The sequence below is a fragment of the Homarus americanus genome, unplaced genomic scaffold (genome assembly GCF_018991925.1).
Source record: "Homarus americanus isolate GMGI-L3 unplaced genomic scaffold, GMGI_Hamer_2.0 scaffold17820, whole genome shotgun sequence".
NCBI classification, from domain to species: Eukaryota; Metazoa; Arthropoda; class Malacostraca; order Decapoda; family Nephropidae; genus Homarus; species Homarus americanus.
This window is the reverse complement of record NW_024741913.1, coordinates 550,357-622,445: the sequence shown is the minus strand read 5'-3', so window position 1 is coordinate 622,445 and position 72,089 is coordinate 550,357. Positions and strand designations below refer to the sequence as shown.

The window sequence follows — 72,089 nt, the reverse complement described above, 5'->3', positions numbered from 1 at the left end:
ACTTTTTGCAATTTTTGGGGCGTATATGATAGATTTAGTGATTTTCTCAGACGTGAGTGATAGATTCTTTTTTCAGACACTTTTTTATCGTTTTACCATTTTCTCTGAATTTCATAATATATTTCTTATTTTCTTTATAGGTTAATAATGAATTCACCAGTTACATTTATTTTGATAAAACAGTAGTCGCCTTTCCTTTGACTTTTATCATGAATTAATTTTTTTTCTTATAGCATTCACCATTTTCTTTGAGTAATATTATTGACCATTTCTTTGACTTGTGAGTGTTTTCAGTGTTAAGAGAATCATTGTTTCCTTTAGATTTTCATTAATAATCAAATTTTTACGGCAATCTTAATTACTCTATTGCTATTTTCTTTTAACTTAAATTACTTTGTTTTTCTAGTTTATAGTTGATTAATTTACTATTATTTTTACCCTTGTTTTTACTCTTAAATGTGACCTGTTTCCATGTCCCGTTCAATTACCACTTTTTTTCGGCTCTTACAATAGGTATCATTATCTCTTCTCATCCACCATATAATAACTGGTTGATACAAACAATAACACAAGGGCCATAGCCTCCAAAATGGCTGCAAAATTACACCCTCACATAATTTAACACCACTTGTGAATTCTGGCCTCTGACCTTGAAGCCTAAATGAGCCCTAAGAAGGACTTCCTGTGGGTGATGGTGGGAGGGAGTGTGTGCGACCATATGGGTGACGCAGCAGGAGGGAGGTAAAAATCCGGATTGGCTATATACTGTATAGGATATCCAGGTATATTATTTGAATGGTTGTTTCAATTAACCGTGAACTCTTTTTAAGATATTCATAAAGGAAGTGCTAGTTTAGTTGAGTGTTGTATTGTGGTGTTTAGTTTGATTTTATTTATACGGTTACGTGAGAATGTACGTACGCACTTACGCATACACATACCCACAAGATGCTCAACAAAAACACACGGACGTTAGGACATGTGTAAATTCACTAAATCACTAATAGATACCTAGATAAACAAACACAAACACCCACAGACGAAAAACAAAATATGCGCGGTTGAGTGGAAAGAATAGTTACTGTTATGAACGTGGAAGAAAAAAAAATGTTGACGTTGAACCAGCAGGCGACACAGTTGGCGGGGAACTCTGGAACTGTGCCAGATGCTATTGAACATGGCCTAACTAATACCCTACTTGTCTTATTTGTCAGGATTATTATCTTAGCTTGAATGATATGCCATAAAAAAACTAGATGATTAATGCTCTTCTGTGTTTTTAAAGGTAGTTTGGTTTTCTTAGCGGATTATTATTTATTTAAGAGGTTATGGTTTAATGAGTATTTGTGACAATATTTTACTCTTGGTTTCCTTCTCCTGTTCAAATAAATGTCCATAGGTATAATAAATAAGGTTAACCTGATTATTAAGACGCACTAGTTTATTTCACCTGAAGATTAACCATTACCCCGAACACTATTGGGGAAAGGTTAGGTTAGGTTAACGTTAGGGTGGTTAATCTTAAGGTGAAATAAGCTGACGATGTCTATTCTTCAGGTGATCCATAATAATCTATGAGTTGGGTTAGCGTTAGGTTAGGGTGGTTAATCTTCAGTTGGCGGTGTCTAATCATCGGGATTTCCATAATAATCTATGAGTTAGGTAGTATACTGTGGTTTAATATAGTTTCCTTTGCGGGAGATACTGTCATAATTTAACAAAGCTGATGTTTACAAGACACAGCAAATGTTACGGCGGGTAATGGAGTTGGCTGCATATGGCTGGGAGCCAAGACGACCTTGTTTCTATCATCACCAACATCCTCCTTCCTCAACATCCTCTCCTTCCCTCACCAACATCCTCCTTCTCCCTCACCAACATCCTCATTCTCCCTCATCAAAATCCACCTCCTCCCTCACCAACATCCCCTCCAACATCCTCTCCCTCACCAACATCCCCTCCAACATCCTCTCCCTCACCAACATTCCCTCCCTCACCAACATCCTCCCCCTTATGACCACAACCCTCGCTCAACTCAATGCTCTGTTATAGGCTTGACAAAATAATCCACACCCACCCTAATTAATTCCGGTTATCGGTGTTGCTTAAAGGTGATAAATACAGTTGGGAGTGAAGCGCATCGTAGCCTTGTGTCCCTTAACGACTGATGGGAAGTACTCGGGTATGAAGTTACATTTACGAGCGTGTTCCATGGAGTGACTCATTGATGTATCAGGTTTTGAACATTTGAGAAGAGCAGGTAGCTTACTGTTGCTCTTGTCCCGTCTTGTAAAAAAATATATATAAATACAATTAGATCGGTAGTGTTGGCTGGTGTGGTGGCCGCTGTAACAGTGAGTTGTGGTGAATTTGTGGTAGTGGTGCTGTTGTGGTGCAGTGGTAGTTCATTTATGTGGTGTATTAGTGATGTTGTGGTGAAGGTGTGGTAGTGGTACTGTACTGTGTTGTGGTGATGGTGTGGCAGTGGTACTGTGTTGTGGTGAAGGTGTGGTAGTGGTACTGTGTTGTGGTGAAGGTGTGGTAGTGGTACTGTGTTGTGGTGAAGGTGTGGTAGTGGTACTGTGTTGTGGTGGTGTGGTAGTGGTACTGTGTTGTGGTGAAGATGTGGTAGTGGTACTGTGTTGTGGTGAAGGTGTGGTAGTGGTACTGTGTTGTGAAGGTGTGGTAGTGGTACTATGTTGTGATGGTGGGTGGTGTGGCAGGTGTGGTGAGTGTGATGCTGTGGTTACTGTCACTCGTCTCGTGAGTGTAAGAATAATGGGTCACTCAAAGGCGAGAGTTGAGAGGACGATAGTATATTTAACTATGAATAATTAGCAGCTCCGTAAATAATGCATAATGTGTATTGTCATTTAAAAAGGATGGTAAAAAGTCTTTAATATGTAAATTGTCAGCGAGTTAGTAATTATCGTTTAATTATGCAAACTTAGTCTATTTTTTTTATTTGAGAGCGGAGGGAATGACCACTAAAATATCGTAATAGTCTCATTTTCCCCAATAATGATAATTATATATATATATATATATATATATATATATATATATATATATATATATATATATATATATATATATATATATATATATCTTGCAGGAAATGGATAAAGAAAACTAAGGTACTCCGTTGTTTCCATTTTCCCGTGTGATTTTATCAAGATTTATCTTATCCACGTTTTCATTGTATTTACATGATATATATATATATATATATATATATATATATATATATATATATATATATATATATATATATATATATATATATATATATATATCATCATTGCCAATTTTTATGCCTTTATTAAAAATATTTCGTGAAGAATTATGTAAAGAACAGATCTCAGGTTTATGAAAGATGCATTTCTTGTTTTATTTAATGAAACCTTCGGATGAATATGCATTTTTCAGCTGGACAGACTCCTTATATATATATATATATATATATATATATATATATATATATATATATATATATATATATATATATATATATATATATATATATATATATATAAACGAACATAGAATTTAGTATGAGGAAAATGAGAACATCTCGATGCTGTCAGTCGTCATTAGTGTCAACACTATTTACACCTTCTAGTGTGTCGCATCTTGAGATAGTCAGCAGTATATGTTTATTTAGTGCTAAGGGTTACATAAAATTATAAAATTACTAACGTTTGGGAGTCAACAGCCCCGTTTCTTTGAATTTATATGCTTATAACATTTAAATTTTTTGTTTATATACCTGCACTGTTTATGCACATGCTGGATCAATATCAGCCTGTTTGACGCTTTTATTGAATAAATATCTATAATATATCTGATAGGGTTGACCTATCTGAACATTAAAAAAAAGAGGACGGTCCCCACGACAACCTGCCTCCACCCCCCCCCTCCCGGCACACACTTTGGTGCTATAACCTTGAAGCAGCCGTGACAATTAATTTTGCATATATATATATATATATATATATATATATATATATATATATATATATATATATATATATATAAGTGTCGGTGTACTGTATTGCATTGTGTTTTTAATGTAGGCTAATCTACAACATATATGGTATAGAAATCTTAAAAATAAAAACAAATTACCTTTACTTAGGCTGACAAAAAAATCTGTCAGTTTCATGGATGAGCCCTCTCCTTGAACTGCTTTCTTGTGTTTGTCTGAGTTCACATGTGTTTGTAAATCATTAATACCTTTGTTTGCCACAGAGACGTAGGTTCCTGGTCTGCACACCAAACACAGCTCTTCCCATTCTTCCCTGCCTCTCTCAAAACATGGGAGTTTGCTCTACAACTCTACAGTGAATTTATATTTGCGTTTGTACATTTTGTCCGTGGGGTATACGGTACCGTTTTATGCTCTGGAAAAGTACAACAAATCGTAAGCACTAGCTTTGGCAACACGCGACAAACCCACAACAAAGACTAAGGTCAAACACTGTCACTGTAGGTTAACGACTGGCCAACCACCGGTCACCGTCATGGTTGTCGACACACGTAAATAATAAAGTGAAAGTTGCTAGATTATGGTTGAAAATAGTTAAAATGCCTTAAATGCAGGACAAGAAAAACAAATGCTAGTGTAAAAAAGGCAATAAGAAAAAAATGGTATACTTTCAACATTTCATTTATGGCAGTAATTGAACTAAATACAAAAAAATATATAATAATGCGCGTGGCTGATGAAGAAAAACTGCTAGCAGCTAAGTTGACAACACCATACAGGAGTACACGTGACTTATCAGCTGACGAAAACTGAACGAGATTTTTAAGGATTCCACCTCCCCTCTCTCACAGTCTCTCTCTCTCTCTCGTCATTACAGCTTCATGTTTTTTTCCGTGGAGAAAATGGTGAAAGCTGAAATTCCGGACTTTTGAAGAATTTTAAAAATTACTTCCGGATGAAGATTTCGAGACCTAAATGGAGGACATGTCCGGGAAAATACGGACGTATGGCAACCCTATTATCTCATCTGACACGAATTTGAATATTAAACTAGGATATTGTTCATCACCGACTCTTCTCAGGATACAGACAGTACTTACAAACATCTTACGTCATAGACTCATAGCTGAGTGACTTGCAGCTTCGTCAAGTCCGAGACATCACATTTCCCTTGTGTAAAGAATTGGTAGAAGATAGATAAATAAGTTATTATTTAATATTACAATATGCAGCAAGGCCTACTTTCCGAGGCCTGAAACAGAATGGCGCTGTTGTTTATAGTGTTCAATAACGTTGTGGCGGTAGCGTGAATTTTTGTTTATAAACACACACGACCTTCACCACTCTGGGAGTCTTACTGTTATAGATACACAATAATAATGACGTTTTGGTGTCAAAACTTTCAAGATTTGCGACCCTTGACTTTAGTACAACAATTTAACCATTCTACGTCTCCGTCAGTGCCTTGAATTCTTTGCCATTGAGTAGTATAACGAGTTGATGCGTTAGTTTGTAATGATGTTGATGATTTAAGGAACTAGTAAGTCATTGGTCATTGTATTTATAGAGATTGTAGAAAATAGTTATCTTAGGCATCTCATTTTGTTATAAAATATTTCTGCTGTCAATGGTATTAAACGTTGTTGGGGTTGTTGTGTTTTATTTGGTTCAGTTGCCAGTGTTATTAAATATAGTTCTTGGGTTTATTTCAGCTGCCAGGGTTATGAAGCACCGTCCATTGAGCCTTGAACTGCAGGAGTGAACGTTTAAAAATAAATACTCTCGCACCTCTTTCATCAGCGGGTATTTTGCAGTTGTAACTTGTGTTTGTGTGGTGTATGTCGCTCCGATGCCTAACTTCATCATCTCATAATTACCAACTGTAATTGAGTTACTTCGTTGCTCAAAGGATAGAATTACCATGCAGGAATTTCAGGGGTTAATCTTGGCATATCATGATTCTGAACATGTGTCTATAATTCACGTGTCAGTAAATCGTACGCTGGACTTTCTTGGATAATCTTTACTATATATAGGATTTTGAACCTGTGAAGTATGTTTCTGTTAATCACGAGTTAGTGCAGTAAATCAAGTCTGTGCTGCAATTACTGGGATTATCTCCGTTTTCTATGATTAAGAACCTCTAGTTCACTGGTTGAAGATTTAACATTAATTTATTTACTTTCAACTTTTTTCTAGATCTTGTGATGATGAATAAGTAGTATTTTTTTTTACGATTTTTTAGCTTATAATAAGATTGTTGTGAAATTGATGGTAGATTAATTGTATTAGAGGGGTGTAACCTCTCTCTCAGTGAAATTTAAACTCCATTGAGGTATTTCATCCTCGTGTCATAGCTTCAGTAAATAAGTTAAATGACTCCTCGCGTCTCCACCTAGGAAAATTATCATTAACCTTTACTGATCCATCCTCGGTAATTAGGTTAAGACAGACTACAATGTATAGCTGCACCGTCTAGGACTACGTGTATATAATGAAGCAATGTGCACTTGTATATGATGATTTTCCTTTATATTTATCTCTTATCAATTTATCTATATACTCATCACGAAATCTATCTATATATCTACGTAATATATATATATATATATATATATATATATATATATATATATATATATATATATATATATATATATATATATATATATATATATATATATAGTATATATATATATATATGCGTGAGTCAGTTGCGTTCTCACACCCCAAGTTAAGGCTAGAAATTGAACTTAGGAACCTTTGAGAATTTGTTATTGGGGTGCCAACAGCTCGACCTCAATCCCTGCCACATGTGAATACTAGTGGTTGGCACACCTAACCTTACCTTAAAGTATAAATAAAATAATGTGCCTAAACTTACACTGCTACCTAAATTACGCAGGTATCTAAACCTACATTGGTACCTAAACTTACAATGGTACCTAAACGTGTATACTTTTTCGTTTTATATCAATGTAGTTTCAAATTGTTTCAAGGCACATTCTGGCGCCAGACTAAGACAAGACACCAAATCACATGACCTTCGAGATAAGACAACAAGAACAAAGTAAATTAAGATATCATTTGCAATTCCGAAACTGAAAACTCGAACTAGTTATTTAGAAATATTTTTCCCGATGAACAAAAGTTTAAGTCGTAAATACAGTAGTGAGTGCTGGAGAAATTTTAATTGTTGGAGATCTTGACAGTTGTCGGTAGTAAGTGTTGGAGATAATGACTGATATAAGTAGTAAGTATTGGAGATAATGACAATCGTAGGTAGTAAGTGTTGGAGATAATGACAGACGTAGGTATAAGTGTTGGAGATAATGACAGCAGTGTTGGAGATAGTGACAGTATTTAGTGTTGGAGATCTTGACACAGAGGCAGACGGTGTAGGTACAACTTTAAGGAGTGAGGGAGGATGAGTGCCACTGTTCACTTGGTCGTGCTGGTGTTTGAAGGATCGATGCCGCCGCTCATCCCTGCAGCTCTCAGGTGCGGTGTGAGGGGGCGAGGATGGGGGGGAGGAAGTGCTTCGTGTAACAGTAGCTTACAGGCTGTCGGGCTTAGCGTTCCAGTAGCTTACAGGCTGTCGGGCTTAGCGTTCCAGTAGCTTACAGGCTGTCGGGCTTAGCGTTCCAGTAGCTTACAGGCTGTCGGGCTTAGCGTTCCAGTAGCTTACAGGCTGTCGGGCTTAGCGTTCCAGTAGCTTACAGGCTGTCGGGCTTAATGGTACAAAGGCTTACAAGTTGTTAATGTTACAGGTCTCCCGAGAAGTGACTCAGCACACGAATTAATTATCAAAGCGCAGCCCTCCAATTAGTGATAGTTGGGCGATTATTCTGAAACACTATAATATGCCTGTACATGCAAACTATCTACAGAAATTATGTAAATACTGTAATACCGTAATGATAATAATAACGATGATTATACAATTATTGCTACTACTACCACTACTACTGTTATTACTACTACTACTACTAATAATAATATAATAATATGGGTTTGATTAAGAGAAGCAACTGCAGAATATAACCAACATTTTTCACTTGATTTCCATTTAACGTAAGTTTATATAACTCTTTTAGTGAATCATTTGCAGTAGAAGTATAATATGTATAAATTCCTTGCGTGTGGTACATTTTTATATATAAAAAGTTGTGGATTGACGTAACTCGACAGACTAGTATCAATTGCAAACTAATTTAAAATTCTCTTTCCAACAATGTTTTCAGAGTAACGACACAATTGGTGGAAAAGAAAAGAAACAAAATAATACTAAAGCCACAGAAACATTTTTTTAGATTAAACTGTCCTGTACTGAAGTTGTCTTTAGATTTTTTTTTCTGTCGTATGAAAGGGTATTATGAAAGACTTGTTTACAATGTGTGTGTATGAACCGGGGTGGTGGCGGCGGCGGCGGCAATGTCATGTAAACGCTGTGAGTCCTCAACTTTAATGCTGCTTTGCTCTGCTGCCTAGTGCCACTTGTTTCTTTCTCTCTAACCTCCTGCCATTGCCTCACGGTCTCACCCCAGTGTTGTCGTAAGCGTGTGCAGTCTTCCCTAACCCTTGTAACACACTACTGTATCTTTGCTAATCGTTGTAATTCATACATTCGGAGTTTGCCCAAACGAGAAAAAATCAAACCTTGAACTGTTTTTTGTTATTAATAATTAAAATTTATGTCCCTTTCTGTCACTTACCTTGGGGGGTCTGTATATGGAAAAGGAGTGGTACATGCCCTTTCCACTTTCGTTTCAGGGGATAAAAGAGGGACTTGCTCCTTTCGTGTTTATATGAAGACGACACATTAAATGTCCTCCCACGAAAGTCTGAAGTTTTTTATATAATTATTCGTATGTACAGTATTGTGAAGAATAACATAGCAATTATATATCTAAAATATTTGGGAAATTAATCTAACTCGTGTTTTCATTCACAGGTTGTCATACACTCGCCGTCGTGACGTAGGTAAGTAATGAACAATGTCTTCTCTAGTAGGAATACAACATTAGTTACTCAGGAATATTTTTATGGTTGAGGCTAATCTTACGGATAAATCTCGTCACGTTGTCTCTCGCAATGACTGACAATTGAAGGAGTGTCAATAAACCTAACCTTACTCAACCTCAAGGGAGATAACGTAAGTGTAATTTCTCATCCATCGTGAGACAAAGTGTATTTTACATATTTTCTACGTTCTGTGTGTGTGTGTGTGTCTTCTTTGAGTTGATAAAAAGGACATCATTGCTTGTGGCTTGTGTTCTGCGAGTTTATTCGTTTTAACCTTATGTAGAAACAAATTTTATGGAAAGGGTACATTAACTGCGGCTTGTAAGAATCCATATAAGTGTTGTTGTTTTTGACGAAAGTGTTTCATCTAAAAATATTTGTTATGCATCGTTCGTTCACTATATTTAAGCCATTCATCCTGTTGTTGTAATATATAATATGCCTAAGAACAGCTTGTGAACGCTACTTGGGAGGCGTCACAATTATTGACTGAAGTCAGCAGGTGTTACATTGTTTTAAAATAGTCCTTGCTCAAGTTTTCTGTTAATTTACTCATAGAAAATGTAAAGATATTTTCAGGACTAATAATAATAATAATAACACACACACACACACACACACACATATATATATATATATATATATATATATATATATATATATATATATATATATATATATATATATATATATATATATATATATATATATATATATAACAGGTTGTAAATATTGATAATATAATAGATGCCCAGACAAACGGGCAGACACAAATAGAAGACAGACTGATACACAGAAATACATGCAGAACATATAACACTTAAACACCCAGATATATACTGTACACTACATACCAACTTAGTAACTCAGGCATATACCGCCATACAGACTTTATACTGCCAGATCTGGGGTCACTAAATCTAAGGGATAACTTAACTCTAATCTTAATTTCTAAGGGTCGCTGCCACCAGACCCCCTCTGGACAGCATGTAGCTCGTTAGGTAGCGGGCAGAGTGAACTAGGCATTGGGTTAGGTTTTCCATTGATCAGATCGATAAGGGTAAAGAAGGGTGAAACCATAACATGTCTTCATTGATTTATTTCTTATAAAACACACTGGTAAAAAAAAACATACATGAACTGGCCTTCCTCAGAAGAACAACGGAATTTTGGTTACCCAACTGGGCCCCAGACTCCTACATTACTGGCGGGTCATCCACCCACTTATTGCACAACAATGAGCTGAAGTTCTCGGGCCATTGTGAGAAGAAGGTAAATCAGGCAAATAAATTATTGGGTCTTATAAGAAGGTCGTTCAGATATCTAGACGGTCCGTCCCTCGTGACGATCTTCAGGAGTGAAGTGCTTCCCCATCTGGAGTACTGTCACCCCATCTGGTCCCCGAGATATGCTAGGGACTGTCAGTTGGTTGAAAATGTTCAAAGGAGGGCCACCAAGCTGGTGCCTGCACTTCGGCATCTCAGCTACCCTGCGAGATTGGAGCGCCTGAACTTGCCTAGCTTATACTACAGACGGGCAAGGGGGGACCTAGTTGAGGTTTATAAGCATCTCAGGGGGCACTACTCAGTTGAGTGTCCTTACTTGGAGCTGGCGGACGCTCGCCCCACAAGGGGTCACAGCTCAAGATTGAAGAAGCCGCAAGTCCGGAAAACCGTGAGGGCAAACTTTTTCGGAGTGAGGGTTGTAAACTCTTGGAACAATCTACCAGAGAGTGTTGTGACGGCACCGAGTGTGAGCTCTTTCAAGAGAAGACTTGACCAACACTGGAGCGGGTTCAGGTACATTCAGGAGCCGGTGCATGCCCAGTATTTGCCAACAGTGCGTGACAGAGACGTGACCGATCGCCCGGGCGGCTAGCGAGCCGACCTTTTGGTGAAGAATATAAAGGAAAAGAGACGTGACCGATCGCCCAAGCGGCTAACAAGCCGATCAGTGGCGAAGAGGATAAAAAAAAAAAAAAAAAGTAGGAAGAACCCAGTGACAACCTTGAACCTAAGTTATACACAAAACAGGACACATTCAGTCTTAGACACACTAATTCACACATACGGACTTAAATGCACAGACATGCCAATCCAGACACGTTGCAATGGGAGCTTGAGGGAACGCACAGCCTTGTCAGACATGCGATCCCAAGGTCAGAGGATGGCGCTTACACAACCGGTCGATAGTATGGCTAGTTCAGGGTCATGTTTCCGCCACCTCACTGACACATTTAAAGGACAAGGACTCGCATTCCCTGATGTTCTTACGCTGTTTTCCACCCTGGCTGTATATATGAGGGTGTAACTAACTGGCTCACTTCACCTACGACACAAGAATGGATTAACTAATATTCGTTGGCGGTTAACATCGCTCAATGAGGCGACGGAACAAAAAAAAATGGATTTTCAAAATTTACGTCGAAATGTAGACGATCTCCCAGAGACACAAAAACAGGCCGTGTCAACTGATTACTCGTCTACTAAACTAACCCTTCTTTTCCACCCGCCTGGCTTTGAAACTAGGCATGCTTAAGACGCAGAGTGTTTACGGCACCGAGACTCATTCCAGGTAGAAATTCTGACATTACAATTTCTAAAGAACGTGAGACATTTTTACATGAAATTTATTGAAGAAAATCATTAATGATTTAACGCCCAATACATCGACATGCATTTACAAGAATCATCACAGAAAATAAGGATGAAATTTTTGGATCACAAGATTAACCGTAGCTTATTTCACTTTATGAATTGAGTTCGGTTAAGTTAGCGTGTTTAATCATTAGGTGAAATAAGATGGGGTGCCCAAATCTTCAGGTGATCCAAGTTATTTTCTTGAAGACAACGAAGGTGTACAGACACTCAGGAAATAGTCATTATCACCAACAGGGAACACCTGAAGCCTCTCACAGTAATGAAAACCCTGAGGGAAGCGCCCATCCTGCCGTCGATATAAGTAACGAACACCTAATGGTCTGGCTTACCTGCTTCACACACACACACACACACAGTATATGCCGGGGGTCATTGGTGCAATATTACATTAGAATATCAAAACAAACACAACTTACATCAATATACCTTACATCTATCTGATTTTTCTCAAATTTATCTTCTTTCCCACTGTCTTTCACCTCCTATTGGAAAAAAATAGAGTAAGAGAGAGAGAGAGACGGAATGTGGGTGAGGGAGAGCGTTCTCATGCCACCGCCGTGACAAACATATTCCTCCCTCTTCCTCCACCTCCCTCTCACCCCAGACGACACCTGGCTGCCATAGTCCATAGATTTTCTCTATTCATATCTTTATTAACATTTATATTTTATATATTGTTATTTATTCATTAAACCCGTCATACAAGTTCACATTCATTCAACGTTTATTTTTGCTTTAAACTCGTTGATAAGATAAAATTATATGTATACAGGTATGTGTACAGACAACTCTGAAACCCCATTATAACTATAGCAGCTGACCCACACGCCTTGTCACGGCTGCAGGGAACGATTAGTGTACAGTGCTTTAGTCGATGGTTCACTTCACAGACCCGTGTTTCTAGTTTTGTTAGATAAATGCTTGATTGTGAACCTGATGGTCTTGATATTTTATTTTTGATTTTGTGTTTTTCCTGGTTTAAATTGATAGAATTTATTTGCCCGTTTCTGTTCTTGTTTCTAGTAGCTTTCTCTCTCTCTCCTATACTGTATGTGTACACATTACCTACCCCTGATATTTAATATATTTTTTGAAATAAATGAAAAAGTACAGGAGACAGTTTATCTTGCTAGTATAATAGAGACAGTACGTAAACATCTCTCTTGAAGTAACATCATATGTACAGGGCCGTCGTAAAAGATTGCCCACATTTCAATAAACTCGTATAACCAGTAAAAATCTGGGTGTTCTTTTTTCAATGACCGTTCACTATTAACCCCAGCACATTTACCTCGTGACTGACTAGGAATTTATCAAATGAGTGACGTTCATTATTCAGTAAGCTGGCTGTAAAGGACCCGCCTCGCTGACATCCACACATTCATAACCACTCACATGTACCAAGGCGTGCACATTCATACATACTCACTCAAACCCATTCCCTCCACACACACACATAATCAATAGGAAAACTCCCCAACATTGCGTAGACATCTATTGTCACCACCACACGTACCCTCCCCCCTTTACCACATCGCCCTCCCCCCTAACACACCACACTATCCACCCCCTCCCATCCTTCATACACCCCCCTTCCTCCACCCCACATCATCCAACTTCACCCTCCCATTCCTTCAAACCTACCTCCCTCCTCCACACCATAATCATTGACTGCTCATGCTGTCCCAATTCTTGGTAGTCGTGTGTAGAGTTAGTGTTGCTCTGGACAGCGTGTTGTGTGTGTGTGGTACTGACCGAGCGCCTCTAACACACTACAATGTGCAAAAAAGAAAAGAAAAAAGTGCTTCAAAATATTTAAATGTTGGTAGGAAATTATCGAGTGTAATTTATTTACTTATGTGAATCAATAGTGTGTTATGGGTGTTTGAATTTATATATAATTTCATATCGTGAATGTTTATTGAAATTGTAGATAATTTTTATGATTTTTGTGGATAATGTGAAGGATTGTGTAGTAAAGTAGCGTTTTTTACCTTATTACACCCATGTAGGGTAGAACACATTTTTTAATAGTTTTCTACTGATTATTTGTCTTCATCTGTTACAGAAATGTTACGTCATTACGAAAAGTTTAGTTGGTGAAAAGTTTAGTGGAATCCTTATATAGAGGGCAGTGCGGGCAGGTACATCCCATTAGAGACGTAAAGCCTTTTTATGTTAGTACATAAGAGGCAGTGAGGCCGACACTGCACTCGACCATCTTCACTCCACAAATGTAAAGTTAGATACCCACTCATTATATCAGGAGGTAAACTCTGTATCTATGTATGATTAGTTATGATGATGTATAATGTATGTTACTGGTGTTATAGTGTGGGATATACTTGTATGTATGTATATACAGGTATTGTGATTTGCATTAAAGGTTGAACATACATTACAGTACAGTTAGCGGCAAGAGTTCATCACCTGTAACTCAAATCACATCGATAATAATGAATATATGATTAATTATTTGTTCACATAGATGTAAAAAAAAAATATCACAGAATCTCATGAATAGAATTTTACAAAGTTATGATAGAATATATGGACGTTGATGGTATACTAGATTATTATATACTCTGCTATATGAACAACAGGTTTTAAACGGCTAGTTTAGTTAGAGACTTGATAATTAAGAGTAACGCTATACTGAAGAATAGTTTTAAGTTTATATTTTATCATAAAAGCGAATTATGGTAATTGTTTTAATATTGATTTTCTTTAATATCACGGTATCGATGTTTATGGTAATAATAATGATGATGCTGGTTATATATAACTTAAATAATCTGTTTTATTCAAGGTAACTTACTTTAATTTAGCCTCTTATTATATTCATGAGAGCGCCGAGGATAAGTGTGTGTGTGTTTACGCATGTTAGCTAGTTGAATTAGGACCATTCTTGTATTCATGGGTCAATTGAGGTCAAGTATTAGCCTACATGTCCTTGAATAAGTGTCACCTAAGTACCACGGACAGGGGTGTGAGAACTAGGTCACTGATAGTCTTGATAACACTGATAAGAGAGATAACACGTTTATATAAGGTGGTAATGGTGCTATCAAGTTTACTGACTATATCTTGACCCACTATTATTATTATTATTATTATTATTATTATTATTAGTAGTAGTAGTAGTAGTAGTAGTAATAGTAGTATTGGTGCTGTTATTATTATTGTCATCATTATTATTATTGTCATTGTTGTTATGGTTATTATTTTCATCATAGTAACGCTTGTGACACCCAGAGCCTCAGTGCCACACCTGTTGGTAATCAATAACGTGCCGGGGTCCTCCCTCCTTACTCCAGTTATAAGGTTTCAGATTGAAGACTACCTGCCCTCACCCCTCACCTGTCATCACCCTTTACCTGCCTTCACCCTTTACCCACCCTCGCTCCTCACCATCCCTCACCTCTCACTAGCCCCACCTTCCCATTGTCAGTATTGCCAGTCGATGGGAACAAGAGCCACGTGTGCAAGTCTGTCTGTCTGGCAGTCGATACTTGTCCAGGAGTCCTGTACCTTCTCTCTCTCTCTCTCTCTCTCTCTCTCTCTCTCTCTCTCTCTCTCTCTCTCTCTCTGTGTCTGTCTGTGTGTGTACGACAATGTTAATCTTGTTGGATTGTTATACTGAAGCACTTGCAGTGAATTTGTTAATTGTGGTAGCGATGTGGTGGTAGACACACACACACACACACACACACACACATACATACATACATACATACATACATACATACATACTACGACTACTACTACTACTTTGCTGTCACTCGGAATCGAGTATGACGATTATCCACCAATGGTGAAATGATATGCGTTATTAGGGATGTCACCTAGGTTAGTGAGTTTTGAGGTGACTAAAGAGGCCGATACGGGACCGGCAGCGTCGTCCACATCCGTTGGACATGTGGAGGTCTCCATCTACTGTGGGAGGGGCGGTGGCAGCGTCTTTCCGACTTTGGCACTTGTCTGCCTCGGTTTGTAGTCGGGCTAACTCGAAAGTATTGACACCTTCCCGTGTGGTGCTCCTCCAAGCGTTACGATGTGGAGTAATCGACTCCCAGGTAAGGGGGTCGATTTGGCACCTTTTCAGGTTTGTCTTACACACACACACACACACACACTCGATGACTCATGGTCAGCATACCGTGACTCACACACACACACACGCACACACACACACACTCACACACACACTCGATGACTCATGGTCAGCATACCGTGACTCACACACACACACACTCGATGACTCATGGTCAGCATACCGTGACTCACACACACACAGTTTCTCCACTTTCCGCTTGGCGAGTTTCCTTGAATGTGGTGGAGAGTGAGGTCGCACGCAAAAATGTCAACCTCCACCTCTCGCACAATTCCGCCTTCTTATAGTGTGACCATTGTGTGTGTGTGTGTGTCAAAGATTTTAGCCTCCGGAACTAACCATTATCTCACATTTCCGCGTGTTTTAGTTATTCTTGCTGAGAACTTTTGTCTGCCGCACATTTCCGCCTTTACCATGTGGAAACCTAAGCTTTTCTTTTGTTGCGAATGACTAATGTTGATTTTATATTACAAATATTTACTATGTGATAATTACCAACGCAGATTAATAATTTAATTGGATTTAATGCCATGTGAATTTTCCGTCATGATTTCCAGGTCACATAATTTAACAATTTGTTGTAATAAATCTTTCTGTTTTACTATTTTCGTCATATTATAAATAAATTTCGTATAATTTGAATTAATATTTTCACTAGAATTTAAGTTTGTCAGTTGTATCGTCATTGATTCCGGTTCCCTCTGAATTACTTCCTCTGTTTCTTGTTTCATTTATTCGCAGTCTTCTTTGTCTATGTCAGTGTTCTCCTTCATTGTTACCTTCCCCTTTATTCTATGCTCTTTTTTCTTCAGGCGCAAGGAAGAATAATAGCAGTATTCGCGATAACCTAGCCCGAGTTTAAGCTTTGATCACTAAGTTTAGTTTCAAGAAAAAAACCAGTATTTTTGTCGATTTGCTTATTATTATTTTTATTTCGGAATATTTTTTTCTTCTAATTGTTGTTTGCTGTTATTTGAAAGGGTATGCTTTTTAATTGTTTGTGTATTGCTTTGTAATGTTAGATTTTGTAAGAACTGACATTTGTTATAGAGCTCAGTTGTTAACTCACTTAAATACAATACACGAACAACAACAACAACAACTAATAACGATACTGACGATTTAATGTAAATTTATCCTTACTTTCAATAATTTTATTTCGTTTGTCGTAATTTTTGTTCCGCCTTTTCATTTGTATCTTTTGTTTACAGCTGTTTATTTCTCTCCGTTTATTCATTTTTCGCGCTGTGCTTTCTTCGTGTTATTCATCCATGTGTGTGTTTAACCTCAGATTGTCTAATAACATTCATCATGCACAGCTAAGCGCGTCTTGCTTGCTCAACCAGGAGAGAGAGAGAGAGAGGGGGGGGGGGGCTACAGATTTCCTTTAATACGTCTTCTTACTGTAACTCCTGCTTAGAATTAATAACGTTATCTACAAAATATTTACTAATTACAAGAAAGTTTCAAACCGCCATTCGGATAGAGGCGGCAGCATTGTTTGTATGTACCGGCCTGCTCATTGGCTTGCAACATTCATTTTGATACAGTAAGGTAAATTAAAGTAATCAGTCGAGCATCTTTGTTTTGGTCGTAAACGTCCAATGTAACTATTTACCAGACAGATATTACGTCTTCCATCACCGTTATGTCACCAACGACTGTTACCTAACTTACCACCACAACCCTGAGAATCACCATCTGTTACCACCACCACCACGAAACTCTCCAGGTCACACCACCAGTCCACACATCGCTGACTACACCCTGTTACGCTATCTGGCAGTGTCCTATATACAGTAGTCCAGCTTTGGGAATTTTCAGAGGCTCGAACGTTGAATATTTTTCGAACCGACTTATTGCTTGCCACTGTACACACACACAGGGCCTTGAAGGTGTGGTTACCTGGGGCTGCCCTGCTCTGACAACACCACTAAGCTGTTGTTGTTGTTGATTCTGCTCATGTTGACTTGCTTGTGGTTGGATTTCAGTTTTTGGTGGGGGGGGAGGGGGGGGTAGCGGGAGGGGTGGAGGTTGTTTAGGGTTGTTAGCTTTTATCTGTACAATTTATTATTTTTTATTTGTCCGAGCTGAAGTTCATGATATTTCTTGATATTTCCCTCACATATCATTATGCTTTTTGTATTATTATTTGTTACATTTATTATTTTTAATTACTATTATGTATCAATTTTGAACAGATGATTCAGTAATTTCTTATTGTCGTTGCTTGAGTATCAGATTTAATAATGAATATATTTTTTTTAATTTTCTGATTGTCATTCTGTGTTTTTATGTGTTTGTGAATGTCCTGGTCGTCACTCGGCAACAGAACCTTTTGGTAGAGTTGTGAGAGAGTGACTGCTTAGATTACTGGAACTTGTTTGTGATTTAACAAGTCTTGTGTCTCGAGTCCTGTTGGTCTTGGCTCTCTGTATCAAGACGAGTTTATCATCATTTAATACCTAGAAGAATATATATCGAATCTTACCTTCTTACTCTGAAATAAGATTCAATATTAGCTAATAATGAGTAAAAACTTGTTGGTGTGTAACTTCCTGATTCAGAACTTACTTGATTTTGATAATTTATTGTCGTAATTTAAGAACTTGTCCCCTTTCTTGATTTCCTGCCTCGCTTAAAAACGTGTTTCCAGTTAATCAGTCACAGATCCTCTAAAAACGCGTTCGTGATCGGGCAAGTTGACCTCCACCAAGGAGGGGGAAGGTGAAGGAGGGGGGTGAGAAATCGGTCAGGGACATTTGTGTAATGACAACAGTGGTGGGGGGGGGATGGCTTCCAGCTTTCCCTGAGGCCCGATGAGTCATGAAAGGTTTGCCGCTGGGTCTCGGGAAGGCCCTCGTCGATAGAGTGAAGGAGTTCCCTCGTCTCGTCTCCTCTGTGAGGCTTAACAGAGTATGGGAGGGAGGGAGGGAGTACAGGGAGGGTAGGGGAGGGAGGATTCGTCATAAGAACAAAAAAATTCAAGACATCCATTACACTGTCATATTATGGTAATGGAACTGACCGTGACCCCAGCGTGTTGATAGTGACCTGATCTACGTCCAATTAACTTTTACTACTTCCCTGACCACAACCATCACAACAAATTAACTCCCTGTTAGCATTTGTCTGTCTGTCTACTCAGGATAATGTATCTATCCACTCAGCCTCCGGTACACATGGACACCCTTGGGCCGACACTGCACTTAGCGCTTTCTTCATCTGTAAAGTTAGGTGCTCCAGGCCCGAACCACCCCACCACACCAACCACAGCACACACGCCACCACAGCACACACGCCAGTAATACCATTCAAGGGACCTTCACATTTGTCGTGTCTTAAGGTTGCGACAAACACTCGCACTGTCGGCGGCGTCTTGGTGATGTTTTTACAACCTTCAACGACACGTCACACCGGCAGGCCTTGAGGTGTGACGGCTGTGAACTGTGGGTGTGGTGCAGGTGGGTGTGGCAGAGAGAGGATGTGGCAGAAGGTTGTGTGGTGTGGGAAGATGTGGCGAGGGAGGGTATGGGAAGGGAAGGTGTGGAAGGAGGGTATGGCGTTGGAGGGTGTGGCACAGTAAAGGAAGAGATGTGGCCAACAAAGGGGAGGGGCGGCATGGTAGGGGGAAGGGCGGCATGGTAGGGGGAAGGGCAGCATGGTAGGGGAGGGCGGCATGGTCGGTAGGAAGGGCGGCATGGCGTGGTTCCTGAGGTAAGGAGGAACCTTATGATTGCGGTGGTCATGGAAGGGAAGGAGAGAGAGGATGCTGCTGGCCGGAGGATGCAGAGACAAAGGTGGTGGTGGTGGTGCTCATAGACTGGGGTGTCATTGAGGTGCCGGGCAGGGAAGGTGGAGAGAGAGAGAGAGAGAGAGAGAGAGAGAGAGAGGTAGAAAGAACGGAGGAAAGAGAGGCTGAATGATGGCCAGGGTATGGGACAAGGAGAGATGACAAGCAGGTCACACGGAGGAAGGGAAATTAAAAAAAAATAGTTCTGCCAATAGTTCGAGGAAGAGAGAAAGAAAAATAAGCTAAACTTAAAGAAAAATGAAGAGGAGGAATATATTAAGAAATACCAAAGATTTCACGAGTGTAGTGTTGGGGTGTTGGTTACATCATATCCTTGAATAGCAGGCGGTGGTATCCGTCAAGTGTGTGTGTGTTTACATTTCGCGGTGATTGTGATAGGGTGAAGGCCGAAAGATTTTAATTGACGCCTAAAGGTTCTACACTGTCCTGTTTCGATAATTCATTAGCTCAAAGATTCATTTAGTCTGAAGTCTTATGTTATGATTTGCTTCTGTACCACTATGATCAACACCAATACCACCACCAATACCACTATGATCAACACCAATACCACCACCAATACCACTATGATCAACACCAATACCACCACCAATACCACTATGATCAACACCAATACCACCACCAATACCACTATGATCAACACCAATACCACCACCAATACCACTATGATCAACACCAATACCACCACCAATACCACTATGATCAACACCAATACCACCACCAATACCACTATGATCAACACCAATACCACCACCAATACCACTATTATCACCACCACCACCACCACCACTAAAAATAATATTGTCTATATCATCAGCTCACTTGACATAATGATATACAAATAACATGAAGAGACGTATATGAATATTGACATGATTATATAAACTATCATTTGTGTTACTCATTATTACCTAACCTAACCTAACCTACCTCCCAAGTATAGCATTATGGGCTTTAAATCATCAGTTGGTCCTCGATTTCTCCTTCATAGTTTTAATGAAGATTTACTCACTAACATCATTAAGGAGTCATATAGTAAACACGACAGGAACCAACCACCATCAGGAACAGGACGTGTTCACTACAGGTATGACAATGGCTCTATAAGAGGTGGTGGTTTCGGCGGATTGTTCTATTTCCGTCTTGAATCTGTTGGGACAGAATTCGTTCATTCCTTTAAAATTGTTGAGTAATTTTACTGTGATACAGTGATTGTAAAGGAAACAGTAATTAGAAGTTGAAGTTTCGTTAATAAACTTTAGTGATTGTAAGTTGAAACTGATCGTGAGCGAAGCAGTGAAAGGTAACGCAGTGATTGAAAGACAAAAGTGATTGTAAGATGTACCTTGTTCCCAGTTGGTTTGTAAGATGTTTCTTGTTTCCAGTTGGTTATTCCACTTCCTTCACTAATATATGAAATACCGAACTGAATATTGAAACAAGGTATAGTGAGGAATATCGTATCATTAATGACTCTTGACAGCAATTACACTTGTTGACATTTCGCAGCATCATTGTTAGTTACAGTATGGCGAGTCATCTACAGTGTGGTGACATTTATGATTCACGGGAGGTCAAGGCGTCTGTTGTCTTAATTGCCTCTACGTGTCGTGTTGCCATTATTATTTGTTTTATATTTAAGATTCGTGTATTTTGGTGGTCAAGATTAAGTAGTTCATGTATGATATATTCCACCACTTAAGATAGCGTACGTTTATTTAACCCAGCGTGCTCTGACTACCGGAAGGAATCTGAATTGTTTAAGGGAAGGAAATTTTAACGTTTTCTAAACGAGTTTCCGCAAACTGGTTTGAGAACAAAAGGTCGCTCACGTTATTGGCTAATGTGTGGTGCAGGTGAGGCCGCGGGGTTTCCCCTTCTCTCGTACGTTGTTTAGGGATGCTTCCCCTTGGCAGGGAAAAAGAGACAAATATTTTACGTTCACCTTACAACACTGGCTGCTGTTAAACCATCGGTCGATCTTTAAGTTTAAGGTGCTATAAATCACCCGTAGTGTAACTCAGATTAGAATGTCCTAGAATACCTTTTCGTAATCTGAATTATATAAAAACAGGAATTTCTCCGCCATTTATCATGTGTTTGGTTGTAGGGTTCAAGAGACTGCTTAACGTAAACTAAGATAAGATAACATGGCACTCGTAAATCCGATATCCTTCAGTGGAGTAATGTGTGGGGGATATTGTGGAAGATAACGTGTCGGGAGTTTATTATAGAAGTAAAGTGCCGAAATAATGATATTCCCTTAATTAAAAAATATTAAGATAGTGCCAAATATCTGCACCTTTCGTTCTCTCACACTGAAGCGTGTCAAGTGTGAGGTGGCAGCCAAAACTTGCCTATTGGGGGCATTCAATCCTTAGGTGTTTGTGTAGTGGGGTTTGCGAGAGTATGAACAAGGTACAAAATGTTGATCACGAAGTTTTGATTTGTGTGTGTGTGTGATTAACTTAATATGACTTTTATTAATGCTAGAATGGAGTATTGCTGTTTGTTGGCCATCTTTGTCCTACGTTCGTGTGATAAGAAAAGTCCCCATTTACAATTTCTCAAAAATTGTACTGCATTTCACATGATATTTTCAATGCCATTCTCAAAATCATGGTATCAACAATGGACTAAAAAAAACTGGGTTCGATGCATATTTCTTCATTTTACAATAAATCTTCAAGTAATTTTCACAAGGTATCGGTTAGACTTACAAAATTATCGTTTCTTGGCGTAAGTCAACAAAATTAATGAGAGAGAGAGAGAGAGAGAGAGAGTGTGTTTACGGTCTGAACAGCTGGACCATCAATAATCAATTTATAGTGTTTGGGTTAAAACAAAATAAGTAAAATTATCACTCTTAACTATGACAAAAACGTAAACAAAACTATTTTGGGAGATATTAGCCAAAAATTACACCTTCACCTGTAAACAATATCGTGATTAATATTAAACAACAATAAAACAATAACTATTAGCTCACACAATGGCCGTGCACCATCATCAACAACAATATAAACAGCGGACAAATAAATAGACGCTTCACTATTATCTTGGCAACAAAAGCAGCAGTGGGAGTTAGCAACATAGCCACCGGAATCGGAATGCAACAGCAAACAACAATAATGTGACAACAACGAGTCACCAGAATCAAAGTAAAATAAAAATAATAATTCAAAATCAAAACGCAGCATGATCTACAACCACCAGAAGTCCTTTGTAAATAATAATAAAAACAAACGTGCTAACTGCAGCCACCAAGATCAAAATACAATTGCAACAACCACATCAGAATACAAGTACAATACATAAGAGAACAGTGTGTACCGCTACAAACACGACAATATGAGGAGGTCTGTGAGGAAGGAGTCAAGGTGAGGAGTGGCAACAACAGTGGCAGCGGGCCAGTAGTACGATCGCCTTCCGTCAGTGCGCACACAACTTACTCCCGGTCCTGGCTGACTGAACGACACGCACACATCTCGAATAATCGGACATTAGTAAGCAGTGGTGTGGATGGTGAAGCTACGTGCGAAGGAAGTGAAAACGAAGCAAGATATCCTCCCTTGGAAGTTTTAGTGATGATGCAAATGACTTTGTGTTGACGTGATTTATTAATATGAATAAGTCTCCCGGCAGCCCCCCCGCCCCACACACCAAAGGTTTCAGGACATTTGCTTACAAGTCTGTGTGAGGGAGTTGAAAGACAATTGAGCGAACTACTCGTGAAGCTGAAATAATCCTGTGTTTAACATTTAAGTGTAAAGAGTGAACTGTATAATTAATATTAAAGAAAATATAATCTTGAAAATAATCTTCCAGTCGCTTCACAAACTGCCAAGTGTTAATTTATTCCAGAGAAGCTAATTTAAAACTTTACTTATTACTCAAGAATATAATAAATGTAACCCAAACATTAATTATTAAAAGTTGAATATGTACAGAAGTTACGGTTTCTTGTGTGCATGACGCAGGGAGTGTTGTGCCCAGCAGTCAATGTTGCTGCCTCACTTCAGGAATGTATGATTTAACTTTATTGGAGGGCGTGTGTTGAGGTGAAGCAGTACATTCACATTACGTGGGGGGGTTTTCCCAGACAGGTACTCCCGGCACACACAAACGCATGGTAAAATAGGAAAATTTTAACTGGACGAGAATTTTTGTGAATTCCCTCGCGCTAAATTAAAATATTAATTGCATTTATCCCTTGTGCGATTATCGAAATATAATTATATCCTTTTTCTCCGTTGGTAAAGCGGCCGTCTTGCCTCTAACACTGCCCCTTGAATCTCGATAATTTATCACCAACACACTCCCTAATTATCTTAATACAGAGGAACTATTATTCATAGGGGGGTATATATTATACATATCACTATTGTACGTCGAGCAGTTAGCAGCACGATATCCGCCTCCCAATGGCACCTACCCGCCACCCTTATCCCTCCCTGACGGTGTTACAGTATCTCAACACAGAGTAACACTGTACTGCCTCTAGTGAGTCTGTGTATTGTGGTATCATATCAAACGTAAGCAACATAGTGGACTAGTACGTTTACTCATGTTTCGAATGTATTCATAACGTTATTAGCTGTAATTTTTTTATTGGTAATCGTATTTGAATTGGCTTCATTTGTCATTAATGTACATAAAATACCAATGAAAAGACGCTTTGAAATAGTAGAACTGCTGACCAATGTTTGGAAGGAATGAAATAAAGTGGGACTATCCATGACTGCATACTGTATTTTTAGCCGTTGATACTGAAGGACGCAGTATTGGCTGGCTGTGAAATACTATAATACCAAAAAAATAGGAAAAAAACTAATGTTCAGAAGACAGTTCAAGAAGCACAGAAGAAAACCAGGTAGCCCAAGTAGACGTGTTAACAGTTTTAACTGTTTGTGTCCTGTGACGTTAGAGAAATTATTTTTGTAATTGAAACTAGACTAAGAGTGAAGTGTGTTTTATAAATTATATTTGACGACTAGAAGTGTGTTTGAAGTCTTCACAATGGGACATAATGTATCCAAGACGCTCTTCTGTATTGGGACAAAGGTAAGTGTGTTCTATTTCCAATCTCGTTCGGTTTTAGCCCGAGTCTTTTGTACAGTTAGTTCTCTATTCTACACCTTAAAACTCTGACTTTCTCCATATTTTTCCGCGCTCGAAGCTTTTCTTTTTACTCTCCTCTTCTGAATTACTAAACTACCCCTGTTTATTATATTATACGATGTTCAGGTTTTACTTAACCTAGAGTCTACAGTATGTAATGTGTGTTTTTATTGTTTGATGCTGGAATACATATATGATTGAAGATTTTAAGGGATGAGTAGTATGTGTGTGTCCCGGTTATGTAAGTCACTCACTAAAACCTCTTGGCAATATCCACGACCAAACGTTTTACACTTCTTTGCTCCCCGAGTTATTTAAGTGTAGAATTTGGTGATTAATGCACCTTAATAAGAAATTTTATAAACCTTTATCTGTTACTGGTAAAAAATGGTAGAGGAAATGAACCAAACGAGACAAAACACAGTCGTGCTACTATACATTAGTTTTTCAGTAACCTGCCGTCCCTGTACGCACCCTGAATTATCTAACTTTACCAGCCACTAGTACCCAACGAGCCTAGTATCATGTCTCTCACGTACGTACAACAGTGCAACCTCGCCTCACTGATGAATCATTATAAGACACAGCAACAGAGGGTCATTTATTAGTTGCAGGAGGGAGAGCTTAACGCCTGTTGTAGGAGGAAATACATAGGACATACTGTTGAAAGATGTAAATTAACTCACCGATGACAGACTGTTGGAAAATTTTCAATGGTTTCGCCTTCATTGATGAGTTGTAAGGGGGCTGGGGAGATCAGTATATGAGGTCTTAACACCCTCTTGTCCTGTCTCCACAAATCACGGTGTGGGGTGGTCGTCTCCAAGGTGAGCAACATTATACCGGTGGTGTACTGAAGTATATATTAAATACCTCCACATTTCCTCCACAACCTTATATCTTGTGCTTATATTGATAGTTATAGTGTTTCTGTACTTCTTAACCATGAATTAAAAGAGATAAAACTTTTACGCCTACCGACCCAAACTGCGAGATTCGTATCTGTATCAGTCTTACTAATCTACCAAAAATACTAAAACTCGTTTATAACTTTAAAAATTGTTTATGCAAGATACCATAGACATTAAAGTACAGTGCTTTACAATTCTGTACCCTGAGGGAAATACAGTTGTACCGCAGGTATATTTATACAATATACAGTATGTATTATTAAAAGGCTTTGTGAGATAGATTGTATTGGTAGCAATGTAATCTGGTTGACCATTAATCCGTCGTCTGCTCACGGTACTGTACTTGTTTTAGAAGTTATTGTTGGATGACATTGAGAGAGAGGGAAATAACAAGTCCATGGAGAGAGAGATATGAGGTAAACAGTAGCCTCATCGCCAGTTTTGGGAAGGTGTTGGGCAACAGGTAGTTCTGGCGAGACACTTATACGCCTTGGTAGACATTTATATCCTCAGTGTTGGCACCCAGCCAAGTGCCAAAATTACCTGGCACTGGACCATCAATATGTGCCGTTACTACCAACCACCACCCCCCCACCCGCAACTCCCACCCCCCCACCCGCAACTCCCACCCCACTGCTCCCACCCCCCCCCACCCCAACTCCCACCCCCCACCCGCAACCCCACCCCCACCCCCCACCCCCACCCCCACTCCCACCCCCACCCCACTCCCACCCCCCCCACCCGCTACTCCCACCCACCACCCCAACTCCCCCACCACCTGCAACTCCCACCCCCCACCCGCAACTCCCACCCGCTACTCCCACCCACCTCCTGCTACTACCACCCACCTCCTGCTACTACCACCCATCACTTGCTACTACTAGTACAGTATACGCTAGTTCAGGCAGGCTTACCATTCACGCCAGTTTTTGTGTGGTGTGGGCGTGACCAGCTATGATATCTTTAAGTAGATACAGAAGATAGCTGTTCTATCATTATCAGATCTAACCGCTGAAGTTAAGGCGTTATGTCTCGTCTTGTATAGACCTCTGTTCATTGTGTTGTGTGAACGGATTAAACAGGTGAAGGTTTATTTTCAAGGCATCTCGGGATTTATGTTTTGGTAGCCTCGTACTCCCCGAAGATTAACCACATAACACTACATGTGGGGGGAGGGTTCAGTTAGCGTTAGAATAGTTAATCTTTGGGCGAAATAAGCATTTAGGCCACTGGCGTTTGGTTTGGGCCAGGATGGTTAGAACGGTTTCGAGACAAAACGGCCCAAACCAGAACGGCCCGACCCTGTGACCAAAACGGCCTAACCCTAACCTAACCTAACGAAAACAAAACTGAGCATGATAGCAGCTATGTTGACAGTCTGAGTTAGCTGGGTAACTAACCAGAAGTGGCAACTGGTTGTTTAGTCTAATGTTTACATCGTTTACATTTCACAGTTGCCACTTCTGGTTAGGTTAGAGTTAGGCCGTTTTGGTTAGAGTGGGGCCGTTTTCTCCGGTAACCGGATAAAACCCCCAACGGACAAAACCCCAGTCTCATATATAAAATAAAACACTTATGTTTAGGTTAGGTTAGTGTTGATAAATGACAACCCCGTTGGGGTTTTGCCATGGAACCATTTTCTCCTGCTACCGTTAGAACCTAACTTAACCATGGCCCAAACGTCTGCTCACCCCCCTCCCCTTCCTCTTAAGGCGTCCCATGATAGTTGCGAGAAAGGTGGAAAACATGTCCTAGAGTTGCCTAACATCGCCGAGTGCGTTTAACCAACGTCAGTCAAGGGCAGGCCTCAGACTCAGTACGCACCATCCTAGTATGGCTGTTGTGTGCAGGGTCGTTTTACTTTTAAATTTTATCCTCGTCGCCACTGATTGCCTTGTTAGCCACTTGGGCGATCGGTCACATCTCTGTTATGCACTGTTGGCAAGTATTGGACATGTACTGGCTCCTGGATGTATCTGTGCCTCCGCCAGTGATGGTCAAGTCTGGTCGTAATACTCTCTGGCGTTGCTTTAACATGTCTGAGCAATACCCAATGATTTGGTTGTAAGCGAATGGCCAGCAGTTTGACTTGACAGGTGCTGGACAGGAACAGAACAGGGTGAGGCATTGAGTCGATCATTGATAAGGACGCAATAACAAGTACATAAGCTGAAGAGGATTAGAAGAGGTTGAAGAAATGTATGTTCAAGGGACCTCCGAAGTTTACATCATGATTTGCAGTGGTACTGTACTGTATTTGTATTAAAAATCGATACAGTTTTTATAAATTGTACAACATTAAATAAAAAAAATATAAGAATTCATAAACACACTACAGTATAGCTTCATCTTTCATTTCCAATACAAAAAGGGTGTTTGACCCCCCCCCCCCTCCAGAAAAGAAACAGCTATGATGCAGCCATGATAATTTTCATTCTTCTTAAGAATGATTTTGATCAGATTTCATCAAAATCTAATTCTAAACATGCTGATATAATTTCTGGAGTAAAAATGTTGGAACTACAAATACTGTATTATAATTTGTATTGAGTGCATCATCAAACTGGGTCAACCATTGATTAAGCACTCTTAATCTTACAAATACCTGTAATGAACTACAATATGATATTTTCACAAATTAATGGACGAGTTAAATGTTCTGTTAACATGTACAGTAATTAATTTAAATTTATTTTTTTATTTAATTTATTTTATTTATGCACTATAGTGCATAATAAATAATAAAAACAACACTGAATAGCTATTCAGTGTTTTTATTATTTATTTTATCCTTTTTTGTGTGTGAAAAATATAGATACAAGATAGTTCATTGCAAAGGAATATGGATAGGCAAAATTAAAAGCCCAAGGTTACATCAACACCTCAGCTGACCTTATTGCTATGTCTACCACTGAATGATAAGACATCTATGATAACAGGATTTTCCCCAGAATCATGTATTACAGAATCTTATGCAAAAATTTCATGAACTAGTTTAATATTAGTCCATGTACAGTATATCAGAGGAAGCTTACCATGATTCTGTTGGAACACGGGTACAATAAATACAGTATACGGTATTTATACATTACACTGTGAGAGTATTGTGTATTATACTTTTATCTTCATATTCTATTGTGTAATTACATTCTTAAATGTATGGAGGGTCATTTTAGTTATTTTGTTTGTCAATTGTTGAACTGCCTACACTACTTGGCTGTTAGGACCCGTGGTCCGCATTGTCAGCCGAGGTGTGGTGGCGTCAGTTGTCGACCAGCCCAGGTGACCCAGGGCAGTGGTACACTGACCGGCATCGAGAGAGGTACAGTCACCCAAAAAAGTCCTGTCGCGAACCATGAATCGACTCTTGAATCCGAAGCATTTATGGACAATAATGTATCGGTGTCTACTGCTTCGGGTTCACGAGTCTGAATCTCAGGGTTCGTGGTTCGCGACAGGACTTTTTTGTGTGACTGCACATATGTAACCTTGTTTGTAAATCCAACTAGAACTCCCCCTTTGCCTGACTTGGACTGCTCTGCATTGCACTGCCAAGCCAAGAGTCCTATTTGTGTCATTAAACAGTTGTGATTTTCCCTTGCCAACTTGACAAATTCCTTTACATGAAACCTATCTAATTTACATCAATAATTTAATACAGAAGCTACACAACACGTTTTTTGGCATTTTATTACAATACAGTACAGGTTAGTTTCTGTGGCTTTAAGGATTAATGCATATTTCTTCCTATAGATCTCTCATTTTAACTTTAAACAGGCATACTCACTCCACAGGAATTTTTGTACAATACCTTTGCCCTTATACTATACTGTACTGTACTGTACTCTACCTGGATCTACACTTGTGCCAGTTTCTGAATTATTTACCGGTAAGGGTTCTTAGTTGACAAACATAGAATTGCCACATCCAGCAAAATTTGCCAGCCACTGTACCAGGTGTAAATGTAGGTGATTGTATATGCTGTACTCCATAACATATGACAGAACAGTGCTATGTCCTATGTTCAGTATTAAACAGTTGTTATAATAATAAAGTTAAGAGTATATATATATATATATATATACAGTATATATATATATATATATATATATATACATACATATATATATATATATATATATATATATATATATATATATATATATATATACATACATACATCTATATCTATATCTATATGGCCTCATTTTCTTATTCATTATTACAGTTGAAGTTTGTTTGTGGATGACAACTGGGGCTCTGTAATTGAATGTGTTTAGTAGTCATTATCCTCCTTAGACTTTAACTAATATGTACAGTATTTTCCTTGACAGGAAGCAACATCTGCAGCAAGCAGTCGACGTCCAGCACCTTTCGCCATGGTGTCGGCAGAAGCCTCGTCATCCACCTTAAGTAACTCGGCCACCACCCCTTCCCACGGTGGTCCACGTGCGCCCTCCATAACCATCCTCCACTTTAATGATGTCTACAATGTGGAGGAACAGAACTCTGAACCAAAGGCAGGGGCAGCAAGGTTTAAAACTGCACTCAAGAGTTTTGCTGACCGGGACCCCTTGGTGTTGTTCAGCGGTGATATTCTCGCTCCATCAATCAGTAAGTTGTACAGTACCTTTTGCTTTCTCATAGTTTGATAACTTTTCTGTATGATTTACACTTTTTCTGTTTAATAACTTTCCTCTTTAATATGTTGATCCTTATAAATTATTAGTACTTTTTTCATAATTACCCTCTGGCTAATTTCGGCTTTGACTTTTCCCCCCGATGGGTTATTTGTATCTGAAGATATCTACCTATTGTTTATTTGCATTTGATAACTCTCCCAATTGGTTATTATTATTGATAAGTTTTTGTCTTGTATTTTATTTTTCTCTTACTTTACTGTTTGGGTGGTTGGTCATGTTTCTGTTATGAATTGTTGGCAAGTACTGTACTGGTATTGTAAATATTTTTAATTAGGACAAGCATTTTAAGGACAATAAACGCCTTTTTTATTGAAAACCTAATTGCTTATAAGGTATAAGGTAGTCCATATTCTTTGAGAAAATGTATATGGTGATTTAAATCTTGCGGCCAGAGAATAATTGACGTAAAATAATACAGTTGATTAAGTTCAGTCTTATATTCTCTGATAACAGGAATAAAGTAAAAGCTGCCATTCTCTATGCTATTCCTGGCAATTTGTGTTGTGACCCTCAGGCAAGAGGTAACAATGTAGTCCAGGGCATTGGGTTAGGATTGAACAAATATCTCACGTAGGTTGGTAGTTTACGAGTGCTGCCATCTAACAAATGGAGTGTTTGCCAAAATTGATTTTTTTCACCCATACATGTACACTATTGTTAATTTGTGTTTTCTTGCAGTGAGCTCATTCACAAGAGGCGAACAGATGGTACCAGTAATGAATCAGCTTGGGATACACTGCGCCCAATCATGATTTTGGTGAGTGTTGCATGGATGTTACAGTACAATATTCATTTGATGACTGTATTTATGTAATGTACTGTATAAGTAAATTGGCTGAAATGAGAGTTTTGGCATCCTAGTAGACTGCATATAACTTGGATCTTGTACAGTATTTATAATTATATTCCTGAATGTTGTTTGGATCTGTATCACAAGTGATGTAGCTAACTGCATGCCAGTATGGAATAAACCACTGAATTAATTAGGTTTATATGTCTTGATATATTATAGAGTATATAATTGTAAATAGGGAAATAGTACAGTTTGTGTTCACCAGCTCCCTTTATTTCATGTACTGTAGCTGTATCAGTAGCTTTGTGAATGCCAATACTGAAATACTTTACTGTACTTGCTTACTTAGAAAACATTTGGACCAACCTATGCTAAAGCAGCTTATTACTAATCACTACAGTAGTCACTCTCATTATTGTAACTTACTTGGCACATCACTTACAGATTTTGGGTTGGACCGACTTGTGGATGTGGCGGGAAGGACCAACTTTCCCTGGTTAATGAGTAATGTAGATGATAATGAAACTGGCCAACCTTTAGCTGATGGTATTCTCACACATATTATGGATTGGCATGGATGGAAGATTGGAATTGTAAGTGAAGTCTCTGTCTGTCGGTAAACAAATGCACGAGTAATGTATTGAATTACTGTAAATAGGTAAAATGATAAGAGATGAAAAATAATTATGGATTCGTTAAATGGATTTTGGTTATTTTCCAGTATAAATTCTTTAAAATATTTTTAACTTCTGGGAAACGAGAGTTGTTGTACCTACTTTTCTCATTTTTGTTGAGTACAGAACATGATTCTGAAGAGGGGACTCTAGGAAGAATTAACGAGGGAGAGGGTTTTGGTCTTGACTGCAGCATTATGTAGCATAGCAGGAAATGGCTTGAAAGCATTTGCTCTAAAGAAGAATGTAATTTTATTCACCAGGTTGGCCTTGTAGAAAAAGAGTGGTTGGAGACTTTAGCCACCATCAATGCTGAACAAGTAACATTTACTGATTATGTGGATAAAGGCAGAGAGCTGGCAACAATGCTCAGGAATCAAGTAAGTTGAATTTAACAAGTTCGTTTTATAATGGTGGTACAGGGGACTTGTTATATACTGTTCCTGTTTTCCAAATACTCTTTATCCAAATGCTCACTCAGTGCTGGAGGCTATGTACAGAATTTTTTATTTACCTAATGGCTAACCACTAGAGGCGGCCATGCTGATGAAGTTCCTTTGCTTGTGTTGCTATTTTTTTTTTAGAGTATGTGACTTTGTGTTGTGTATCATCATAACTGAAATTTTTGTTTCTCTTTCTAGGGCTGTGATTACGTGATAGCATTAACACACATGCGGACACCAAATGACATCAGATTAGCTGAAAATGTTGATGAAATTGACCTCATCTTAGGTGGCCACGATCATGTGTACGAAATTCTAAAGGTAAGACTGTCATGTATCTTTGTTAATGACATCGAATTGATGATAGACTATGATTTATAACTTTTTTACCATAGGCTTCTCACCTTTGGGTTTACTGGAGAGAAACTACAGAGGTTTACAAAAGGTACAAAATTAAAGGGATGAAAGAAAATTCAGTGGGTTGCAGGATTGTTCTATTTTATTTATCATATCCACCACTTATCAGCGTACTAGCCATTCAGGCGGGTTGTTCTGTTCTTTGTTATGATCTTCGCTGAAACATTTACCATTATGATTGGCCAATGCTTTGTGTCAAGTCATTGTTTGGGTGGAATCTCTCATGGCTTTAGTGAAAATGATCACTTGGTGTTTGATAGACACATAATTACACATTACAGTACTCGTATATTGTATCAATGAACAACTTGCTGTAGCCAAGAGCTTTGTGGCCACACTTAATTTACCATGTACTGTACATGCATTTATTGGTTGTTACTAAAAAGAAAATATGTATTGTACTGTACAGTAATTTTACGTCTTAACAAGGCCAAGTAAAAAAGAGCTTATAGGATGTAAAATAAGAGATTAATCCTTTGTGAATAGGATTACCTCTCAATTAAATAAGATCGGCTGATGTTAGCCAAACAAAATACTAAAATTGGCATCCCCGTAGTGAAGGGATTAATGTGTTAATGTGGGAAATAATTGTTTGTATTTTTATAATAATGTGTTAATAGTAAAAAGGTAATAATATACTTTCTTATTGCAGATAAATGATAAAATTATTCTTAAAAGTGGCACAGACTTCAGGGAGTTCTCAACTATCACTTTATCTCAGGAAGGAACCGATGTTAATGTTGATATTGAAAAGGTTGTTGTAGACTCTAAGTTTGAGCCAGATGAGGACCTAAAAGAAGCTCTTGTAGAATATGAAGGTAAGGTAATATGACCTATATGCACAGTACTGTATTGCACTACTCTTAGTATCACAGAATTTAACATTAAAACATTTGCATTAATTATTGTATTTTTTTTTTTTTAATCCTAGCTCAAGAAGCTATAGTGTATATTTTAAAACTGTAATGCAAAGGTAATAATATACACATACAAGTATTGTTGGATGAAAATATCACATGTTTTCTCATTTCAGCCGTGGTGGGTGAGAAGATGGAAGAGGCTCTTGGTACCTTTAGTGTGGAATTAGATGGAAGATTCTCCTCGATAAGAACACAAGAGACAAATCTTGGCAACTTTATATGTGACATTATGATGGCAGCTTGCAATGGAGATGTTGCAATTCTTAACTCTGGAACTTTAAGATCAGACAGAATCCATCCAATGGGAGAGTTTAAGATGAGAGATTTAATGACAATTTTACCTATGTTGGATCCACTTCTTGTCTTAGGAGTCACTGGTAAACCTTAGCTTTTTATTTTATTCTGTCTGATATTGATATGGTAACATCCCAGTTCATCTATCTCCCTTTAGGTTAGATCAGGTCATCATTAACTGACGGTAGATATTTTGGGAATGTGTGACATTTTCAGAGTAAACATAATATAGTCATCGTTGTAGGAGAATCCATGTATACATTAACAGTAAAGTAGATTATGTATTATGGAGACCTTTGCATCTAGTCATTGTTATTTATTTTCTACAGGTGAAAAACTCTTGGCAGTCCTTGAAAACGGAGTATCACAGTACCCCAAGCTTGAGGGTCGTTTTCCTCAAGTTGCTGGCCTGCAGTTTGTGTTTGATCCCAACGCTGAACCTGGGTCGAGAGTAATCAGAGACTTGGTGAAAGTCGGAGACGAGTACTTGAATCCAGACACTGTTTATCGGTTCGTGACAAAGGCCTACATGCACCAAGGTCGAGATGGATACAACATGCTAATCGATTGTCCTATACTGGTAAGCTTTACATTTTTGCTTTAATCTTTTAAGACTATTCTCACTTAATTGAGGGTGGACAAAGACAAGAGCTAATACACAAATGTTCTTCCTTCATTTGTTGTCATTCATTAATTTTTACTGTTATAAAAGATGCGTTCTGGTAAGCTTATTTCATAATCTGTTACCTGAATTATTTATTGTAGATGATGGGAATTACATTTTTTAATTATAAAATGGGTTAAAGTGTTAGAAGTTAGATTAGTGATAGTTTTGAAGTTATATAAAAAAGTACTGGTAAGTTATGTCAAGTTTGATAGAGAAATTACTATAGAAGTTTGAGAGAAGAATTAAAGAAGATGTGGAAATTGGTTGACAAGTGGACAATATTCAGAGTGTCAGATCTGCTATCGTTGGTAGAATTGTGGATGAATGCTGATGGAAATGAGATAACTAAAGGTTTACATTCTGTTTATGAGGTTGTGAAATAAGAGTCGGGTCAACTATGAGGTTGTGAAATAAGAGTCGGGTCAACAACTATTTATGAATGTGCAGATGTTTAATTGTGCTTGAAAAATGTTCCCCAGTTAGAGAGAGAATCATCACTATAACACACAGTTTTACTCCACAATATTTAAATTTGGTTAGGTGATAGGTACTGTACAGTACAGGAAGGTCCGAAGGCACAAGTACAGTAGTCGATGAGCACGAGACTGCTGGGCCCAGAGGACACTTAGTATCTTAGTGAGGCTACTTGTATCTTTGTACTATAGTAGCAAATGTCCTCTTGCATTGCCTGTACAAAGGGAAAGAGGTATACAGAAGGTTTATTTTGACCATTCGTGCATAGGTTGTCGTCAATTTGGAGAATATTACTGTGACATAAGTTTGGCAGAATGTGGCATACTGTACTGTAGCTAAAACAACTATCTATGCATACTTTGTGGGAAACAATATGAGACCATGGCCGATAAATTTTGGTATGAGGGCTGTCACTAGTCACACTTAAAATTTTGGAGCATATCAACCCCCACCTGCACAGATAGTTGTTTTAGCTACTGTAAATGGTATATAACTACTTTTACTCTCCTGAAGGTACAGTATGCCTAAAATGTATTTAAAATTTCTTGTAACACATTAATATTTGAACATCAACAGCAAGATGAAGAACAATGTCCAATGTTGTCAACAGCCGTCCAGAATCATTTCACTGCCATCCAGTCACGTTTGGGCAAGAGCCACCGAAACTCTACACATAGACAATCACTTATACTGTTATCCAGGAGGTAATATTGAAGTGCATGGCAGTATTATCATCTTTTTGTGTGTTTCATAGAACAGTTCCAGCATTTTTCATGTTAACCATATTAACACAGTGTTGCCAGGTATTATGTACCATGGGGTTGTGTGTCTGAACAACCATAATTTAGACAAATAAAATAAAATATTTGAATGTCTCATAGAAGATAGTAATAGCTTAATGGTTTTTGTCTGTGAAGTGAGTACTGTACGTGTGTGTGTGTGTGTGCGCGCGCGCGCTCCAGTACTGTTTTGCTTCTTTATTTGATGACATATTCTAACATAGTACTGTATATAGAGTGTGGTGGAGTTATTAACAATGCTTGATTTTTTTAACTTCTAACAGATGCTGACCTAAAATTCAGTAGTCCCTTAAATGTTTTAAAAAAACCCTCACAGACACAGTCTGATCCGCCATGATGATGAATTGCCTGTAGCAGCCAGGTCTGGGTCCCACAAATCTATTGGCCGGTCTGTATCGACAGATTCCGCCCTTTCTACTACATCATCAGGGTCTGTGACATCAATGTGAGTTGGAATCCTTACTTTTTTTCCTAATCTTGGAACAGTTGATAAGATTACCACTGAGTAATTTTATCTTTAGAATACAGATGTAATTTATAAATAAGTGCTTCAGCACAGAGTGGTAATGATCACAGATTATGAATATTTTGGTTAACCGCACCACTAAATTCTTGACTAATAAATTATCCCCAGTGTCTCTTGATGGGGGGGATATAGATATAATGAAGTGTATATCTGACTTTGTGAAATGGTAGCTTCAACACAGAGCTTTGGATTTTAACCAGAGTACAGTACAGTATATGCACAACATACCTTGGATGGGGTCCGTAATGGGTATTAGTTTATATATTTTGGAGTAATGGTTACATGGACAGTGCACAGTGAAAACAACCTTGAGTGATTGTTCTCATGTGGCAATGAGTGAATATTGGAGAAAACCTGAGTGTGTTGGGTGTGTATATTCACAAGTTGTTGCTCTGTTAAAGAATAGGTTTCATGATCTCTCCTTCAATTAGTTGAACTTTGATAACTTTTAATAATTGAACGACATTGATGATATTGCATTTAAGATGTATTTTGATATTCTTAGTCTACTAATGTGTGACCTAAATAGCAAAAATAGTGTAGTTTTCTGTTGTTTTTCTTGTTATTCCAAATACCAGTAGTAAAAAAAATAAAAAATTGTATTTATGGGTTTTTAATATGACTGAATAAATAGCTTCATGTTTTAGTACTCATTAAACTTCTTGCCCAAGTGTCAGTAACTGCAATAAGACTTTAGTTGGATGTTGTTGTCATTAGAAACTCTTTAAGTAATAGATCAAGTTTTTGAATAATGCTTGAATGTCACCTTTGGACTATATAGCAATCCATCATAACTTTGTGGGGTTTTTTTCCCTGTCCTTAGAATTATTTAAGTGATTTTTTTTTTTTTTTACATTTAGCTTTCCAAGACCAAGGTGAGGTTATGCGATATCCAATATTTTTTGCCAATAGTGTCCTCTTGTGTTCAATGTTTGTCCTCTTATGTGTAATGTTTGTCCTCTTTTGAACTGCTGGGCTGATTTTAATGAAACCTAATGTAGATGTTCCTTTTGATAGTCTTGATAAAAAACCTATGAAGATCACTGAGGGAAACTGGTATGAAAAGTTGTGTTTGTGTTCTTCAGGATGATGAACAGCTTGAAGTAAAAGATGGTGGATATAACAACATTGGTTTGGTGTTTATATGACCCCATTAGTTAGTTTAGGGTATTGTGCAGTCATATATATACAGTACAATCCAGATTTGACTTGCACATGCCTAATACTTGCCAGCAGTGTGTAAAAGAGAACAGACCAACTGCTCAACCAGGATCATACAAGGAGTTGGGATGTGCTTGTCTAGGCATATAAATGGTCAAACAGGGATGCAGAGAAGGAGTGTTGTTAGGAGGCGTTTATTACCATATATGAAGCTTATTCTGTTTTTATTTAAAGTGCATGAAATTTTTTTTAAAGGAGAGGGAATGAGTTTACTTTTGTTGTTTATTTGTTCAATTAAAAATGGAGAAGTAAGTATTTTTTTATGTGTTACTGTCGAATGTATTTAATGTTAAGAGTAAGGGCTGAGAATATATAAAAATTGAATGATCTTGAAATTTTCCCGCCTTTTCATAATTTATAAATTATATAACTTTTACTCTTATCCTTTTCACCACTGATCGGCTCGTTAGCCGCTTGGGCGATCGGTCACGTCTCTGTTACTTTTCCTTTTCTTTTATCCTCTTCACCAAATGATCGACTCGTTAGCCGCTTGGGCGATCGGTTATTTGTATTATCAGGGACTAAACATTTATAATAGAATACAGTATATGCATTTAAAAGTTGATATATTTTATTGTGGTGACGTTCATCTTGGTTATATACTTAACACTGTATCGTGTATTACTGTGTGTTCGTAATACTGTATTGGTACTAGTTCCTCTTCATGCTTTACCCCATTTTACTATCTTTTTTTAAGCCATTGTAAATAATAACCTTACTTCATTTATAATTATACAGTATTTCTTAATATTTTTTTAAATATATTTTTGGTAGAGTAAAAATTATTTAGAGAATGATTCAACAAATGTGTTCTATTTTCAGTACTTCCAGTAAACGGTCAAGAGGAACCTTATCCCGGCAGGAGAGCTTCCATGAGTTGGAGGATCTGGCCTGTAAATTGGCTCCAAAGATGGATGGGAGAATATTAGTAGCTACTGATGAGGTGAGTGCATGGTTAGTAAGATAGTTTTATCTCTTAAGCATGAATTAATCAGGTGGTTGATAGTTTAGAAAAAAGAAACCATGTCAGAATGAAAGAGATTTTTTGTACTTGTTTAAGATGTTCTCTATAGAATGTTTAGAAATAAACTTGATCTTTATTTATTGCCTTGTACATTGGAGCTGTCGACTCTATGATGGGTCACTAATACTGTTTACTCTAGTACAAAAGAAATTACTGGTACAGTATTATAAAGATAAGGACAGGAGCTTGAAGAATGTAAGGAAAATCACTCTGAGGAAAAAGATAACTGTCATTGTCTAGTCACCATTTTAAAGTTACTAAGATAGAGAGTAATGGAGTGTGAAGGATGTGTATCATTTAGTGTTGTAATATCAAGCAGTAAATATATGTAATCTTACTGTGCACTGGAAGAGAAAGAGAGGTGGGCTTTTCAACTAGACAATGTTGGTCAGTACAGTATTGATAGGAAATATAGACTTACCTACATCAGACAAAGCATCATTGTTGACTTCAATATATTTCATCTGATTAGCTATCTTGCCAAGCTTATCTTTCTTAATTTATTTTCACTTGTATGTGGCACATGGAACTAATTTCTACTTTACTCCAGGTTTGTTTTGAATTGATGTCTGCTGTATATTTTAAATGCTTTAAGTTTGGATTATTATAATATGTCCTCATTAATGTACAGTAGAAGTCCAAAAATCCGGACTGCTTGGGGATTGGGTCGGTCCGGATTTTCCGGATTCTCAAGCAGTACTTTTAAAATTAAAATTAAAATTTAAGGAGGAATAAAGAAGAGATGAACAGGTACATTTTCATAGTTTATTCATTAGCAAATAAAGCATGCTTCATTTATCAAAACGAGCAGTTTTAAAGAAAAATAAAGTCAACACTAGACAAAAATGTAAACAAACTGTCTAATACCATGACGAGTCTTGAAATTCCTAAGCCATCCATCACTAAATGCGCACTCTGATTCAATGTTCATTTGCTCCTTAAAAGACTTTGCTTTGGCAATAAGCATCGGCCCAGAAATTGCCATACCTTCTGATCGTTTTAACAAAAACCATTCATGCAACACTTTATCAAGATTTTCTAATTTGGGCCAATGTTAACTTTTTCTTTCAGCAATTTTAATGTAAGGCTCAGAAGAAGCTGTGAATTCTAGAATTTTATTCTTTGCCTTTTTTATATCATAAATTGTAGACTTTCCAATGTGGTATGTTTCCATTAGAACAGCATTGCTCACATTACATTCTAGTTTCTTAATTATTTCAAGTTTGTCACTCAATTTCAATGTGTTCTTCTTTCTCATCACACAACGAAGTTTATCTACTTTAGGGGCCATTATTATGGGCCTGTACTCTGTACATGGAAAGAGTAGGACTCAAAATTACACATGTTGTCACAGTTTGATTGCTTGTTTTAAAGTGGCGATCGTGTGGTCGTTTGTTGTCGCTGTGCAGCTGTGGCATTCACACATGCACACATACACACAAAAGATTTATAGTGCCTCAAATTTTACATTTCAGTTCAAGCTAATTACAAAACTAACAAAATTAGCTACCTATAATTTACAATTACTTTTATTATTAGAATTATGTAAATTAATTTTTTAAAGCAACTCCATTCATTCGCATAACCCACAAAAGCCCGCTAAATTTAAAAAGTTTGAGTTTTCGAAAAGTCCGGATTCTCGGGTGGTCCGGATTCCTGGTATCCGGATTTTTGGACTTTTACTCTATATGTATTAGTCTCATTTTCTTATATTCTTGCATAATTTTGTTTCAGTTAGTGTGAGAAAAATTTACTCAAGAGCTGCTAACTGCTAATTTCTTATCTTCATTAATTTAATAATCTTTTAAAATGTAAATAATTCTGATTCCTATTTCTTTGCTTCTCACTAATAATAAGTTGTAAAAAAGCATTATAAAGTGTAACCCACTACATTCTTGTAGTTCTGTCTTTTAAAATGCCATTTCTTTTACAGATCAGGTTTTTATTAAGTTTGTGATTTGGACAACCTGAATATATCAAATGCCAATCTTGTTGAAATTTTCTTGAAGATTGAGATACTTAAGTGTCTGCTTCTTGTATGAGCGTAGCTTTTTTGTTTACTTTTTATTTATCTGTGGGATACACTCACTATATAGGAATATAAACCCAAATTTCTTCCAAATCATATAATTAGGTTCCTTAGCCCATCAGGGGGCAAGGCTTTTTCTCTTGCTTGAATTAAATCATCTGGGATTAGCCAGAATAAGATAACTAAGGCTTGTGTCCTAGTGGGCTGTTCAAAAGGTTCTCTCGGGGAGTCACTCATGGTTGGAATTCTTGGAGCCAACTATGCAGCTGAACTTGCCAGCAGATGAGTCGATCATTAGCTTATAATTAAAAGTTGAAACCTTAAAAAAATAAATAAAAATTCAACAAGATTGTCAAACTTATTGTCAGTAAACCTTATTAACAATATTATCAACCTAATCAACCTGATTCTCTGCTGTTTCTGTTGTCTTTACCCGAGTTCCCTGCCCCCCCCTCCTCTCAGACCATGGTAAACCACCTTAGGGCCCAAAAGGTTATGGACTGTGGCATCCAAGAAGAGAAGGAAGCATAGATTCACAGGTAGAATAATCACATTGGAATTTGAGCCACAGTGAAGGGTATAAATAGTTCTGAGCCATGGTAGTGGGTATCATCCAGGCCCTGTTTATAGAACTATTTGCAACAACTGAACTAAAATAGATTTCCATTGGTTACGTAAATTATTCTACGTAATTGTATACCAATTTCATCGGTAACTTTTGATATGCACAGGCAACTATAGTTGCATACACCATACACAAAGGTGTTGGGTGTAGATGTTTTCTTAGAATTTGTGATTATAGAAAATATTTTATGATTATTTTACTGAAAGATATAAATATGGCCTTGATGAAACACTTTCTTCTTCTACAATTTGAGACAAATTATTACTTCTTTATTACTCAATGAATTCTTTTGGGACAGAAATGCTACAGTGATATTAAACTCCAATTTTTGTCACTTTAGAAAAAACAAAAAAGCTAATAAGTTACTGTGGGCTTGAATTTCATAGTTTTGTTGATGTGAATTATCAGTTTCTGTCCATAAAGGGTTTATGGCATATTGTCTGATGCTTAGGTAAATGCAGTTACTTCTTTAGGGAAGATACTTTGCTGTACTTAACTGCACCTTCTCTTTTCTTATTGCTCTTATGGAAAAAAAAAATTGCACTTTCTTTTATATGTATGACAACTGATTTGCACACTTTTTAACTACAGTAGAAGTCTCATTGTGTCTGGCAGAACAAAAATATTTCCAATGGCTTAAGTGAAGGAATACTTTAGTACGTAATTTCAAGCATGGACAGGCAGATGCAGCCATCTACATAAATGGAAACAAAGTACTGTACAGTATATTTATTTTTTACAGTTGACATAGTATACTATACATTTAAAAAATGGACTTGATTATAGTGTAAAACTATAAGTAATTCTTCTTATAAGGCATAATTATACCATAGCAAATAATTTTTAACTGAAAATGAACTAAGTAAGTATTTATAACTCGCTTAAGACTTCCTGTCTGGCTAAGGTATAACTAACCATTCTGTTGGTTTAAATAAATGACCTTAGTGGTTTTTATTAATGGAATAATTAGTTCAAATCCTTCCCGTTGCAATCATATCTTAAATGGAGTATTAGAGGCTGCATTTCCCACTGAAGGGTAAAGAGTTTTGTAGTCACTTTAGCTATTCCCACCATAGACAAGGATTTTGGAGTATGTGTGGGCTTTAACGATTAGTATTTCATGCATGGACTGCACTTGGGATTACATGCTGTACTCTGGCAGTAGAAATGTTCTCTTTGGTGAGGGAAGTTTTCAATTTTCTTGTTTTGCATTAACAGAATTGAATTTTCACGTATTCTGTTCCAGTATGGTGAGACCCTTCGTGAGTTAACACAGTTTGCTAGTACACGACAACTCCATGCTAAGCAAATCTACCAGTTTAAGACTTGAAGTAAATCAGTTGTGTTAATGCCTTTTTTATTTAGCGTATTGCTTTACCATTAATTTCTTTAGATATACGTATTCTGAAATCCAGTAGACTCCATATTATTTGTGGGGTTATACGGTATTGCTTTAGGCGAACTATGAATAATTGATTAGTGTGAAAACAAAATCCGGTTTCATAGGCCCAAAAGTCTACTATTAGGGGCAGTGTAGACTTGGCTTAGTTTACTGCACATAAGGAGGCAGCGTGGATGGCTATGCCCTTGACCAACTACACTGAAATTCAATATAAAATTAAAAGCCAAATGTCTTGGCCGAATTTCCTGGTTGTGTGGAAGAACACAGCACCCCTTATGGTTATTTAAGTACTGTACTTAGATTGATTTTATTATATTTATTCAGTATATACTATACAACAGATTTCTGGCTTCATAGTAGAGTACTGTACAGTGAAATCTCTAGTAGCAGACTACATCGAGAAGAAAGTCCGGTATATTGAGGGTTCGTTAGATTTGAAACCCCCCACCTAACGGATTATATTGGTGTCACCGTGTATATCAGATTTGTGACGTTCTCTGTTTAATGTCTTAGGCTAATCGGGAGTTTTTATGAATATGAAGATAATGTCCTATTATTTTGTACCTTATGGATAATTAAGCTATAATTACTTAAGACAAATAATTAGGAGTCTACCGAACAATTTCTTTTGGTATTAGAAGTGGTGATTGTTGTAAGTTATTGGTGATGGTTAAAATTTTGCTTCCATTTATTTTGACAATTTCTTAATTTTCTTAAATTGATTATTTCCTACTTCCTATTTTAAATGCATTTCCTATTTTCTTAATAAAAATTTGTTATATTATACTTTATATTACAGTATAACTAAATTTCCAATTATTCTAGTATTATTGTACTCTTAAGTTTGTTACACAACAATTTTACTAAATATGTATCACGGCAAGAAAGGACTTGAAACTTACAGGACAATAGGTACATATTGGTAAAGTCACAATTCCTATAGGCCCCGTTGTGGGTCTTTCGACCTTTGCCCGGGTGGGCTAATTCCCGTAAAGAAAAACCTAGATGTAGGTATTCAATGCCTTCCTTTCTATTCTGTCAAAACTATAACAAAGTAAATCTGTATTGCAGTAGAACAGAGGAAATCCTACCATTGATGAAATATAAATAATTCTAATGAAATACTGGTATGATATTTTCATTCTGGAATAATATCCATTTTATATTTCAATACTCGGCAGATTGTGGAGAATCTACACCTGAAGCGAGCACAGCGGAGTGTGTCTGTCATTGAAGAAGAAGATGAACCCACAACACCCCAGACCCCAAAGGTTCCTGCATTAGAATAATGTTGTGTACCATACTTTATCACTAGTTACATATACACACATAAATTTGACAATACAGTTTTAGATTCATACTTCAGTCTGTCCAAATAAGTTTCTTGTGCATAAAAATTATAATGAACAAACAGTAAATTACAGTATTATGATATTTTAAGTGCTTAGGAAGCAGCTTCCTGCCTTGATAAAATATCAATTGTATTGAATTTTGTTGATCTCTGTTTTGAAGAATTTCATCTAAGGTCAACTGAATTAAAGTCTCTACAATATTAAAAAGAGAGAAGATAATGAAGGGCCTATTAAAAGCAGTAATCACTACTTTTTAATAAGAATAAAGCAACATATTCATCCAGAATATTGATATACCATATTGTGTGTAGTTATAGTGAGAAGTGGATTGAATGTTCGTGATATGATTACAATTTAATTACAAATTAATTTTAATTTCAAAATCAGTTAAACTTTTCTTGTCTAAATAACTTGTATCCATACTATTAGTGGTACACAGTACATATGGTTATAAGCAAAATGCTCAATGCTCATTGCAATCTGCCACATACTGCTGAGTGACATGTTTAAGAGTCCAATGGAAGGTTGATTTTGGATTAAGGGGACATTTACTTCTTTGGAACGGAGATTTTACCATGAATATGAGACATATCGACACGGTGATTTAGGAAATGAAATGACAATTAATACTGTACTGGGGAATCACATGTTAAATATTGTTTAATTTTTATTTTATAATTACTACCTGGAAAATGGGCAAAGGATCTTATTGACCAGATTTAAGCTGCAAATAGATATCATACTCGAATGATGAACAGTAATTGAATTTAGAGTGGAGTAAACTGTAAGTTAAGATAAATGATAGATACCAGTAACTAAATATTAAAACAAAATTACAAAATCGAATTATGTTTGGTGATGGTATTTTTCAGGCAAGTATGTGTAGTACTTGATTTTTCTAGTAACTGGAAGATATCTCCTTGCATAGCATTTTGGGAATGCTGGAATTAGACAGTAGTTCATGGGCTAATTTATTTTTTGTGGTAGGACTTTATATCTGGTGTTCCAGCCATAGTTTATAGTTAGCCAACCCTCTTGGAAAGATTTTCCTCTCCCTTGGACCCCTCAAGTGGGGCAGGGTTTAGCCACCCCTCTTGTCCGTCCTCTATGGGTAAGCACCGGTTTGCTTGAAAGGGATAAAAATTTAGAATATATGGTGATTGTGATTGTTTACATGGCCATAGTTATGGTAGCTTTAGGCTGTTAAGAAAGGAAGACTCCAATCATTTCCACTCTGAAGAATGCAAAGAATCAAAGCCAGATATGATGTTTGTCATTAGACTGCACTCATGATAGATAATTTATTTATTTACATATATTGAGTCTTAATTCAGAGTGTAATACCAGTATGATATTGGGTAAAAATGTGAATTTCATGAGCAATAGAATTTTACATAATGTTGCTCAAAGAGGCTGAAAACATTATTTTATTTTGTTCTGAGCACTGACCACCTGTAAGAATAGATGATGAGGCTACTAAGGTGAGAGACCTAGCCAGCACTCGACTGAAATTTTCAGGGATGTATTCAAGGGTAGGGAGATGACCCTTTTGTATAAGGTGGATGATAAATAGTTTAGGCAAGAATCCATGATGTTAGAAATGTAATAGCAATGCGAGAAAAAGTCATGAGAACTGCTAGAGAATGTTGTGACATCATCGCATATGTTTCGGTACCTTCGAGATCAAGTGCATGCCTAGTAGAGTACTTGCGAACAGTGTGTAACAGAAAACTGACCAGTGGCAAAAAGGTTAAGTACTGTAAAGTGAGGATTTGGATAAAATTTTGTGGCAACTTTTTTATAACTACAGCATACTTGAATCAGCTTAGGATATAAGAGTTGGAAGCCCAGGAAAATGCTCCAGAAGTTAGGCATAAGGATGTGGAATGAAGATTTGCCAAAATCTTAGTGTAGTGTTCACCAAATATTGAGTTTCTGTTGGTTCTTGGTAATGAAGAAGTAAGAGGAACGTCATTGTTCGAGTGTGAGCGTTTCAAGATCAGACTTGACCAACACTGGAGCAGGTTCAGATACATTCAGGAGCCAGTGCATGCCCAGTACTTGCCAACAGTGCATAACAGAGACTTAACCGATCGTCCAAGCAGCTAACGAGCCGATTAGTGGTGAGGATAAAAGTATGTACAGTACAGGTGTTTGTTACATCAGTTGTTTTAGGTAAGAAAACTGAATGCCTTTCTTCACAAAAGATATACAAAACCATTTTTTTTTTCATTTTTCATTTTATATTTTGTATCAATATTTAAGTACATATTACCAGAATGCAAAAGTTTTCTTACTAAATTATATCAATATCGTATTGGAACCATTGTGTAATTGACACTGAAGAAATTCCTTTTAAATTACACCAGTTTTTCATGTAACTTGAGGTTTTGTAATTTAATAACCCATAAAAAGAATTCTTGGCAAAATGGATTAATCTATCAGTACATGACAAGTAAAGTCTCTTCCTTCTGTGCAGTGTCAGTCGTAGTTCTGCTGTAAACTATATGTAAAGAGAATCAGAGACATCTACCTTGCTAAAGAATCGTGGTACCCTGTATTAGAAACAACACGTAGTACACGTCTCGGTTCAATAGTAGTACCTTTAATGTACAAATACTGACCGACTTGTTGTACCATTAATAAACTCTTAAAATAAAATGGATTGGAACTTGTGAAAAACACATTGTCAAGTTGTGCTTTAAAAATTATTGGATGTGATTGACTGCTGTGCTGTGTATGATAACTTTGTAAGGTCTTCAAGAACAGCTCCGGTGTTCAAGGTATGGTTTAATCACCGACTAAAAGGGGGGTTGAAGAATGCTTACTACTATACAATATAAGTGAATTAAAATGTAAGTAATGTATAGTCGCTAATTAATTGCAAGGAAATCAACTTATCACTATTAAGAGAACTTCATATTACTGTATAATGTGCAGTGAAACCTCCATATAACGGACTTCTCTCTCCATATAATCCGTTAAATAAATGTTTCGCTGAACAGTATACATTTTGTTGAAGATTGGCAGTGACCTTAGACTTCATCTTAAATATATCTTAAAGACAGAAATATTTAAGTCTTCCATGTTCATTCAGTAAGTAGTGTGCAGCTGACAGTGAGCAAGACTATAATTTATGGTTCCACAACAAGATGAAACTTTAAAAAGATGACTCGAGCACAATGGTTGCTGGTGTCAACTTTGTTGAATGTTATGGATGAGATTTAGTATTTTATGGAAGAACGAGTTGGCTTTGTACAGTGAACATTTATTTGTTATCCCATGGCATTATGGCCTTGAGTCTGGTGTCACTTACCACAGGCAGGTTATGGTAATAAGAACCTTGAGAGTGAAGTATAGCACCAGTTTTCTTTACAGTATGTGAGATTATGCCAGTAATTACTAAATGAAGTATTTGTGTTTCAAAGTGTTTCAGTAATTTTCTTAACTAAAGTAATTGCCGAGATTAAACATTATTCTTCCTAAAATAAAGTATGAGACTGGCAATATTGTGAGTGATTTCGAAAACTGTTTGCCACAACTACAAGGACATGTCTAAGTATGTATTAAAAATTTAATTGAGATTGAATAACAACACAACTCTGCTAACTCTAATGTATCTGAAACTAACTTCAAAATTCAACTTTCATGGTACAGTACTGTACAACATCTAGTGGCTAGTGGCAAATCAACTTCTGTAAATCCATGTAGAAATTCTTAGCAAAATCTCAAATAATTCTTGTATGAGTTTTAACAATTGAAAATGGCTGAAACATTTTAGGAGCTGCTCCCTCTAAAGAGAATCTTCCAGGGAAGGCAGTGCATCAAGGGAGAAGACAGATTTATAATAACAATATGAAGCCGCAGCTTATCAACACAGGTGTGCTGATGCTGTGATTATTAATCATAATAAAAGTTTTATGAAGTGCATATTGTTGTTGTTATAACATAGCTTAGTTTATATGACACACATATTACTTGTCCATTTTATGCATGATAACGTGCTGCACATAGTAAAGTCGTACAAAGATTTGGCACTTTTGATTATGGTTTAACACCCATATCGGCTGTAGACAATGCTGACAGAAATGAGGCGGGCCATTATCAAGTTAATCTCCTAATAAGAGCCACATACCTTAAATATTATATTTTCATATAAATTTTTGTATCAGTTTACAGTATCTACAGTATAAGGACTTGTTTCACCTTATTGTGTTGAAATCATATGCAGTACTGTCCTTTACTTATCCTATTCATAACTTGTAGCATATCGGTACTTTTTCCGTGTTATTTCTTTGCGGTAATGTACTGAAGAATGGTATTGAAACTATTTTCTTTTCCGTGTACTGCATTTATTTAATCTGCATCATGTCTATTGAAAGGCCAACAACTGAACATGGGCAATGACATTTAATCTTTAGAACTGTACCATGTTACATGCACTGGTAATACACTATACACTCCACAGATTATATAATGAAAACTTTGCATACTGTTAAAAAAATTTTTTGGAAAATTAATGACAATCTTTGTGAAATAAACATTGAAGACAAAAGGCATCTTTGATAATGGCCAAAGCATTTGTCCAACACAGTGAACATACAAAATGTGCTGAAAGTGTGATATGATGGTCCTTTATTGTTGAATGGGCAGATGTTCCAAGCAAATGCCCCCCCCTAACATAAAGAAGAAAAACAAAAGAGCTATAAAACAATTGGAAGAATGTTCCGGTGAAAAAAAAAATATAATAAAATATTAACATGTACATTCTTTGGAAGGTTGTGTCTGTCTCTTTCCCATATCATGTATTTATACTGTGTAAGATAATGTGAGTGAGTTGGTGTACACTCACTAAAAAATTATCCGGCACCCGTGTCCTATTGTATCACGCCGTAAGGGTGCCGAATAATTTTTTATTGGGTATACAACATATTGGCACACAACGGGATGGCCTCTCTGGCTGGTCTGTACTGTACACCCACTAAAAAATTATTCGGCACCCTTACGCCATGATACAATGTGACATGGGTACCGAATAATTTTTTGGTGGGTGTACGGGGTACATCACGTTTTAACCTCCAGGTGAACTGTACAAACTGTCTCCATTAACATTTCATTACTGTGTGATATGTCTACACATTATTTATGTAGCACAAAGTTATTCTGTTCATTGAAAGGACAGATTTTCATATACAGTACCTGTATCTTTAACTCCTATTTTAAAATACTGTACAGTACGTACAGTAATTTCAGCTCATCATTTGATTCACACACATTTATTTTGTTAGTTGTTGTCACTTTGAAGGAAGTTCTGACAGCCATTTTCAGCACATGAAGTCCAAGTAAAATTTGACTTTAGTTAAACCTTATTTCAGTTTATTTATGCATTATGCTGGATTTATAATTGAAATTGCAAGGTACAGCAATATGTTGATTAGCAACTTCTAAAATATTTGGTTGGCATATGCATTGAACATTTGTAAACCCATGTAAGTGTGGAAAATGATGAACTTTTGATGGGGTGTTATTTACCATCCAAGATACAGTACAGTATTTTCATCATGTAGCATCTCAAACTTGGGTCGTATAATCTGTCATAAGTATTAAAGAGTTCTCATTGGGTGGGATTCCAGATAAGACAGATTAAGTCATCTGTAATTGTTTTATTTGCCTCTAGGCAGCTATGGGATAAGTGTGGGTGGCCATAGGGCATGTACAGATGAGGTAGTACAGTACAGTATCTGCTAAAATTTTGGCAAATAGCAATTGCTTTGGCTCCTATAAAAGATGCATAAAATTTCTGTGTAATGCACTGAGACTCATGATGTGTAATATCTTTATGCATTGAATTAATTTTCTAATCTAAGGTAATATTATGATTATAAAGGTTTATCTATGCATATTAAATTAGGCTTTTAGTACAGTAAATAATACTGTATATCTACTCTTAGTGTCGTCTTCATATTTTGTGATAATGAAGATACAGTATGTCTATTATGTATCTATAAACTTATGTATACAATATGCGTATGTACAGTATGCATGTGTGAGTAAATGTGACTTCCTAAATATTAACAAACCTGGTGATATAACAAAACTGATATTTTAATATTAAATTAATGTGTATCATATAAGGTGCCAAGTTAAACATCACATCAGTCACAATTATAGTTTTAGAAAAACTATATGGCCATAATTATTATTGTACCTTAAATTTTGTGATTTTATTGTACACCAGAGTGAAATTACAGTATTACTCTTAAGAAATCAGCTACCTAATGAATATAAGATAATGCAACTACCTAAAGAATCTCAACAGATACATATATACAGTATATATATATATATATATTTAACACTAATAATGGGGAGATATTTAACTGATATGGGAGCAGGTGGTTGCAGTTATAGGCTGGTCCTATGTTGCTTTAGACCGAGAGAGCAAACTGTTGCACATAACTATATGCAAGTGACCTACAGGTGCACCGTATACTGTTGTGTGCTAGTAAACTACAGTATTTCCTTGCAGTTGAATTGTATTTTTTTCTGTATAGTTACATGTTTATAATAGAAAGGGGATGCAGAGATCACCCTTTCTGAATTTTATAATAGAAAGGGGATGCAGATATCACCTTTTCTGAGTTTGTGTCCTAGGAGGTGAAAAGTTCATATACTATGTACAGTACTGTATCCCTAACCAAAATATCACCACCCAAAGTTTGGTCTAGAAAAGCAACCATTCCTACTGTAAATTTCTTTTCTTTAGGTTAACTTTAATTGTTTTTTTGTGATCGTTGTTTGTATGTTCTAAATGATATTATGTAACTAGCATTTTTAATGTATACAATAAATGTACATGTATTATGTAGCAAATAATTACTTTTAACAGGAATCCACATTTTATGGCATGATACTCTTGTATTGGGGATATAATTTGCACAAACATGTAAGTGACTGTGTTATTAAAATAGAAATATTTAACTTTGTACACCATGAAATTGGTTGTCCATTTAAACTAAATTCTAAAGAATTAACTTTGTTAAAGAATAAATAAGTTATAGTTTTATGCTTCTCTAAAATAATAATTATTTTTTTTACCTCCAAACTTGAGTTCTTCCTCAAATATTCCCCGTAATCTCTTCAGTGTACGTAATCTCTTCAGTGTACGTGCTGTATATAAATATAATATGTAAGGTAGTCATTGACACTTGCATAGAACCATTAAAGATTATTTCAAGAATGGTTTGATTTCATATACTGCAACCTGAAGTTAGAAATTAGCTTGAAATATGCATAGGAGTGCAGCATATACTGTATCTTGAAACTACACATTGTATCTGATAACTTCAGTAACAATCTATAGTCTGCAGGTCTGAACTCCTAATGTTAGTCACTACAGTAGTACAGTACAAAATTTGGAATGTTTAAACTAGATACAAGTGTAAAATTCAATATTGACTAAAATGGTGAAATGTGAAGTGTCAGGTACTGTACAGTATGTACTACTAAAGGCTGAGGAATCTTGCCACCACTCAATTGTTATGTATCAATTATCTTACACCATGTCAGCCCAACCGGTTAATTAGCTGGGAAGTGATTTAGAGGATAATGTAAAGCATTCCCACAGGAGCAATGAGGAATGCGAGTCAATTGTCGTGTGTTTGGCTCTAAACTGGCATTACCAAATCGCTAATTGATTCATAGCTTTGAAATATCTAGGGCAACTCCATTTAACCAAATCAACTTGAGAGAGAGGACACAGGTCAAAAAAGCTCCACCTAGTAGGGTAAAGCATGGATAACCTTGGGGTAAAGGTGGAGGAGACGGTTAGCCGAGAATGCATTTACAGTATATTGTAGTTCATTTTCCCAGAGTTATTCTTTGGTCGATATAAACTAATTATATTTTTATCGTCCAATGATTCCAAATACCAAAGGTAAGTTCTTTCTCTCTAATATGCTGGGGGGCTCTGCAAGGAATTTAGGTAGGTTTCATTGGTTAGGTCAGGTTCTGTGCATTCTCATTTCCATTCTCGTGTTTAGCATAGTTCAAATCAGTGTCATCAGATTTCTCTTGCCAAATTATACTAGACTACTTAAAAATGTGCCAAGATCAGCAGAAATTATGATAAAAGTGGATAAAGTTAGGTCCTAAGAGAGTACAATTTTGTATTCTCGCCTCATAATGACTTGTGAAGGTAATTTCAAATAATGTAAAAAGCTCTAAGGAAGATTTGTATTATTAAAGCTGAATAAGTAAACAAGTGGTATAACACATGCACACAAAAAGAAATAAAGGGGTTTAGTAGTAGACATAGGGAAAATTTGAAGTTAGATATTTAAATGACATGATGAAGATATCACAAAACTATTGGAGGATTTTAGCCATTTGAAAACTGACCTAAGCACAAAAGTTTATGAAAAGTTTTAGTACAACATGAAACTTAATATACTTGAAATTAAGTTTTATTGTAATTATTTGAAATGAAAATAAAATAACTTGATTTTTATATAAGACATTATTTAACTTTGAAATATGGTAATTAAATAAATTTGTAATTTCCACATGGTGCTGTGCTGCTATTATTTTTACTTTTGTTACGTACTTGTAAATACTGTATCTTTATTCATTGATTTGATCATAGCAGGTGATGGCTCAAATTTCACATATTTGTCTACACGATCAGGAAGGTCAGTGGACAGACCCTCCCCCCCCCCCTCCACCGTGGTGGGAGCTGGGAGGATTAATGCCAGGTGTGCCAAATTTAGCTGGAATTAGCCAAATTGTGAAATATGCTAAAATTATGCTAGTATAAAAATTTTACTCAGATTATGTTAACAGCATGAAATTATTGTAGATCTGGTAACACTGATTCAACTTGTACCTCCAGAAATTTGGGTTCAATTCCAATATTTACTTCTACTGCATTGTTCCCCACCTTTACCTTTTACTACAAAGTCGAAATACGAATTAGAGAGCATGATTGTTTAAAATGCTGATACATTGTTTTGAAAAAAAAATAGTAATAAAAAAACGCATGGGAACTACTTTGTGCAGCACTCGTAGGGACGCAAAACACAACACCTCGCTGCTCACCTGTCCTCGTTAGTGTGACCCAGGCAGGTATCTACGGCGTGAGTCGCTCGTGTCTGTAGCGACCTCAACGACTTTAGTTACCGTATATTTGTGTTTCGTGCATTTATGTCGCGTTATACCTTTTAAAACTTTGACAAATGAGGGCAAGACGACTAGGAAGTGATCCATTAACGTTTCCGTGAAAATAAGCGAGGAAAACTACTAGACGTGTTACAGAACAAGCTGTGGACGATGGCCGGTCGCTTGTCTTATATTAGGTAAGTAACACGAAACTTAAGCATTTACTAGTGCAAGGGTTGGGAATTATTTTGTATATTTTCGTAGCTGTTTATGTTGCACTCGACATGTAGTGGGCGATTTACAGTTGTAGCTTGAAATAGTTTTTCATTGTTATGTGCAGTTTTACGGGATAGGCCTACCACTTACTGAACGGTTTTAAATTCCGTTATGGTATTGTTAGTAAAAATTTTGTACTTCCGAAGATAGCATTCTGATTACTTGCCTATACCAACATATCTACGTACAGTTACGGCCATATGTCCTTTGCCAGGCTCTTCTGTGGCAACGTTGGGATGACAAGGTTCAGGTTTGACAAGTTCGTATGATTTTAATCAATAATCTCCTTTCTTATGTATTAATTCCCATTGAATATTTTGTATTACCGAGTCAACATTTGATGACTGCTGGAAGGAATCATGCATGTGATTGTTCGATGGCTGGGTGGGTAGTTACGCTCGTTCTTCTTCGTGATTGGCTGAGCGGATAGGTGTGTGGCGAGTGCAGCTCATCCACCAACACAGTTTAAAGGGCACGTGTCGGATTTTTTATGAAATTTCTCAGCCGGAGTCATGCTTCTAAATGTCGTTACTGGATATTAAATTTTGAAACCACATCCAGCATGCTATCTACTATATGGTTTCATGTTTTTTTTTTTATTTGTTGTTTAAAAGCAATGGTTCCTGCAACACAACTAGTGGCCGACACCCTGCGTTATCCCTGCACCACCACTACTTTTGTCTTGTTCTTGTCTTTAGTTGGTGTCCTTAGAACTTTGTTAAATTTTTCTTCGTGTGTCTTTTATTTTTTATTTTGTTTTTCGGGAATTAGTCCACCCGGGCACAGGTCGAACGACCCACAACGGGGGTATGAAATATTCAGTTAGTTTGTGTTTGTTTTCATGTTGATTTACCCCGTGAATGGTGCAGTCAGGGTAGTGTAAATATATTATTGTTCTTTGTTCATCATTTGTGTGGCCTCTTCATATTTGTTTCGTTTAAAACCAACTGTCAGTTTAATTAAACAATGGGCCAGGTTGTTTCACGGTGTGTATCGCACACGCCGTGTGTGTGTGTCACCTACACCACCCACTCTTGGGCGTACTCAGAAATTTCTTCAGAGGGCAAAGTTATATACTAAATGGTCCATCACCCATTGTTTATATATTCGGCTACATCATTTGTACTGAACTGAAACCGGGTACCCTATTAGACTTGGATTTTTATGACTTTTTGAGCTAATTTAATTTGGAACATGTTTAGCTTAGGTTCAGGATAGACTTCATCAAAGAAAATTATATGCAGCCATTCTGAATATAATAGTAATGATAACACTAATGTATAATAGACAACGATAATAATTAAGGTGAATTATAATTCTGAAGTTGACGAATGACGGAGCATGTTGTCTGGTGTTGATTTTTTCTAAAACTGAAACAAAATTAGGATTAGTAAGTTTGTTACGAATATTAGGGAATTAATATATATATATATATATATATATATATATATATATATATATATATATATATATATATATATATATATATATATATATATATATATATATATATAACAGCTTTAATACAATTGAATGTTTACCAACCAAAAAACAAAAATGATTTTAAGCAAATTAAAAAATAAACAAATAAAAGACCATCGTACCGTAAATAGAAACAACTTAAATTATTTGGCTTGCGATGGAACAATCTAAAGTTTATTTTAAATCGAGGTGTAGCTGTAATATACTTTACATAATTAGAGGCAAAGTTCAAATAGAAATTTGTACACAGTACTTGGTAACGGTTGTCTTCCTGTACCTGGTTCACACTAGAGGTGGCTTCTTCAGCAAGATTTGCTGTCTCAGTTGCTACCGTTTCTACTCCCTGTAAAGATACAACATTTTCACAGCAATTTTTAAACATTTACTACATTCTAAAAAGTATCAGAACAAGCTGACACAGGTTTGAATATGTCTAATTTATAGTAATATCCTTTACATATAGAGAGGAAAGGTTCAAAAGAAAATTTGTGCTCTTTGGTACCTGTTACTTGTATGTATCTTACCTGCTTCACACCAGCAGCGGCTTCTTCAGTAACATTTGCTGTCTCAGTAGCTACCTTTTCGACTCCCTGTGAATATAACAAGGGAAGGTACTGATTTGTTTTTCTTGTGGGTTGATTTGAAACTTATTTGTAATTATTTATGGGTTTGTGAATATTTCATATGATTATAAAAATATTATTATAGGAGTGACACAGGACAGCTAAAGAGGTTGAGTAAGTTGAGAGAAATTTCATATGAAAACTTGTGTAGCTGCCTGGTAACTGTATCTTACCTGCTTCACACCAGCACCGGCTTCTTCAGTTAGATTTGATGTCTCAGTTGCTACTTTTTCGACTCCCTGTTGGAGATATAAAATTAGGAGGTACCGGGATATACTGATAAAACTAAGTCTAATTATTAAAAAAATAAAATAAAACTCATAAGTCAGTGTTATGCTCCATGTTAAATAACCCTGAAAGTTGAAATGCTTGAATGTTTATATAAGAACAACGATAAATCAGTAGAAAGAAAAGATTATTCATTTTTTCACACTTCATTGTTAAACAGAATAATTTTTAGTATTCTTGGAAGATCAAGTCATGAAATTAATGTACTATATATAAAAAAATCGTTGGACAGATTCATAAAATGTTCTTCCGCTGTTTATGATTAATATAAGTTCATTGTTATCAACTGCTTGTCAAGAACATGGCAGCTACATTACTTCATAACTGTTGAGTGATAGTCTCACCTGCGTAGCGACGTTCACATTCTCTGCCTCAGCTTTCTCGAGTTCCTATGGGTAATGTTGTGATTGTGTTAATGTGTTAAATCCTCCTTATCTATCTTTTTCACACCTGCTTTACTATTTGTATGTGTGGCCTGAAAGAAATAATGATTGAGTGAGGTTTGAGTAATATTAAACTTAAGAAGAATGGGAATACCTAACGATGGTAACAACTCGTGTATCTCATCAAAATGAGTAATTTGTGTGATCTACACGCACTTGAAACATGAGGGAGGGTGTGTGGTGCTTGTGTTAGGCTAGCATCCTAAACCTGTGTGTGTGTTTCAGGTTTCGTTTGTAAGTTATAGAACAGATTAAATATCTCCATGGTTTGTGGAATTGTGACAAGTACAGTATATAGTGGTTTATAACCCTGGTAGGTGAAGCGCCTAAAAATAATGGCAGGAGTCAAGTAGGTAATATTATGGAGAGCAGAGCGTTGCAGTATTGGGATTGTCTCACCTTCTGCACTTCTTCACTAATGTTGAGCTCGGACACCCCCTTTTCTGCCTCCTGTGAGGTAGTACAGTACAGTATATTGTTGTTACATTTACTGATCTTTAGTAAGCCCTTAACTTATTTGGCTCTTTTGTAGCAGTCCAGCATATATCTTCTCTTTCTGGGTGCATTATGAATATATACTGAATACATTTACCTTGAAATCAAGTTTTTTCTTATTCTGAAAGATAAGTTTTCATGAATTTGGGCTGTTAAAAAAACGATAATCATTCAGTCGATGCATTAACCAGATGACCAGTCCTTCAAACATCTGTTGTATATCACAAGGACGCTTACTCAGATGTTCTCACCTCCATGATGTTGACAGCTTTCTCGGCCACCGCTTTGTTGGCTTCCTGTGATTTAAGTCGTGAGTGAGTACATACTAAATAGAGATGGTTGTTAAGCACAGTGTCTACCCCCCCCCTCCCTTCCTCCTGTCTCTGTCACTTTCTTTGAATTTATAGATAATTCAATGTATACAGATCTCTAAATATGGAGTGATGTGTACATTTATAACATCTTAGAATCAAGACAAACTAAGTTAGGCTATTTTGCTTGTGAGCCTATTTATGAGTTTTGATGTACAGGTGTATTATAGGTATATTTGAACGTATAATTTTTCTGCTATAGCGACATTTTTTTTATTAAAAAAGCTGTCGTGTAAGAGTACTGTATTATCTATTATAGTGGTACAAAGTAATTTGGTATATCCTCACCTTGGCGGCACTGACAACGTTGATGGACTGCACCTTCGCCAATGCCTGCAGGGGATAGTGGGTGTTGTGTTACTGGCATCTCTTTTTTTTGATATATAATGATATATTTCACTCATGGCAGATGGACAACAGGGATAGTCTCAGTCCTCTCCAGCCCCGCCAACTGTTCAAAAATTTCCCACAGAGCGTGTCGGAAGGCTTGAGCATTCCTTGATACATTCATCTTAAACTGGGAAGATAGTTTTATCGCTCACTATACACCGACCCCCTTCCCCAATTTTGTTTCCAGGCGCTGCTTAAAACAAAGAGTACTGTACCCACCCTTTCCCTTCTAGTTCAGGCAATATCTCATAAAATTATTGGACTTGGAGACTGAAATTAGTACAGAATAGTAACGAAGTGCCCCCCTTTTTTTTTACTCGTAGTGGCATGACCTGGGGCGGCGTATATTGAACGGTGCACTATATGGTATATTCATTTAAGTTTTGGTAAGTGTCCAATAATGATAAAGATACAGTATACGATGGAAACTCACATTGGTATTTCTAGCTTTGGTGGCGAATGACCCCATCCTGCTGAACTGCTGCTGCTGATGTCGGTTGAGTTGATCTGTGACAAAATTACATATGACAGAATAATAGTGGGGACTGTGTTAAGTTAGTGGGGACTATGTTAAGTTAGTGGGGACTGCTAAGTTAGTGGGACTGTTAAGTTAGTGAGGACTGGTGAGCAACGGTTGCTGTCGTTAGTTGATTCTCTCTCTCTCAGTATCTATCTCTTTAATTCTCTCTCCTATGCTTTTCTCGTCCTCCCTCCCTCCCTCTCTCTCTTTCTCTCCTTTTAGTCTCACTTTATATGCAGGGAACAACGTTTTCTTAAAGTACATATATCAAACACAAGCGGGAAACAGCAGCTGTACTCTGCATTATTCATGAAGTCATTTGCATGTTCGTGTTTATTTTTCCTATGCATGGATTTTTTATGTAAAGTTTTAGTTTATTTGGAACCAGTCGACTTCTTGGACGCTGTCGAGGCTGTCGAGAGTTTTCTTAATCGACGCTAAAACAGACGGTGATGTATGTTAATGGAAACACACACACACACATACACACACACACCTGGTATACATGTAACCCAGAAAAATATATAAAGGAGGATACTGTATATATTTTGATCTTAATACACACCTGACCTCCTGCATCACACCTGACTGCCTCATTAAGTTGTATTATCTCACATGCAAGTGGGACATCACTCATGGGTAAAGTATCCATCATGGAACTAAACAAAATGTGTACAATATGTTCTTAAAAGTCTCACGCTGATGTAAATAAGTATAGTTTGTAGTGCCTTAGATATGCAGTAGAGGGTTATTCAGAAATTCCTAAAAGGTGACGGTATCGTATAGAAACACCAGCTCTATTATCGTTTTAAGTACAGAATACAGTGTAGGTATGATGACCTAACCTTACCAGAAGCATCAGTACAAGTTAAATTTTTAATACAGAATATGAATACAGTAATTTCCCTGTATTGATGATTATTATATTGATACAATAATACATTATACTTACCACAAGAGGCGCTAGGCTAGACCATGAGTATTTCACCGGTCTGTTGTATGATAGTCACCACCACACACAGATACTCCAGTCAGTCTTCCTGCCGTTAAGTCCACGGGTCAACTAGCTCTGGCCGGCACTCGGTGGGTGGGGTCGTGAAGCTGTGAGACCATTAGTGGAATTTGGGTTGTAACTCATCACTACCTGGATCTACATGAACAGGAGGTGGGGGGGGGTCGCCTGATCTGGAACGCGTGATTTATGATGGGTGATAGTGACTGGGGTACGGGGTGGTGGTGATAATGAAGGTAATGGTGAGGGATGATGGTGATGGTGGATGGGGGAGGATGATAATGGGTTGTGCTTATATAGTAGAGCGTATGGTAGTGCAGGGAATGGTGGTGGTAATAGTAGTAGGTCAGAAAGGGTGTGTGATAGTGGTAGTTATAGGAGAGAGGAGGGGGTTAATGGTAGAGGATTGATTGTTGATTTGTGTTATTGATCAATGATTCGTTGTTTGATCCTATTATTGATTTGTTTGATTGAGTGAAGTGTTTGTTGTCCATTCAAGTGTGTTGATATATACATAATAACTCCATTAGATTGTTCCTGAAATACAATGAACTGATTATCATTGTATCTTCAGCCAAGGAGAGAGGGTTGAGGTGGCCGCCATCATGTGTTGTATATAGGTCAAACTAAGATATTCTGTGATGATAGTAATTGATTGTTTTGGTGTACTGAATTATGGAACAGCTGATAGACTAAATGACTCAATTTTTTGTATTTGTCATTGTTTGTGTGTGTTTTTTCGAGTATAGTGTATATATATATGTGTGTGTGTGTCATTGTTTATCATACAGTACGCGATACAACCAAAACTCTATCTCTCTCAACATACACTACTATAACACCTGGACTCTGGAGGCCAGTATACAGTATAATCCACACGTTAAATATTTCCCCTTAACTTTGTCTCAGTACAAGATTGACGCCATTTTAAAACGTGACATATCCGCGCCATAGCTAAACCGAGCCCTTGGTACTGTAGATACTTTCTCATAATATATCCGAATTAGAGGAAAATGTTAGGGAATAAAACCTCTGTTAGTCGGTTTAATTGTGTTCACTACTTGACCAGACAGATTTATCCGACACAATAATGATGATAATAACCAGGTCATGATAATTTTCCCGCCACAACAAATTACCGAATAATTATGTTTTCAAGACACTGATGACTTCATGTTTATGATGGTCGTTCAGGAGTCAGAATCAGCCGTGTATTCTCTGATATTATTTTTTATCTTGGCATGCATTAGAAGAATGCATGCCTAATGTATATGTATCCATGAGAATTATGTATGTATTTATGTATGTATGTAAGGTAATATACACATATACATACGTATATTACCTTACTTTATGAAATCTGTTGAATAAATCGCCTTGTCAAAGTGACAATACCCCAACATGCCAATTTTCTATGATGCGAGGAAGAGATACATTTTCTTCCTCGTCTAAAGGGGAAACTAACATATATTCTCCGCTGTATTCGTACTGGGTGGTGGAAGAGGGAGGGTGGTGAAGGAGGAAGGGTGGTGAAGGAGGAAGGGTGGTGAAGGAGGAAGGGTGGTGGAAGAGGAAGGGTAGTGAAGGAGGAAGGGTGGTGAAGGAGGAAGGGTGGTGAAAGAGGAAGGGTGGTGAAAGAGGAAGGGTGGTGTAAGAGGAAGGGTGGTGAAAGAGGAAAGGTGGTGAAAGAGGGAGGGTGGTGGAAGAGAGAGGGTGGAAATTGGTGGAAGAGGAAGGATGATGGAAGAGGGAGGGTAGTGATGGAGGGGGAAGGGTGCTTGAAGAGGAGGGATGATGGAGGATGAAGGGGTAGTGATGGAGGAGGAAGGGTGGTGGTAGAGGGTGATGGGAGAGAGAGGGTACGGAGGGAGGGTGATGGAAGAGGTAGGGTCGTGAGGGAGGGGAGGTACTCAGTAAGGACCACAACAGACGGTCTCTTGTGATATATGCTTACAATAATCTATAATAAACTGCAAAAAAAAATCATATCTCGGTATACACAAAAACGTGGTGGGTTCAATGCATTTTATTTATTTATTTATGTATTTTTATGATATATACACTTTTTTTTCATTTGTATATGACGTCATTATGCAGTTTTTTTTTCATTAGTTGCCTTTTACCAGGATAATTGAAGATACGACAGGTAGAATCTCAATGTAATTTTGATGCCATTTTGAAGTTGTTTCTCGTAAGTCAGGGGTCGGTTTGGTGCGTTTATTTCGTCTCCGGTTACGAGGAAAATTCGCGTTAATTACTAATTTTTAGGAATCGGTCCTAATAATCTATGTACTGTGTAAGGAAGGTTTCATGTCCACTCGAGTTGAATTTATATGTTCTTGTGATTTTTGTCACTGGTGGTGGTCATTTTTTTTTCTTGTGTTTTATTATCTTTATTTATTATGCATATACACAACACCACAATACACACACACACCACAACACACACACACAACACACACACACACACACACACACACACACACACACACCACACACACACACACACACACACACCACACACACACACCACACACACAACACACACACACACGCACACAACACACACACACACACACACACACACACACACACACACACACACACACACACCACACACACACACACACACACACAACACACACACACACACCACAACACACACACACAACACACACAACACTACAATACACACACACACCACAACACACACAACACACACAACACACACAACACCACAACACACACACACACAACACACACCCAACCACCACACACCCAACACACCACAAAACCCACACACACACCCAACACACACACACCACACACACCCCACACACACCACAACACCCCACACACCCAACCCCCCCACACACCCAACCCCCACACACCCAACCCCCCAACACACCCACCCCCCACACACCCAACCCCACACACACCCAACCCCCACACACACCCAACCCCCCCACACACCCAACCCCCACACACACCCACCCACACCCCACCCCACACACACCCACCCCCACACACACCCACACCCCCACACACCCAACCACACACACCCACACACACACACACCCCCACACACACACACCCACACCCCACACACACACCCAACCCCCACACACACACACCCAACCCCCCCACACACACCCACACCCACCCAACACACACACCCCACACACACACCCAACCCCCCACACACACACACCCACACCCCACACACACACCACACACACACCCATCCCCCACACACACACCCAACCCCCACACACACACCCACACCCCCACACACACCCAACACACACACCCACACCCCACACACACACCCAACACACACACACCCCAACACACCCCACACACACACACCCACACCCCACACACACACACCCACACCCCCACACACACACACACACACCCACACACACACACCCACACCCCACACACACACACCCAACCCCACACACACACACACCCAACCACCCCACACACACACACCCACACCCCCCACACACACACCCAACCCCCACACACACACACACCCAACCCCACACACACACCCACACACACACACACCCAACCCCCACACACACACCCAACCCCCACACACACCCAACCCCCCCACACACACCCAACCCCCCACACACCCACACACACACACCCAACACCCCACACACACACCCAACCCCCACACACACACCCAACCCCACACACACACAACCCACACACACCCAACACACACCCACCCCCCACACACAACCCCCCCACACACATACACGCATCCCCCACAATAACATAGATTGGGTTTTTACTTAATAAAATATAAAATGCTCTTGCGTCTGGCAGCTGTGTTGTATGTGGCGGCAAATGTCGTTGTTTATGGTATCGTACCTCACAGTGGCGCTGCTTACCAGTATTATATTTATATATATCTTAAAGCCTTGTTTATTTCCGTAATTTGAAGCGATATATGGGCCATAGATAATAAGATTAATATAATTTTTTGTGAGCCAGAAGAAAACATGAGAAATTTAATGAAAAAGGCGAAGATATTAATGGACTCACAAGAAAAAGCTTTGGTCAAATTTTTAGTGTAGATAAATAGATAAGCTTGATATACGGTAAAATCATTATATTTGTCCACACTGACCCATCATATACATAGAATGATAAGGTTTAAGCCGTCTTGAGGAAGAATACCCACAAGAAATGCCTTAAAAGCGATCATTTTTAAAAGTAAATAAATGGGGAAAAATAATGATATCTATGATTTTGTTGGTATTTAAGGAGAGAGAGAGAGAGAGAGAGAGAGAGGGGTCAGGATTTTGAGCTGCAAGTTAGGGCGTAAACGCCATAGCTATCTCTGGCGTTCGAGTTGCCGTAAATTTTGTGGCGAAAATTCGTGAATCAATGAAGGTGGAGAGCGTGTCCTGCTGATAGTGGTGAGGGGGAGGGAGATAGAAGACGAGGAGAGAGAAAGAGAAGATTAAAGAGAGACATTGAAGGGTGGAGAGAGGGAGCTATGAAAGAAAAAGATGAGGGAGAGATTGAAGAAGGAAAGAACTCTAGATATAGACGAGAAAGAGAAAACATGTATAGAGGAGTAAGAAAATAAGAGACCCAAGAGGAAGAAGGGATAGAGAGATCGACTCATCTTAATTCTCTTATCTTTCTCCTCCTCCTCTTCCTTCCCCTTCCTTCTCTTCCTCTGCTTCCCATTGCTCACTGCCGTAAAGACAGATAAGCTGGTCTGTCTGTCTGTTTGTTGAACCACCACCTGGGCAGCACCTGTGTGGGGAGGAGGGAGGGAAGAAGAGAGTGAAAGAAGGGAGAGAGTGGGGGATGAAGGGAGGGAGAGAAGGGGAGAGAGTTAATTAAGGAGAAGATGCGGGGCTTAATCGAATGGAGTGGTGGAAGAGGAGTTGGAGTGAGTGGTGGTAGTGGAGTGGAATGGTGGAGTGAGTGTGGTGGAGATGGAAGGGTTAGGGTGAGTGTGGTGAATATAGTGAAAATGTAGGAATTGTGGTAAATGTGTTGTGTGTGTGGGGGAGGGGCTGCTAGAGGAAGGTGTAAGTGTGGCGGGGAAGGTATGGCTCTCCAGGAAATGGTGCTTAATTGTATAGTAACTGTAGCTCTATAGTGTGGTAGTGGTGGTGACGTGTGTGTGTGTCTAAGTGAGGTGGCGGTGACCTGTGTGTGTGTGTGTAAGTGTGGTTGTGGTTAGGTTATGGTGATGATTGTAGTGTAAGTGGTGGTGTTGGTGTCTTGGCACAGTGCATGTATTGTGGTGGTTAGATATAGAAAATGTGGTGGTGGTGTGGTAGTAGTTATTAGAGGTGTGGTAGTAGTGTGATAGTAATAGTAGTAATGACAATGTGGTAGTAGTAGACGTGTGGTTGTAATAACTATGTGGTAGTGGTAGTAGTGGTCGTGGTGGCAGTCACACTAGCCACAACAAGTCTCACACTCTCGCTACGGTTGGGTTATTGAATGCCGTTTATTACACACTGGCTGGGTGTAAATGGCTAGTGTTGGGAGCGGTAATGGTGAATTGTGTTGCTGGTGAAGTAGCTACCCCGGCCACCATACTCACCAGGCCACTGTGTGCTTGACTAAGTGTAAGTACCTCCGCCTGATGATGCCTTCACCCTTCATAAACACGTAATGGTAACACTTGCAAGGTTGATTTGTTCGGCGTTAATAAAGATTTTTCCTCATAACCTAACATAACGTAACCTAAGATATATTTGTTCTAATAATTGTTTATGCGTATCGTATTTGATGAGATTTAGTGAATATTTGAATTTTTTATTATACTTGTAATAAAAAAAATCATAAATACTATGATTAGGACAAGTTAAAACACTTTCATACTACTTATAGAGAATCGAATCCCAAATAAACTCTTTCCTTATACATGTATAGGATCATCAAAACACCCTTGTAACTCTTTTAAACAGATTCCAATTCCATTAAACTTCACTAAGAACATATAAAGGACTTGTTTATATTTATATAAACAAAAATATCACCACATGTCTTTATAATAGATTCGAATCCCCAAAACGAATCAGTAAACCGATACTGTAAGGAGTCGAGCAAGAGTGTTAGGACGTCGTGAAGCAGCGAGTCGACTCACACCGCCACGCCACACCTCATCACCGAAACTTGAAGCATCATCATCACCGGGTCGTATACAGTACAGCAGTGTGTTTGGAATGAGGAATTCGGCCACGTTTGACGTTTAAGTATAACAGTCCCTGCAGTATGACTTTCTTGATCGTGTCATAAAGCAACGCCAGAGGGGAGAGAGAGAGTGTGCTCGTCTGGCGTATGAGGTTCTGTTTATACCACAAATTCACTGTTTCTTATCGTCAGGAGGTTCTGTTTTGATCACGAATGCACTGTTTTTTATCGACAGGAGGTTCTGTTATGACCACGAATGCACTGTTTCTTTACGTCACGAGGTTCTATTTTGATCACGAATGCAGTTTCCATATATCGGGGTTCTTTTTAACAAGGGTTCAATTCAATTTCAATATTTATTCCTTGATAGAGGAAGTGGGATCCTAGTGCTGTCACTAGGTACCCCTGTACAATAACACCAGAAGCATCTGGCAAGTGTGACAAGTATATATAAATATTATAAAGGGTCTTACTAAAGCCTAAGGAAGTAAGGATATTCCTTTAACACATTATCAATATTATTTATATAATATCTGGCCAGTATGGGGAGGATCATAGTGTCTCCGTCAGGGGGTCGTGGAGTGGTGGTCCAGCAGGCGTCACGGACACAACAATGGTTCTTCTCTTTATCGTAATCAAACGCGTTCTTACAGCACGAGGTTCTTGTTACTTTTTTTTGACACCGTGTTCCTGTCTACACTAACTGACGCTACACTCATCCCGTTTTGTTCTGACGCGTGCCATATTAATACCGAGTAAGTAACACAGACGACGACGACAAATATAAACTCGTAGCCACAAACGACGAGATATATTTATAGTAGGTAATTGCACGTAAAAGGTGTTTGGGGTGGGAGTGAAATTCTAAAAGTCAAAAATAGATTAATAGGATCGTAAAAATGAGGAAAAAGGTGAGAGAAGTGTGTGTGTGTGGGGGCGGCGTGGTCATATATGAATACTAGCTAGATGGCTATTAATGTCAAGCTGGTGATGTACTGGTGTGAGTGGGGGGGTGATGGTGTGATCAGAGAGAGAGAGAGAGAGAGAGTTGAGCCCAAAATAATATATATATAATATAGCTACTACGGTAGGTCATCAGTCATCATAAGCTTCATCTAAAATTTAAATATACTTCATAAAATTTCAACAATCATAATAAATCAAAAGTAAAAGCTCTTCAAAAATTACTTACCCCCCCCCACATAACTTACAGTATACATATATATATATATAAATATATATATCCTTGTAAAACAACGTTAATCTTAGTTATGATTGAAGCTCCATTTCTTACAACACATTCAGCTTACCCAAGTCTGAACAAATGTGTCTATAAAACTTTTAGCCTTGATATGAAGGTTGTAGTGAAGGCAGCGAGGCGTAGTAGTGGTGGTGGTGGAGTTGTGACTATCTGCTATTTGACTCCCAAATTGACATTCTGTTGACCAGTGCGCTAATTCAGCTGAAATATCGGCTGGCCACACGGCATAACAATCTCCACTCAACCCGTGACTGTGGTGTAGAGTTCTTCCATGCCGCGGCTATCACGTGTGTGTGTGTGTGTGGATGAATTCATAGTGCGGCGATGGGAGTGCTGATTGTCCGGGATTCATATGGTAATACTAGCACAGCAGCGACCAGCATGCATACCTACTGCTGCCCTCTCCTCCACACACCCACCCTCCACTCCCACCCACCCACCTTACTACATCCTATTGCATACCACACTCAGTAATGCAATATTTCCACACACACACACACACACACACACTCTCAAGCTACCAGCAGTACTGCAAATAAAAAATAAATAAAACACCGCAAATAACCTGACTCAAAATAATATTAACAACGTGTTTTTAGCGGTGAGAACAACAAACGCTTTAGCAAAAAACCTTCTCACCACCACAAGCTGCCATCAGCCTGGTGGGATATTTGTTCAGTGAGGCACGAGGGAAATATACACACACACTGCCAGGGTTCTTGTGTGTTACGTTGTATAGCTGTGTTGTACTGCACTGACACGACCACAGCCCGAAAAACAACGTACCGGTGGGTGGGTGGGTGGGTGGGTGTGGGTGTCTGTGTGTGTGTGTGTGGTGAGAGGTGGAGTCGGCGGAAGACATCAAAAGGAAATGTGGGGATAAAGAAAGAAGTGGGGGGGAGGAGTGGTGGAGAAAGTGCAATAAATAAGACACTCAAACACACGGATTAAATTACTAATCGTAAATGGAAAGGATATAAAGCTTTTGTCAAACAGTTTTATCTGACATAGACGCCACCATTGTCAACATACACGGAGGAATGTCAGCCTAGCGTGTGTCGTGTTTCTATTTTTTATCATCATCAATGGGTGAATGCGTAATGTGTACTGTATTGTTTCTCTCGGTAGACTGGCTGGCTCCCGGACTGTACCATCACCCACACTCGACCTCCTGATGACGAGTTATGTTGCTTCCTGCCCCTCTCTCCTCCCCCGATAATGGGATAGTGTATAAGGATTAAAAGAAATGCCCCGATCATGCTCTGGGATGCACCACGCTCCTTCGAACTGTATAATGTTTTGGGATGCACCATGTCCTCTCGACCAGTATAATGCTCTGGGATGCACCACGCTCCCTCGAACTGTATAATGTTTTGGGATGCACCACGTCCTCTCGACCAGTATAATGCTCTGGGATGCACCACGCTCCTTCGAACTGTATAATGTTTTGGGATGCACCACGTCCTCTCGACCAGTATAATGCTCTGGGATGCACCACGCTCCTTCGAACTGTATAATACTCTGGGATGCACCACATTTCCTCGACCAGTATAATGCTCCGGGTTGCACCACGCTCACAGAGACACGGGAGTTCTTCCTAATTTTCAGCCATTTAACTTTTGCTTGATGGAAACAAATAGGTTTGTTCGTCCCCCCGTGAACTGTGTGTGTGTGTGTGTGTGTGTGTGTGTCGTGACCCAGCAGCTGCTCCTCCTCCCGGCGGCATCAACCACACACCTCCTGCTGCTTCTCCCGCAGAGTCGTGAGCAGTAAAGCCTCTATATAACGGACTTCTCTCTCCATATCCCTTATGTGGAAGTTTCACACCTAATAAACGCTCGATGTAGGGTAGGTTAGGTTAAGGTAGGTTGGGTTAGATCGGCTTTAGGGTTGTTAATCATCAGGTGAAATAAGCTTGGATGCCTAATCTTCAGGTGATCCTATGAAGTGAGCCCTACATTATATTTGCTTGAAAGAAATATTTGATTTTGTACTTAAGGAGTATTGAACGAAAGACCTCACTACTTCGTCAATAAACGAGTGTTTTAACCAAGAGATTCTGGCACGTAGTGAAGGTCTTGGCTACACAAAAAGAATTATATATAAAAGCTCCTCACCACTGCCATTACACTTAACTCATAAATCTATTCCTCTTAATTATTACTGACCCCGACCTCTGACCCATGATACCCTGACCTCTGAACTTCAATAATTGTGTCACTTCAGTTTTTCTGCGCCTTGGATTCTCATAAAGAGGGAAATAGTTTTTCATCAGTTTGACTTTTGTGTTTATCAGATAGATACAGTACACCTGACCACAACAGGTTAATGGAAAAAGGTGGGTGTAGTTGAGAAGCAGCAGGTAACAGACACTAAACCTTCTACATTATCAAAGGACTCACTAATTGCAGGTGAATTACAGGTGTAGTGAATAAACTCTATACACTTAAGTCATTTCCTACGGACCTACACCGTGGCGTCAGACTTCAATGCTAGGATTATTTTTTTTATTCAGTGTCTCCGTGCTGTTGTAAAGAATGTTAAATTATGTAGCTTATGTAAACTGAAATGTAATGAAGTTTGTAAATTAGAATGCAAAACCTTTGGTGTTTACAAGTCTTACCGAGAATCAATCCTTGCAGTTAAATGACTTATAACTATATATTTTGATATTATAAACCTCTAAACCCCTTATTTATTTATTTATTTATTTATTTATTATTTATTTTGTTTTTAGTATTAAGTTATGAGCGGTGTTATCAGCTGTTGTTGCTTCGGCCGTACGAACACGTTGAGGTATATTCACTTAAGTTACCTGTAATCATCACGTCAAACACTCCCTCCTAATAAGAGAGAACATCTTACCTGGTATTGTTATTAGGTGTCGTTGGTGTAGTGGAGTTATGGCCACTTACCATGGTTACACAGAGAGAGAGAGAGAGGGAGAGAGAGATAACAAGGTCAATGTTATTGTCGTCAAGTTATGTCAGGAGGTTATCATCCGAGAACAACTATGTATAATGATTGTTACCACGTGTCATCATCCTGCAGCTTGTCATGTCATTTTGTCATGATTAAGAAGAGCAAATATATATAAGATGTTTATTATTATACGTGTCAATGAGAGGTTTTGATGTTGTCGTTAGAGGGTCGCGAGAATAAACTGTAATGTACTGTTATTATGTGTGATGGTGGCCGAGCTCTGCAGGTGTGTGTGTGTGTGTGTGTGTGTGTGTTCAAGGCCAACATTCAAGATGACAGGCGCTTGAAACATGGTAAATTTGCTTGTGCTTCTCCGATTCTCCAAGTTGTTGTGTGGCGAATTTCCCTTTTAAGTGAAAGGACTTGAGAAAGCATCGTAAGTGGGCGAGTCAAAAGCTGTGATGCCAAGATGGATACTGAGAGAGATTTCTTCGTTAACCGAGAGATTTCTTCGTTAACTGAGAGAGATTTCTTCGTTAACTGAGAGAGATTTCTTCGTTAACTGAGAGAGATTTCTTCGTTAACTGAGAAATTTCTTCGTTAACTGAGAGAGATTTCTTTGTTAACTGAGATATTTCTTCGTTAATTAGAATATGGGAAGGCTTAGATTGCCTTTTTAACTGATTGAATTAATTAAGCAATTGTACAAAGATGACAGTAATAGCGTGAATAATGCTCTGAGATTAACCTAATCTAACATGAATGTACTTAATTATTATACTACAGGAGTTTAAAGGGAGGAAACTAATACGATGTGGAAGAATAGGTCACGTATACTTTAATACATGGGTTTGGTCATACATCTGGCAGAGAGTATACATGAGACGTATTTAACAACAACAACAACAACAACAACTCTTCCTTCCTCACGCGGATAAACCAATATCGGTCAATCAGTCAAGTCAGGACAGGCGGACATTGGGGGCTGACTAATGCACGGATCTGGGAAAGAGAGAGAGAGAGAATTTTGGGGCCTGAAATGTGTCGATGGCACAGCAGGGAGACGTCGACCAGGATTAAAGATGACGCTGGAAAAAAAAACCTGACGAACGAGATGGTTTTAATACAAGACATACACACCTGTTCTCGCCTGTACATGATCAACAGGAATGGCGTGATGTACTGTATATACCGCCGGCATGATATTAATGGTCGGTGCTTAATGGGGGGAAGGCAGGCAGGTAGGTAGGTTAAGGTGTGAAGGGTAAATATATTCATGATAAACTGACCTTTTGGGCCGAATAAGAAAACAGTAAATCTAATGAGGAGAGTGAGTGAGTCTCACTCGCGGGAAGGATATTGAGGGGCAGTCAACCATAAAGCAGACCGCTGACTCTATACCTACCTACCCCGCCTAGCACCGACTCCTCTCCCTCTCTTTCTCACTCTTTTCTTCCTTCTTTCCTTCCTTCTATCTTTCCCTCCCTCCCTCCTTCACCGCTGACCACCTGCATCCTCGCTCCAGAAAGATTCCGCCGTTGAAAATATCATTAGAGAAATATCTCACTGTTAAAAGACCAGGTGAAGAGAATCCCTGTTGGTGAAAGTCTTGTGTTTACTTGAGCTGTCCAGGTGTATATTGGAAATTATATACCTGCTCTGTTTATATACATGCTGAACCAAATGTCAATTAGCATGATGAATTTGACTGAAGATATACTGCCTGTCTGTCTGTCTTTGGAAATGGTGGCTCTAACGGCTAAGGAAGAGACGAAAATATAACGCTTATAGGACGAAAAAAAAGATCGATTTAAGGACGATTACCAATTAGTCAGAGGTTACGTCCAGCTCGACTTGAGGGAAAAGTTTCATTTATTATATTTTGCTATTTTATCCGAGTGAGACTTACCCGGAGTAGGTGAGGGACTTGTGGGAGGGTGAGGTGGTGGTGAGAGGTGTTAGTGAGGGAGAGGGTGGTGGTGAGGAGAGGGTGGTGGTGAGTGAGAGTGAGGAGAGGTGGTGGTATTAATGACAGTGAGGGAGGGGATTTTTTTTTTTTAACGGGAATTAGCCCACTTGGGCACAGGTCAAACGACCCACAACGGAGCCTGGTGGTGTTGGTCGGAGTGTTGGTGAATGTGAGGGAGGGGCATGGGTGTTGGTGGGTGAGGGAAGGGTGTTGGTGAGAGGGAGGGACATGTGGGCCAGTCTGGAGGATTGAGAGGCCAAGGTGTAGTGTTTTATGACCATAATGACTGGCCGACGGGAGAGTATATGTTCGCAAACACCAGGTAGGAGGCTCATTGCTGCGTGTTGGTGTGTGTCGTGTTTGTTTTTATTGAGTAACTGCAGTGTGTGTGTGTGTGTGTGGTTTGACTGAAGATGTACGGGTTTTGTGTGTGTGTGTGTGTGTGTGTGTGTGTGTGTGTGTGATAATTACGAGACGTTGTTGTTGTTTTGTTATCACACACACACACACACATTGGCCGTGACTGTACCAGCTTGTAACCCGCAATTCACATCGATCGTGACAGCAAAACAAAGTGCACTGCCTCACACCGCCACATATTACTGCTAACACAGGCCATGAGGGACTCCTTAACAGGCCTCATCCACAGACAGTCTTTTTCAACTTCATAGAAACGAGTCCTGTATATCTGGGTTCCC

General features: G+C 38.1%; 2 protein-coding genes across 3 annotated transcripts; one reads left to right on the top strand and one right to left on the bottom strand.

The window, feature by feature from the left end:
- The first annotated feature begins 23,038 nt into the window (after window positions 1-23,038).
- On the top strand, window positions 23,039-51,237 carry LOC121876408 (trifunctional nucleotide phosphoesterase protein YfkN-like). The gene is given in 16 exon segments (XM_042381490.1): window positions 23,039-23,107; window positions 24,362-24,665; window positions 29,968-30,247; window positions 31,015-31,078; window positions 31,080-31,093; window positions 31,574-31,722; window positions 32,067-32,183; window positions 32,445-32,567; window positions 33,316-33,481; window positions 33,697-33,960; window positions 34,207-34,457; window positions 35,595-35,722; window positions 36,135-36,263; window positions 37,205-37,219; window positions 38,388-38,508; window positions 43,827-51,237. Coding segments are annotated over 15 exon segments (1,974 nt in total). The 5' UTR covers window positions 23,039-23,107; window positions 24,362-24,620; the 3' UTR covers window positions 43,935-51,237.
- Window positions 51,238-53,160: 1,923 nt separating this feature from the next.
- LOC121876407 lies at window positions 53,161-59,121 on the bottom strand. 2 transcript variants are annotated; one of them, XM_042381488.1, is made up of 9 exons: window positions 58,994-59,121; window positions 57,955-58,028; window positions 57,420-57,464; window positions 57,012-57,056; window positions 56,167-56,211; window positions 55,708-55,773; window positions 55,436-55,501; window positions 55,189-55,254; window positions 53,161-54,799 (listed from the first exon to the last, which is right to left on the bottom strand). In XM_042381488.1, the coding sequence occupies exons 2-9, from the start codon at window positions 57,988-57,990 to the stop codon at window positions 54,794-54,796; spliced, it is 375 nt and encodes a 124-aa protein (XP_042237422.1). In that variant the 5' UTR covers window positions 57,991-58,028; window positions 58,994-59,121; the 3' UTR covers window positions 53,161-54,793. The 2 variants fall into 2 exon arrangements, with proteins under 2 accessions (XP_042237422.1, XP_042237423.1); XM_042381489.1 differs by lacking the exon at window positions 57,012-57,056.
- Window positions 59,122-72,089: the final 12,968 nt, after the last annotated feature.

Bases quoted from the DNA above. Each gene is read 5' to 3' on its own strand.
- LOC121876407 (XM_042381488.1), bottom strand. From the start codon at position 57,990: ATGGGGTCATTCGCCACCAAAGCTAGAAATACCAAT. The intron at 57,057-57,419 runs GTGAGGATATAC...CTTAAATCACAG, and splicing joins ACGTTGTCAGTGCCGCCAAG to GAAGCCAACAAAGCGGTGGC. The intron at 55,774-56,166 runs GTGAGACTATCA...TATCTCCAACAG, and splicing joins ATGTGAACGTCGCTACGCAG to GGAGTCGAAAAAGTAGCAAC.